The sequence below is a fragment of the Salvelinus namaycush genome, chromosome 41, assembly GCF_016432855.1.
Source record: "Salvelinus namaycush isolate Seneca chromosome 41, SaNama_1.0, whole genome shotgun sequence".
NCBI classification, from domain to species: domain Eukaryota; kingdom Metazoa; phylum Chordata; class Actinopteri; order Salmoniformes; family Salmonidae; genus Salvelinus; species Salvelinus namaycush.
Window position 1 is genome coordinate 4,659,895 of NC_052347.1, and position 71,162 is coordinate 4,731,056.

Genomic DNA, 71,162 nt, shown 5'->3' on the forward strand with positions numbered 1-71,162 from the left:
TGTGAATTGATTGCCCCCCATCTATCTTCTGAGCTCGTGCTACTAGGTGACCTAAACTGGGACATGCTTCACACCCCGGCCGTCCTACAATCCAAGCTTGATGCCCTCCATCTCACACAAATTATCAATGAACCTACCAGGTATAACTCCAAATCCGTAAACACGGGCACCCTCATAGATGTCATCCTAACTAACTCGCCCTCCAAATACACCTCTGCCGTTTTCAATCAAGATCTCAGCGATCACTGCCTCATTGCCTGTATCCGTAATGGGTCTGCAACCAAATGACCACCCCTCATCACTGTCAAACGCTCCCTAAAACACTTCTGCGAGCAGGGCTTTCTAATTAACCTGGCCGGGATATCCTGGAATGACATTGACCTCATCCCGTCAGTAGATGATGCCTGGCTATTCTTTAAAAGTGCCTTCCTCACCATCTTAAATAGGCATGCCCCATTCAAAAAAATTAGAACTAGGAATAGATATAGTCCTTGGTTCACTCCAGACCTGTCTGCCCTTGACCAGCACAAAAACATCCTGTGGCGTTCTGCATTAGCATCGAATAGCCTCCGTGATATGCAACTTTTCAGGGAAGTTAGGAACAAATATACACAGGAAAGCTAAGGCTAGCATTTTCAAACAGAAATTTGCATCCTGTAGTACTAACTCAAAAAAAGTTATGGGACACTGTCCATGGAGAATAAGGGCACCTCCTCCCAGCTGCCCACTGCTCTGAGGCTAGGAAACACTGTCACCACCGATAAATCCACTATAATTGAGAATTTCAATAAGAATTTCTCTATGGCTGGCCATGCTTTCCACCTGGCTACCCCTACCCCGGTCAACTGCCTGGCACCCTCCACAGCAATCTGCCAAAGCTCCCACCATTTCTCCTTCACCCAAATCCAGATAGCTGATGTTCTGAAAGAGCTGCAAAATCTGGACCCCTACAAATCAGCCAGGCTAGACAATCTGGACCCTCTCTTTCTAAAGCTATCTGCCGAAATTGTTGCAACCCCTATTACTAGCCTGTTCAACCTCTCTTTCGTATCGTCTGAGATACCCAAAGATTGGAAAGCTGCCGTGGTCATCCCCCTCTTCAAAGGGGGTGACACTCTAGACCCAAACTGCTACAGACCTATATCTATCCTACCCTGTCTTTCTAAGGTCTTCGAAAGCCAAGTTAACAAACAGATTACCGACCATTTCGAATCCCACCGTACCTTCTCCGCTATGCAATCTGGTTTCAGAGCTGGCCATGGGTGCACCTCAGCCATGCTCAAGGTTCTAAAGAACATCATAAGCGCCATCGATAAGAGACATTACTGTGCAGCCGTATTCATCGACCTGGCCAAGGCTTTCGACTCTGTCAATCACCACATTCTTATTGGCAGACTCGACAGCCTTGGTTTCTCAAATGATTGCCTCGCCTGGTTTACCAACTACTTATCAGACAGAGTTCAGTGTGTCAAATCGGAGGGCCTGTTGTCCAGACCTCTGGCAGTCTCTATGGGGGTGCCACAGGGTTCAATCCTCGGGCCGACTCTCTTCTCTGTATACATCAATGATGTTGCTCTTGCTGCTGGTGATTCTCTGATACAGCTCTACGCAGACGACACCATTCTGTATACTTCAGGCCCCTCTTTGGACACTGTGTTAACTAACCTCCAAACGAGCTTCAATGCCATACAACACTCCTTCCGTGGCCTCCAACTGCTCTTAAATGCAAAGTAAAACTAAATGCATGCTATTCAACCGATCACTGCCCGCACCTGCTCGCACGTCCAGCATCACTACTCTGGACGGCTCTGACTTAGAATACGTGGACAACTACAAATACCTAGGTGTCTGGTTAGACTGTAAACTCTCCTTCCAGACTCGCATTAAGCATCTCCAATCCAAAATTAAATCTAGAATCGGCTTCCTATATCGCAACAAAGCATCCTTCACTCATGCTGCCAAACATACCCTCGTAAAACTGACCATCCTACCGATCCTCGACTTCGGTGATGTCATCTATAAAAGCCTCCAACACTCTACTCAACAAACTGGATGCAGTCTATCACAGTGCCATCCGTTTTGTCACCAAAGCCCCATACACTACCCACCATTGCGACCTGTACACTCTCGTTGGCTGGCCCTCGCTTCATACTCGTCGCCAAACCCACTGGCTACAGGTTATCTACAAGTCTCTGCTAGGTAAAGCCCCGCCTTATCTCAGCTCACTGGTCACCATAGCAGCACCCACTCGTAGCACGCGCTCCAGCAGGTATATCTCACTGGTCACCCACAAAGCCAATTCCTCCTTTGGTCGTCTTTCCTTCCAGTTCTCTGCTGCCAATGACTGGAACGAACTGCAAAAATCTCTGAAGCTGGAGACTCATATCTCCCTCACTAGCTTTAAGCGCCAGCTGTCAGAGCAGCTCACAGATCACTGCACCTGTACATAGCCCATCTGTAAAGAGCCCATCTATCTACCTACCTCATCCCCATACTGTATTTATTTATTTATCTTGCTCCTTTGCACCTCAGTATCTCTACTTGCACATTCATCTTCTGCACATCTACCATTCCAGTGTGTAATTGCTATATTGTAATTACTTTGCCACCATGGCCTATTTATTGCCTTAACTCCCTTATCTTACCTCATTTGCACTCACTGTATATAGACTTTTTGTTTTCTTTAGTTCTACTGTATTATTGACTATGTTTTGTTTATTCCATGTGTAACTCTGTGTTGTTGTATATGTCGAATTGCTATTGCTTTATCTTGGCCAGGTCGCAGTTGCAAATGAGAACATGTTCTCAACTAGCCTACCTGGTTAAATAAAGGTGAAATAAAAAAAATACGTCTTTGACCCACAGACTGTTTTACTCTATTTCTTGAACTGCACCCCCACGGGACGGTTAAGCTAACGTAGGCTAATGTGATTAGCATGAGGTTGTAAGTAACATGAACATTTCCCAGGACATAGACATATCTGATATGGGCAGAAAGCTTAAATTCTTGTTAATTTAACTGCACTATCCAATTTGCAGTAGCTATTACAGTGAAAGAATACCATGTTTGGTATTGTTTGAAGAGAGTGCACAATTATGAACTTGAAAATGTATTAATAAACCAATTAGGCACATTTGGGCAGTCTTGATACTACATTTTGAGCAGATATGCAATGGTTCATTGGATCAGTCTAGAATGTTGCACATACACTGCTGCCATCTAGTGGCCAAAAACTAAATTGGGCCTGGGGTGGAATAATACATTATGGCCTTTCTCTTGCATTTCAAAGATGGTACAAAAAAATACAAAAAACTGCATGTTTTTTCTTTGTATTATCTTTTACCAGATCTAATGTGCTATATTCTCCTACATTAATTTCACATTTCCACAAATTTCAAAGTGTTTTCTTTCAAATGGTATCAAGAATACACATATCCTTCCTTCAGGTCGTGAGCTTCAGGCAGTTAGATTTGTCATTTTAGGCGAAAATTGAAAAAAAGGGTCAGATCATTAAGAGGTTTTAAGGGCTTGTAAGTAAGCATTTCCTTGGTAAGGGTACACATGTTGTATTCGGTACATGTGACAAATAACATTTGATTTGACTCAGTGAGCATTGCTATTGAGAAAGGTCGCCCTAGGCAGACCTGGCTCTCAAGAGAAGACAGGGTATGTGCACACTGCCGACAAAATGAGGAGGAAACTGAGCTGCACTTTCTAACCTCCTGCCAAATGTTTGACTATATTAGAGACACATATTTCCCTCAGATTACACAGACACACAAAGAATTCAATAACAAATACAATTTTGATAAACTCCCATATCTATTGGGTGAAATACCACAGTGTGCAATCACAGCAGCAAGATGTGTGACCTGTTGCCACAAGAAAAGCGCAACCAGTGAAGAACAAACACCATTGTAAATACAACCCATATTTATTTATCTTCCCTTTTGTACTTTAACTATTTGCACATCGCTACAACACTGTATCCAGACATAATGCAATTTGGAATCTCTTTATTCTTTTGGAACTTGTGTGAGTGTAATAGTTACTGTTCACTTTTTATTGTTTATCCATTTCACTTGCTTTGGCAATGTAAACATACGGCGACCTGGCCAAGATAAAGCAAAGCAGTGCGACAAAAACAACAACACAGAGTTACACATGGGATAAACAAACGTACAGTCAATAACACAATAAAAACATCTATGTACAGTTTGTACAAATGTAGAAGATTAGGAAGGTAAGGCAATAAATAGGCCATAGAGGTGAAATAATTACAATTTAGCATTAACATGAGTGATAGATGTGCAGATGATGATGTGCAAGTAGAGATACTGGGGTGCAAAAGAGCAAGAGGATAAGTAACAATATGGGGATGAGGTAGATGGGTGTGCTATTTACAGAATGACTGTGTACAGGTACAGTGATCGGTAAGCTGCTCTGACAGCTGATGCTTAAAGTTAGAGAGGGAGATATAAGACTCCAGCTTCAGTGATTTTTGCAATTCGTTCCAGTCATTGGCAGCAGAGAACTGGAAGGAAAGGCGGCCAAAGGAGGTGTTGGCTATGGGGATGACCAGTGAGATATACCTGCTGGAGCGCGTGCTACGGGTGAGTGTTGTTATGGTGACCAGTGAGCTGAGATAAGGCGGAGCTTTACCTAGCAAAGACTTATAGACGACCTGGAGCCAGTGGGTTTGGCGACAAATATGTAGCGAGGGCCAGCCAACGAGAGCATAGAGGTCGCAGTGGTGGGTGGTATATGGGGCTTTGGTGACAAACGGATGGCACTGTGATAGACTGCATCCAGTTTGCTGAGTAGAGTGTTGGAGGCTGTTTTGTAAATGACATCGCCGAAGTCGAGGATCAGTAGGATAGTCAGTTTTATGAGGGTATGTTTGGCAGCGAGAGTGAAGGAGGCTTTGTTGCGAAAACAGGAAGCCGATTCTATATTTAATTTTGGATTTGAGATGCTTAATGTGAGTCTGGAAGGAGAGTTTACAGTCTAGCCAGACAGCTAGGTATTTGTAGTTATCCACATATTGTAAGTTAGAACCATCCAGAGTAGTGATGCTGGACGGGCGGGCAGGTGTGGGCAGCGATCGGTTGAAAAGCATGCATTTAGTTTTACTTGCATTTAAGAGCAGTTGGAGGCCACGGAAGGAGTGTTGTATGGCATTGAAGCTCGTTTGGAGGTTTGTTAACACAGTGTCCAAAGAAGGGCCAGATGTATACAGAATGGTGTCGTCTGCGTAGAGGTGGATCAGGGAATCACCCGCAGCAAGAGTGACATCGTTAATATATACAGAGAAAAGAGTCGGCCCGAGAATTGAACTTTGTGGTACCCCCATAGAGACTGCCAGAGGTCCGGACAACAGGCCCTCCGATTTGACACACTGAACTCTATCTGAGAAGTGAACCAGGCGAGGCAGTCATTTGAGAAGCCAGGGCTATTGAGTCTGCCAATAAGAATGCGGTGTTCACTTGGTATAACATCAACCTAGTATTGGGTAACCAAGGGTTTCCCAAACTTTGTCCTGGGGCCCCCTCTGGGTGCACGTTTTGTCTTTTACCGTAGTACTAGATTATTTTAATCAGCTGTGTAGTGCTAGGGCATGACCGAGTTTGGGAAACACTGGGGTAATCTACCCTTCTGTCTCTTCACCTTTTTTTATGTACAGTTTCATCACAGACTTTTTGTTTGTGGATATTTTAGACACAAAAAGAAAATGCCCACTGCTGTCCACAATCCTCCATAGAATACATACAGATGTTTACTGACTATTTGAATGTCCAACAAGGCTTCCTTTACAGCCTTTTAGTGGGACAATTAGAGCTTGGTTGGTTCTACACTCTTTATACTACAAATCCCACAATTCCATAGGCTTCGCTCCTGACGTCTTGAAAGGGAGGCGCGGCAATATTTTTCCTCCCCATATTTTATTTACTATATTTATTTATTAATTATTTTTTTTCTAGATAAAAATGGAGAATGATGGCCACATATCTTACCAATAGCATACGGACGATTAAACGTGTATTCGGATTAAAGTAGCAAGGTTGCTGACGAGCTAATAAAAAACCCACAAAACAAGAATCACACAATAGAAAACGAGAACAATAGCCACGCTCATCCGTCTATTCAGATTTTCTCTTTCATTTTGACTGGAATTTATAGGGAAACCCGCAGCAGACATTTAAGCTGCGAAATAAGATATTTTTTAACAAAACGTTTTCTCTCGAAATCATTTGCCATTTTGCATGTTTTGAAGACCTAAAGAACACGTTGGAAGACGTTTGAGAGACCAAGAAACAGGGATAGGGGTCAAAGAATGGAGTGAATGGCACAAAAAACGCTATGTGTTGCGTCTTGAAATGTATTGTTACATACCCATTCGGCAACCCTTTACATCTCTGCCTAATCTAGAGTAGACCGGTAAGAAGGAAAAATCGAGTTATCTTTCTAGCTCCATTATTACTGTAACAACATGGAACGCATATGAACGTGCCATACGGGACCCAGAATCGTCAAGAAAGGCTACAGGAGAAAGAAACAAGGAAGCGATCCCCTAACAGCTAATATCAAAGCTAGCTAGCTAACTGTTGGCTAATAATATTATTTCTAATGCGCGACCAAGGAGTATGCGACTCGATACCAAGAGGTTAGTAATTGTAACAGTTTACCACTAAACTCACATATTCAATGTGATCAGGTATCTACTACATTATTTTTGCAAGATGCTGAGCAATATGAAAGAGGAAGAGCATTGCAGGGAAGCGAATGGAGGAGAGATGACGGAGGACTGTGTGTAATCAATTGATCATTTTATTCATTGATATAACAATGCATTTTTTCAATGTTATTCATGTACAGCATGTTCACTACACAACATGTAGTGAACTAACTACGTACAGTAGCCAGTAAAGCAGCCACACTGGTTTGCTAGCTAACGTTAGCTGCTAAGTTATTGGCTGCGCATCTTCATTGTAGCTAGCTAACGTTAGCTAGTCATCCAATTCAATCTTGCGCTACAGGCCATAATGTGAGCAGCCATGTATCCTTACAGAATGGACAAGTCCCTCCCAACAAACAACATTGCTATGAAAAATTACAAGCATGTTTTATCAATACATGATTTGTGTGCTAAGTAAATGCTTGTTGTGGTTGTTAGGATGCAGGCTAACAAGCTTGCTTGCCACAGCAGCTAGCAACACCAATACTTGGTTGAATTATTTCTTGCCATCTCATTAATCAAACCCCAGTATTTACTTAATTATTTCCTATAAAACAAGTCTCTGGATGTAAGTTTACTGCACTATAACACATCCATTTAATGACTTGGCTTAATTGGCAAAGGTTCCTCTGCTCTGGGGAGGCACACATTGAAATGACTGTTTTGATTTCACGAGTGCCTGGCTGGTACTAACATCTATCTCAGTTCAGTTTTTGCAATATCATGCCTCTGTCCTTCCTTACCCTCTCTCCTTCCTTAGCCCCTCTCTTTGTGTGAGATGGAGAGATACCGATACACTTGGTCCATGTTTGGCTCTAATTTATAACATCCTATATTATCCTCCTCTCTGCTTTTCACCCTCCAAGCCAGCTAGCTGTCAGTGCATTACTCTGTCTCATTATATTCCACACACATCTGTTTATCTACATTACTTCATGCAAAGTATAGCCTACAAATTAGGGTTGGGCTGATATATGATTATATCGTGATATTTGACATTGATGATATATCGGGAAGTGCAAGACTATATATACTCTATTTGATCTTTACAAATCAAAACTGTGCAGTTTTATCAGTTAGGCTGTATCAATATGTTGTAAATTAAGTCCAAATGAATTAACAGAGATACATTTATGAGAATGCGACTAATATTGTAAATAAGCACACAAATTGAACAGTCTGGAGTGATTTAGTCTTTAACAGCGCAAAACGATTTTTGGATATCGTGATATTTGGAGTAGCATATTGTTGAAGAGGTCTTCTCAAATATGGCCCAACCCTACTACACATCTGACATGATATCAAATATCATTTTATTTGTCACATGCTTCGTAAACAACAGGTGTAGACTAACAGTGGCATTGCAGAGACATAGAAAGTATAGAAATAATAGAAAAGTAATAAGATACCCAATAAGTAACGATAACTTGGCTGTATACAAGGGGTACCAGTAAGAGTTGATGTGCAGGGGTACAAGGTAATTGAGGTATATATGTTCATATAACTAGAGCTAGTGACTAGGCAACAGGATAGATAATAAACAGTAGCAGATGCATATGTTATGAACTATTTAGTAGTCTTATGGCTTGGTGTAGAAGCTGTTCAGGGTTCTGTTGGTTCCACTTGGTGCACTTGGTGCATGCTGTGACTTGGTGCATGCTGTGCCATAGCAGAGAGAACAGTCAATTACTTGGCCGGCTGTCATGTAATGGGCTGGATGCACTACCCTCTGTAGCGCCTTGCAGTCGGGTGCCAAGCAGTTGCCATACCAAGCGGTGATGCAGCCAGTCAAGATGCTCTTAATGGTGCAGTTGTAGAACTTTTTGAGAATCTTAGCGCCCACGCCAAATCTTTTCAGCCTCCTGCGGGGGAAGAGGCGTTGTAGTTCCCTCTTTGCGACTGTTGGTGTGTGTCAACCATGATAGATCCTTAGTGATGTGGAAACCGAGAAACTTGAAGCTTTCAACCCATTCCACTACAGCCCTGTTGACGTGAATGGGGATGAGCTCGATCCTCCGTTTCCTGTAGTCCACAATCAGCTCCTTTATCTTGCTGACTTTGAGGGAGAGGTTGTTGTCCAGGCAACACACTGCCAGGTCTCAGACCTCCTCCCTATAAGCTTTCTCATTACTGTCGGTGATCAGGCCTACCACCGTTGTGTCGTCAGCAAACTTCATGATGGTGCTGAAGTCGTGTGCGGCCACACAGTCATGGGTAAACAGGGAGTACAGAAGGGGACTAAGCATGCACCCCTGAGGGGCCCCCGTGTTGAGGGTCAGCTTGGCGGATATGTTGTTGCCTACCCTCACCACCTGGGGGTGGCCCGTCAAGAATTCCAGGATCCAGTTGCAGAGGGAGGTGTTTAGTCCCAGGGTCCTTAGCTTAATAATGATTTTGGTGGGCACTATGGTGTTGAACGCTGAGCTGTAGTCAATGAACAGTATTCTCACATATGTGTTCCTCTTGTCCAGGTGGGAGAAGGCAGTGTGGGTTGCTATAGAGATTGTGTCATCTGTGTACGTACTGTCACTGTGGGGACGATGTCGTCGATGCACTTATTAATGAAGCCTGTGACTGATGTGGTAAACTCCTCAATGACATCGAAGGTCGAAGGTCATGCTGGACGGGAGCAGATGACTTGCACCCATTGAATGGCTGGTCTTTCAAATCCAGAATCAGTTATTGTTGTGTATTACCTGCAACAGGCAAAATATGCTTAACCCTCATGTAATTGTGCAGTAGATAGGCCTGTACAGGTCTGTTTCTTATAGATTTTAAATAAGCACTATGCCTTAAAGTACCATCCAGAGATTGTGGCGCCAACATTAAACTTGGCCTCTTTTTTACAGGTTCTAAAAACAGAAGAAATGGTAGCCTAATGCAGTTCATCCACTGGCTGAAGGTCCACAGAGACAACAGTTGTGCCATCAGTGAGCACTTCATTTGAAACGCAGTTACACAAAATCTCTGAGATTGTAAAAAGAAATGTCCACGATCGAATGATGAATCATGGGACCATTAGACATTTCAAAGCTGTTTAGTTGCCCCGCGCAACGCAATTTGAACCTCCCAAAACCCCTCAGTCACTCATGATGCAATAATGATCTTCCTGACCAGTCTCTCGTTCTAGGCAGGAACCACATTATTGTTTTACAGAAGAGAAGACCCAGGGCCTCAGTGCCTTAGCCACGGACTCTTTGATCCTGGCTGTTTTGAGGACATTTAGGATCACCTGTACTAGTTGCTGGAGTGAAGGGGCGGGGGCGAGATTTGTTGGTATAAGAAATAAGTTCCCAAGGCTTTGTGTTCCAAGGTATGCAACTAGCTTGGGGCCTGTCACATGGGCTTAGGCTAAGACTAAACCAATCCTATTTTTATTAGAGGCCATGGAATGCAGAGATTCCATACACTCCCAACAGTATTTGCCCTGTTGTATTTGATAACATGGGGGTAAGGAGCATGGAGCATATGCTATAGTTGTAGCCTGTTAGCACTTATGGTGTATGTCTGAGGAGTAGTCTAGAGAGCAGACTGGCCTGTTGCTCACTAGTGTTTGCACCGTCAGTTTTTCTCTCTGTCTCTTAAATGTCTGATTGCACTGGCGTGAGTGTTCAGTATGTTCACTGAATAAGCTCTTGTCCCTTCTCTCTTTATCTATCCTCTCTTTGGAGAACACCCCAGTTTGTGTATGTTCATGAACTGTTTGTCCTCCCTCCCAAATGACATCAGGGGATATTCAGATTGTGGTGCTCATCTGTATTGGCAGTGTATTTTTGTGCTAACCTGTCTAATTTTCTTCAGTTTGTGTTGACTTCTCACCTCAGTTAACTGCAGAGGCGATGTCAGACAGTATGTGCATATGGTATAGGCTGTAGCTGTATATGTAGTGCATAGGACTATCTGTTATGTACAGTGCATTTGGAAAGTATTCAGACCCCTTCACTTTTTCTTCATTTTGTTACATTAAAGCCTTATTCTAAAAAGGATAACATAGTTTCCCCCTGTCATTAATCTACACACAATACCCTTACGACAAAGCAAAAACAGGTTTTTAGAAATTTTTGCTAATTTAGTAAAAATAGAAAACTAAAATATTACATTTTTCAGTACTTTGTTGAAGCACTTTTGGCAGCGATTAAAGCCTTGAGTCTTCTTGGGTATGACGATACAAGATTGGCACACCTGTTTTTGGGGAGTTTCTCCCATTCCTCTCTGCAGATCCTCTCAAGCTCTGCCAGGTTGGATGGGGAGCGTCGCTGCACAGCTATTTTCAGTTCTTTCCAGAGATGTTTGTTCGGGCTCAAGTCCGGCCTTTGGCTGGGCCACTCAAGGACATTCAGAAACTTGTCCCGAAGCCACTCCTGTGTTTTCTTGGCTGTGTGCTTATGGTCGTTGTCCTGTTGGAAGGTGAACATTCGCCCCAGTCAAGGTCCCGAGTGCTCTGGTGCAGGTTTGCACCAAGGATCTCTCCGAAATTGGCTCTGTTCATCTTTCCCTCATTCTTGACTAGTCTCCCAGTCCCTGCCGCTGAAAAACATCCCCACAGGATGATGCTGCCACCACCATGCTTCGCCGTAGGGATGGTACCAGGTTTCCTCCAGAAATGACACTTGGCATTCAGAGTTCAATCTTGGTTTCATCAGGCTAGAGAATCTTGTTTCTCATGGTCCTAGAGTCCTTTAGGTACTCAAGGATGATCAAGGGAAACAGGATGCACCTGAGCTCAATTTCGAGTCTCATAGCAAAGGGTCTGAATACTTAAGTAAATAAGGTATTTCTGTTTTCTGTTAAGATGTAATTTTTCTTTTTTTTGAATAAGGTTGTAACGTAATAAAATGGGGGTCTGGATATTTTCCGAATGCGCTGTGTACATTTGTGTTTACCTGTATCTTTTTTTCTCCCCTCTCCCCAGTTGACTGCAGAGGGGATGTCAGGCAGTAAGGCTCTGGGAGGGGCACGGCGGCGGCGGACGCGGTGCCGGCGCTGTCAGGCCTGCATGCGGACCGAGTGCGGCGAGTGCCACTTCTGCAAGGACATGAAAAAGTTTGGCGGGCCTGGAAGGATGAAGCAGTCCTGTCTGCTCCGACAGTGCACGGCGGTAAGTTAGAACACACACTAGTGATGGGGGGAGAAATCGATGTAGTTACATATTAGGACATTATTTTTGAGGTTGTAGGGTTTTGACAATATAATTTTTGCGCTAGTTGGCTGTACCTGCACCAAAATTCCAGTATTTTTCATTCATAGCTTGTTCTCCATCTTCTTTTTAAATAGGCAGCCAATTTGTTTTCAGCACATTTTGATTTCCATGACTGATCAAAACTTCTCATGGCTCTCTTGTCCCTCTGCCGTAGACATATGGTGAACAATATGCTTTAACATCGAATCGCAATAAAATCACAGTATTGAATTGCAATACATATAGAATGGTGAAAATTGCAATACATTTCGTATCGGCACCAAATATCGTATGGTGAGGTCCCTGGCAATTCCCAGCCCTAACACACACTGCTCATTCTTGTCTCGTTACCAATATTATTATACTCTCACTAGGAAAAGTGCCACTGCTCTATTGCATGCAAAAGTTAATGCATGAGTAAATGTACACTACCGTTTAAAAGTTTGGGGTCAGTTAGAAATGTCCTTGTTTTTGAAAGAAAAGCTTTTTTTTGTTGTCCATTTAAAATAACATCAAATTGATCATAAATACAGTGTAGACATTGTTAATGTTGTAAATGACTATTTACGGCTGATTTTATTTATATATATATATATATATATTCTTGTTCTGAGAAATGAAGGTTATTCCATGTGGGAAATTGCCAAGAAGCTGAAGATCTCGTACAACGCTGTGAACTACTCCCTTCACAGAAAATGCAAACTGGCTCTAACCAGACAAGAGGACAAGTACATTAGTGTCTAGTTTGAGAAACAGATGCCTCACAAGTCCTCAACTGGCAGCTTCATTAAATAGTACCTGCAAAACACCAGTCTCAACGTCAACAGTGAAGAGGCGACTCCAGGATACTGGCCTTCTAGGCAGAGTTGCAAAGGAAAAGCCATATCTCAGATGGGCCAATGAAAAGATTAAGATGGGAAAAAGAACACAGAAACTGGACAGAGGAAAATTGGGGAAAAAAGGTGTTATGGACAGACAAATCTAAGTTTGAGGTGTTGGGATCACAAAGAAGAACATTTGTGAGACGCAGACAAAATGAAAAGATCCTGGAGGCGCTTTGGTGGTGGTAAAGTGGGAGATTTGTAAAGGGTAAAAGGGATCTTGAAGAGGGAAGGCTATTACTCCATTTGGAACACCATGCTATACCCTGTGGACGGCGCTTAATTGGAGCCAATTTCCTCCTCCACAGGCCAATGACCCAAAGCACAGCTCCAAACTATGCAAGAACTATTTGGGGAAGAAGCAGTCAGCTGGTATTCTGTCTATAATGGAGTAGCCAGCACAGTCACCGGATCTCAACCCTATTGAGCTGTTTTGGGAACAGCTTGACCGTAAGGAGTGCCCATCAAGCCAATCCTTCTTGTGGGAGGTGCTTTAGGAAGCATGGGGTGAAATCTCTTCAGATTACCTCAACAAATTGACAACTAGAATGCCAAAGGTCTGCAAGGCTGTAATTGATTCTTTGACGAAAGCAAAGTTTGAAGGACACAAATTATTATTTCAATTAAATCATTATTTATAACCTTGTCAACGTCTTGACTATTTCCTATTCATTTTGCAACTCGTTTCATGGAAAACAAGGACATTTCTAAGTGACCCCAAACTTTTGAATGGTAGTGTATGAATTGTTCCAACTGATGCCATTTTCTAGATAGGCTGTAACATCTGACACTAATTTGTGGAACATGCACAGAACATACAGTGCATTAGGAAAGTATTCAGACCCCTTTTCCCACTTTTTGTTACGTTACAGCCTTATTCTAAATTGGATTAAATAAATAAAAAATCGTTAACAATCTACACACAATACCTCATAATGACAACGTGAAAACAGGTTTTTTGAAATCTTTGCAAATGTATTAAATAAAAACCAGATACCTTACTTACGTCTTCAGACCCTTTGCTATGAGACTTGAAATTGAACTCCGGTGCATTGTTTCAATTGATCATCCTTGAGATGTTTCTCAACATGATTGGAGTCCACCTGTCGTAAATTAAATTGATTGGACATGATTTGGAAAGGCACACACCTGTTTATATAAGGTCCCACAGTTGACAGTGCATGTCAGAGCAAAAACCAAGTCATGAGGTCGAAGGAATTGTCCGTAAAGCTCAGAGATAAGATTGTGTCGAGGAACAGGTCTGGGGAAGGGTACCAAAACATTTCTGGAGCATTGAAGGTCCCCAAGAACACAGTGGCCTCCATTTTATTTTTTTTTATCCCCTTTTCTCCCCAATTTTCGTGGTATCCAATCGCTAGTAATTACTATCTTGTCTCATCGCTACAACTCCCGTACGGGCTCGGGAGAGACGAAGGTCGAAAGCCATGCGTCCTCCGAAGCACAACCCAACCAAGCCGCACTGCTTCTTTAACACAGCGCGCCTCCAACCCGGAAGCCAGCCGCACCAATGTGTCGGAGGAAACACCGTGCACCTGGCCCCCTTGGTTAGCACGCACTGCGCCCGGCCCGCCACAGGAGTCGCTGGAGCGCGATGAGACAAGGATATCCCTACCGGCCAAACCCACCCTAACCCGGACGACGCTAGCCCAATTGTGCGTCGCCCCACGGACCTCCCGGTCGCGGCCGGCTGCGACAGAGCCTGGGCGCGAACCCAGAGACTCTGGTGGCGCAGTTAGTACTGCGATGCAGTGCCCTAGACCACTGCGCCACCCGGGAGGCCGCCTCCATCATTTTTAAATGGAAGAAATGCGGAATCCCCAAGACTCCTAGAGCTGGCGGACCGGCCAAACTGAGCAATTGGGGGAGAAGGGCCATGGTCAGGTAGGTGACCAAGGACACGATGGTCAGGTAGGTGACCAAGGACACGATGGTCACTCTGACAGAGCTCCAGAGTTCCTATGTGGAGATGGGAGAACCTTCCAGGAGGACAACCATCTATGCAGCACTCCACCAATCAGACCTTTATGGTAGAGTGGCCAGACTGAAGCCACTCCTCAGTAAAAGGCACATGAAAGCCCGCTTGAGTTTGCTAAAAGGCACCTAAAGACTCTGACCATGAGAAACAAGATTCAACTCTTTGGCCTGAATGTCAAGCGTCACGTCTGGATGAAACCTGGCACCATCCCTATGGTGAAGCATGGTGGTGGCAGCATCATGCTGTGGGGATGTTTTTCAGCAGGGACTGGGAGACTAGTCAGGATCAAGGGAAAGATGAACGGAGCAAAGTACAGAGAGATCCTTGATGAAAACCTGCTCCAGAGCGCTCAGGAGCTCAGACTGGGACGACGGTTCACCTTCCAACAGGACAACAACCATAAGCACACAGCCAAGACAACGCATGAGTGGCTTTGGGACAAGTCTCTGCATATCCTTGAGTGGCCCAGCCAGAGCCCGGACTTGAACCTGATCTAACATCTCTGGAGAGACCAAGAAATAGCTGTGCAGCGACACTTCCCATCCAACCTGACAGCGCTTGAGAGTAGAAGAATGGGGAAAAACTCCCCAAATACAGGTATGCCAAGCTTGTAGCATCATACCCAAGAAGAATCGATGCTGTAATTGCTGCCAAAGGTGCTTCAACAAAGTACTGAGTTACGGGTCTGAATTCATATGTATATGTTATTTCCGTTTATTTGCAAAAATTTCGAAAAACCTGTATTTGCTTTGTCAACATTGTGGGTATTGTGTGTAGATTTAGGGAGGGGAAAAACAATTGAATACATTTTAGAATAAGGCTGTAACATTACAAAATGTGGAAAAAGGGGTCTGAATACTTTCCGAATGCACTGTATACTTGCTTTTGTCATTTTCAATGTATAATGATATTTGATTGGCATCTGGTATATAGAGCACATTACATAGCCTAATTAACCTCGGTAACACATATTGTAATTTATCCATGCAAGACTGAAGTTAAGGTTGTTTTTCCTGTTACACAAACCCTCCACCCTGCCAAACAATAAACAAACATGTGACGAAGGGAGTCTCCACATACACTGCTAACATGTTTTGACCCGCAACTTTTCCCGAATGTGAAAGGATGAGCTTTTGGCATATCCCTCACACTCATTGAGATCCCATCTAAACAGTAACCCATGTTTAGACTGGAATATAAACTCATTTTGTTTATGATACACAATTGGTTGACATAACCCATTGATGACTACAGTTACAGTGCCTTCAGAAAATATTCATACCCCTTGATTTACATAAATATGCACACCCATTTGACACTCCAAATTGAGCTCAGGTGCATCCAATTTCCTTTGATCATCCTTGATGTCGCTACAACTTGATTGGACTCCACCTGTGGCCAATTAAATTGTTTGGACATGATTTAGAAAAACACCTGTCTTATATAAGTTCCCACAGTTTACAGTGCATGTCAGAGCAGAAACTACCATGAAATCTGAGGAACTGTCTGTAGATCTCTGAGGGAGAATTGTAATGAGGCATACAGTGGCTAGAAAAAGTTTGTGAACCTTTGGATTTAATAACTTTTGGCAGCAATAACCTCAATCAAACATTTTCAGTAGTTGCGGATCAGACCTGAACAAAGGTCAGGAAAAATTTTGGACCATTCCTCTTTACAAAACTGTTTCAGTTCAGCAATATTCTTGGATGTCTGGTGTGAACTAGGATTCTTCTTAACCTCATTGAGCATTCTGCACTGTGCTCTTGCAGTCATCTTTGCAGGACGGCCACTCCTAGGGAGAGTAGCACCAGCAACAGTGCTGAACTTTCTCCATTTATAGACTATTTGTCCTACCGTGGACTGATGAACATCGAGGATTTTAGAGATACTTTTGTATGCAAGTCAACAATTCGTAATCTTAAGTCTTCTGAGATCTCTTTTGTTCGAGGCATGGTTCATATCAGGCAATGCTTCTTGTGAATAGCAAACTCAAACTTTGAGTGTTTTTATAGGGCTAGGCAGCTCTAACCAACATCTCTAATCTTGTCTCATTGATTGGACTCCAATTAGCTTTTGGAGAAGTCATTAGCCTCGGGGTTCAAATACATACATACTATTTCTACCCTACACTGTGAATGTTTAAATTATGTATTCAATATAGACAAGAAAAATACAAGAATTTGTGTGTTATTAGTTGAACTTCTTATGGCTGCATCCCGCTACCGGGATCGATATGACAGCAGCCAGATAAAGTGCAGGGCGCCAAATTCAAACAACAGAAATCTCATAATTAAAATTCTTCAAACATACATGTGTCTATTATCATTTTAAAGGTAATCTTGTTGTTAATCCCATTTCAAATATGCTTTTCAGCGAAAGCACTACAAACAATTATGTTAGGTCACCACAAAACCACAATAAGCACAGCCATTTTTCCAGCGAAAGATAGCTTTCACAAAAAGCAGAAAGAGAGAAAATGAATCACTAACCTTTGATTATCGTCATCAGATGACACTCCTAGGACTTCATGTTACACAATACATGCATGTTTTGTTTGATAAATTTATAACAAAAAATCTGAGTTTACATTGGCGCGTTACATTCACTAGTTCCAAAAACATCAAGTGATTTTGCATAGCCACATCGTTTCAACAGAAATACTCATCATAAATGTAGATGATAATACAAGTTATACACATGGAATTATAGATATACCTCTCCTTAATGGAACCGCTGTGTCAGATTTCAAAAAAACTTTACGGAAAAAGCAAATCATGCAATAATTTGAGACGGAGCTCAGAACAATAGCCAAATTACCCGCCATGTTGGGGTCAACAGAAACCAGAAAATACATGATAAATGTTTCCTTACCTTTGATGAACTTCATCAGAATGCAGTCCTAGGAATCACAGGTCCACAATAAATGCTTGATTTGTTCGATAATGTCCGTTATTTATGTCCAATTAGCTACTTTGGTTAGCGTGTTAGCGGTAAACAATTCCAAAGTCACAAAGCGCATCCACTATAACGTGACAATGTCCAAGACAATGTCCAAAAACATGTCAAACGATGTACTGAATCAATCTTTAGAATGTTGTTAACATACATCTTCAATAACGTTCCAACCGGAGCATTAGATTGACTTCAGAAGAGCGGTGGAACGGAGGTCCTCCTCATGTGAAGGCGCGTGTTCAATGCGTGGTCACCTCATGGAAGTGATTACTAATTCCTGTCTCCTTCGGCCCCCCTTCACATTAGAGTCATCAGACAAAGTTCTATTGACTGTTGACATCTAGTGGAAGCCGTAGGAAGTGAAAACTCATCAATATCTCGCTGTAATTTCTATGAGAGCTTGGTGGAAAATCTGCCACCTAAGAAACAATTCAAACAGGAAGTGGAACTTCTCAGGTTTTTGCCTGCCATATGAGTTCTGTTATACTCACATACATAATTCAAACAGTTTTAGAAACTAAAGAGTGTTTTCTATCCAATACGAATAATAATATGCATATATTAGCAACTGGGACTGAGGAGCAGGCAGTTTACTATGGGCACCTCTGTGCACCTTTCATCCAAGCTACTCAATACTGCCCCTGCAGCCATAAGAAGTTAAGCACACTGTCTATTGTTGTGACTTAAATGAAGATGGGGCGGCAGGTAGCCTAGTGTTTAGAGCGTTGGGCCAGTAACCAAAAGGTTGCTAGATCAAATCCCCGAGCTGGCAAGGTAAAAATCTGTTGTTCTGCTCCTGAACAAGGCAGTTAACAAGGGAGATCAAATTTGATGACCAATTTATGCAGAAATCCAGGTAATTCCAAAGGCTTCACATACTTTTTCTTGCCACTGTATATCTGGGGAATGGTATAAAACAATTTATAGTGTGTCGAAAGTTTCCAAGCGCACATTGGTCTCAAAAATATGGAACTTCCCAGACTCTGCCTAGAGGTGGCCGTCTGACCAAACTGAGCAACCAGGCAAGAAGGACCTTGGTCAGGGAGGTTTATTTTTTTAAATGTTATTTTTGATGACCGAAGAACCCAATGACCACTCTGACAGAACTACAAAGTTCCTTGGCTGAGATGGGAGAACCTGCCAGAAGGAAAGCAGTCTTAGATGTGCTTTTGTATGTATGCAAGTGGGTCTGCTGTATATATATATTTTTTATTGATTCTATGGAACCCAAAACTCCCTGGAAAACATTGGCAATTGTTACTGAGTGGACTATCCTGGCTAAATAAATAAAATGAAGTAAAAAATAAGTTTCTACAGCACTTCACCAATTTGGGCTTTATGGGAGAGTGGCCAGACGTTAGCCACTCCTGAGAAATAGGCAGATGACGGTACACCTGGAGTTTGCAAAAAGGCTCTGAGATCATGAGGCAAAAGATTCTGTTGTCTGATGAGACAAATATTTTACTCTTAGGCCTGAATGCAAAGCGCTATGTCTGGAGAAAACCAGGCACTGCTCATCACCTGTCTAACGCCTTCCCTACCGTGAAGCATGGTGGTGGCAGCCTCATGGTATGTGGATGCTTTTCAAGGACTGGTAAGGGTGGGGAACAATAAGTGGAGCCAAATACAGGCAAATAAGAACTTGCTTCAGAGTGCAAATTACCTTAACTGGGGCGAAGATTAACGTTCCAACAGGACAATAACCCCAAGCATACAACCAGGGCAATGATGGAATGGCTCGAGAACAAGAATGTGAAAGTCCTTGAGTGGCCCAGCCAAAGCCCAGACTTGAATCCCATTTGAAAATCTGTGGAAAGACTTGAAGATTGCTGTTCACCACTAATATGTATCTAATTTAACAGAGCTTGAGAAAATCTGAAAGGAAGAATGTGTAAAGCTGATACAGACATACCCAAGACGACGCCAACTGTGCTTCTATTGACTCGGGTGTCAACACTTATGTAAATTAGATTTATGTAGAAAATGTTCTATAAATTAGCAACATTTTACTGAAAACATGCTTCACAGCCTGAATTCAAAATTGATTAGTAACACAACAAATTGTGGAAGTCAAGGGAATGAATACTTTCTGAAGGCACTGTATGACATACAACATGTCAACTGTTTGCTGCTGCTTACATTCTGCAAATCGGCCCCTCTGGTTTAGAAAAGCTGTTTCACAATGCGATTTGTCATCAAAATAGAGTAGTCATCCCCTGGATGAAAATGGATAAGCTTGTTAGAACGCCTTTAGTGATTTAGGGTGTGATTTTTCTTTTTTATCGATTGGTTTGCGAATGCCTCAAATGGCATAGATGGCTGGTAGATGTGGGAAATGTGATGCGTTTCCTTGGTAACTGAGCACATTGTTACTTGGGTGTTTGTTTTTTTGGAGGGTAGCAATTTGCTTTGATCAGTTAGTCTCTAAGCTATCTGTCTAGAAAACATATCTTGTGGGGAAGGAAAGAAATTAGGTTGGATGTCTACGGAGATACTAATCCACAGAATCTGTGCAGATTGAAGACCTACTCTCATATTAATGCCTAATCATTTGTCAATTGATCAAGGCTAGATTCTGTTGGCCTCATATTTTTTGGCTTGATAAGCGAGTCATTTTCACCTCAGTTCAGTAAATTTTTTTGATACTGTCGAAATTCCACTGTTGGCAGGTTAATGAAAATGTTGAGCTGGACAACTGGGGTAATGTGTCCAAGAATAATAAACCTAATAAAAACAGTGCTCTGTCCCTGTGCTTCTGAAAAGCACTCAAAAACCCGCTAAACAAAATTTTAATGCATTTGCTTTCATCCACACACTCAATTGGCTAGGTTCTCATAAGAGCAGCAGGTGTCCAATATTTTTTTCTGAGTGTCAATTTGAATACATAATAAACATACCATCCATAGTGAATGAATACATAGTTACACCTCCAAGTCTGAGCCCTCGATCCTGAATGGGCCCACATACAATATTTGATTTATATAGAATAAATACAGGCCTACGTTCCACACCTAATGTGTATCTTATATTGTTTAACATGGTTATATAACGTGTTTTATGTTTTTATTTTCTTCCTTGCAGCCTGTGTTGCCCCACACAGCCGTGTGCTTCTCGTGTGGGGAGGCGGGGAAGGAGGACACGGTGGACACAGAAGAAGAGAAGTTTAGCCTCTCTCTGATGGAGTGTACCATCTGCAACGAGATAATCCACCCCAGCTGCCTCAAGGTGGGGCCAGACCCTCCATGTGTATGGCCGGCTGTCATAGCTGGAGAAGTAGAGTGTGTCTCTCTCTCACTTTCTCACTCACTCACACACTCACTCACACACACACACACAATCTTCCATTCATACTGTCCTAAGTCAAATGTCTGCTCTGTCTACTATTGGTTACATACATTTATTGATTGAATGATTGTGATTTCATTGTTTATTTTCTCCAACCTACAGATGGGTAAAGCAGAAGGCATCATAAACGATGAAATCCCGAATTGTTGGGAGTGTCCAAAATGCCACAAGGAAGGCAAGACCAGTAAGGTGAGAACTGTGACTGGGAACACTGGTATGTCAGGCTCTGCTGATAAAACTAAACCAGAGGGTGACAAAGGACATCTATGATTGTATGGATTAATCAATAATGGTTGATAAGTTAGGGGGATTGATTAGGAATGGAACACATTGTGTAAATAAGCTCTTAAATTGGAATATCATTTTGTGTTTCATTGACCCTATCCCCATTTCATATACTGAAGTAGGCTATAGTAGGGGTGGCAGGTAGCGTAGTGGTTAGAGCGTTGGGTCAGTAACCGAAAGGTTGCTAGATCGAATCCCCGAGCTGCCGTGGTAAAAATCTGTCGTTCTACCCCTGAACAAGGCAGTTAACCTGCTGTTCTTAGGCCGTCATTGTAAATAAGAATTTCTTCTTAACATTCGGAAAGTATTGGAGGACCCTTGACTTTTTCCACATTTTGTTACGCCTCATTCTAAAATGGATTACATTGTTTCCCCCCCACTCAATCTATACACAATACCCCGTAATGACAAAGCAAATACGGGTTTTTAGAAATCTATGCAAATGTATTAAAAATAAAAAATGTAAATACCGCATTTACTTAAGTATTCAGACCCTTTACTCAGTACTTTGTTAACACTTTTGGCAGCGATTACAGCCTTGTCTTCTTAGGTATAATGCTACAAGCTTGGCACACCTGTATTTGGGGAGTTTCTCCCATTCTTCTCTGCAGATCTTCTCAAGCTCTGCCAGGCTGGATGGGGAGTGTCGTTGCACCGAAGCCACTCCTGTGTTTTCTTGGCTGTGCGCTGAGGGTCGTTGTCCTGTTGAAAGGTGAACCTTCGCCCCAGTCTCAAGGTCCTGAGGGCTCTGGAGCAGGTTTTCACCAAGGATCTCTCCATACTTTTCTCTGTTCATCTTTCCATCATTCCTGACTAGTCTCCCAGTCCCTGCCGCTGAAAAATATCCCCACAGCATGATGCTGCCACCACCATGCTTCACCATAGGGATGGTGCCAGGTTTCCTCCAGACGTGACGCTTGGCATTCAGGCCAAAGAGTTGAATCTTGGTTTCATCAGACCAGAGAATCTTGTTTCTCATGGTCTGAGAGTCCTTTAGGTGCCTTTTGGCAAATTCCAAGCGGGCTGTCATGTGCCTTTTACTGAGGACTGGCTTCCGTCTGGCCACTGTATTATAAAGGCCTGATTGGTGGAGTGCTGCAGATGTGGTTGTCCTTCTGGAAGGTTCTCTCATCTCCATAGATGAGCTCTGTCAGAGTTACCATCAGGTTCTTGGTCACCTCCATGACAATGGCCCTTCTCCCCCCGATTGCTCAGTTTGGCGGCCAGTTGTAAGAAGATTCTTGGTGGTTCCACACTTCTTCCATTTTTAAGAATGATGGCCAGTGTGTTCTTGGGGACCTTCAATGCTGCAGAATGCTTTTTGGCCCCTTCCCCAGATCTGTGCCTCGACACAATCCTGTCTCGAAGCTCTATGGACAATCCCTTCTACCTCATAGCTTGGTTTTTGCTCTGACATGCACTATCAACTGTGGGAACTTTCCAAATCATGTCCAATTAATTTAATTTGTAGAAACATCTCAAGGATGATCAATGGAAACAGGATGCACCTGAGCTCAATTATAAGTTATTTTCTTTTAAAAAATTTGCTAAAATGTCTAAACCTGTTTTCGCTTTGTCATTATGGGGTATTGTGAGTAGGTTGAGGATTATTATTATTATTTTTTTTTTTTTTTTTTTTTTTTTACATTCATTTTAAAATAAGGCTGTAACGTAACAAAGTGGAAAAAGGAAAGGGGTCTGAATACATTCCGAATGCACAGTACATATTCTTAAATCCTCTTCCCCTTTCTCCACACATCAGGACGGGGGTGATGGCTCAGGGAAGAGGCGGATGGACAACGGGGAGGTGGGCCGATGGAAGCTAACGGACGATCCTCCGCCCACCAAAAAGAAACCCCCCTCTTTAGAAGATGGGGGGCGGCAGGACGGTCACAAGAGGAAGAAGGAGAAGGAGCTTCCCCAGGAAAGCGGCCCCAAAAAGAAGGTTGGAAGATCTTTGCGGTGTTGCAGTATGCAAACATTTAGCATGCACACTGAGTATACCAAACATTCGGAACACCTTCTTAATATTTAGTTGCACCCCCTTCCCCCCTTTTGCTCTCAGAACAGCCTCAATTCATCAGGGCATGGACTCTAAAAGGGGCAGAAAGCGTTCCTACGGGGATGCTGGCCCATGTTGACCCCAATGCTTCCCACAGTTGTGTCAAGTTGGCTGAATGTCTTTTGGGTGGTGGACCATTCTTGATACACATGGGAAACTGTGTGTATCAACGCTATTGTGAAAAACCCAGCAGCGCTGCGGTTCTTGACACAAACCGGTCTTGACACAAACCTTCCCACAGTTCAAAGGCACTTAAATATTTTGTCTTGCCCATTCACCCTCTGAATGGCACACACACACTATTCATGTCTTAATTGTCTCAAGGCTTAAAAATACTTATTTAACCTGTCTCCCCCCCCTTCATATGCACTGATTTTGAAGTGGATTTAACAAGTGACATCAATAAGGGATCATAGCTTTCACCTGGATTCATCTGGTCAGTCTGTCATGGAAAGTGCAGGTGTCCTTAATGTTTTGTATGCTCAGTGTATCGTTGCTTAGAGGCCTACCAGTTGTGACCAGTTGCTATGAACGCAGCTTGCCAACTCTTGTCTCTGTCTGACCTTCTCACTCAGATGAAAGGGGCACATGAAAAACGCTTGAAAAAGGTAAATCTTCATATGAAGATCAAATTTTAAGCTCCGTCATAAAGCATATGGTAACTAAGAGCTAGATTCAATCTGTATCGCGTTAGATCCCCGTACATAAAAAAAAGAAAAAAGAAGTGATTTCTGATTGAGCCGACATCTGCAGTGTTTACCGTGAAAGCAGTCTTCTCGAATGCGGGAACATTGCCTTAGAATTTCAATCGAGCGATAACGCGGATCTTCCGGGCTACGGACTGAATCCATCTCTTAGTTGAGTTAGTTATATTTCTCAATGGTAAAGGTTAGGGTTCATGCTCCTCTGTCACTCTCTTCACTAACGTTATCCCTCCCATGACAGAAACAGAAGCCAAACGTGTCAGAGACTGCAGAGTCCAATGGGCCCAACTCCTCCACCGGAGGCGGCCAGGGTTCCGGAGGGGGTTCCAACTCCACGCAGTCCCCCACCTCCACGGCCAGCCAGGACCAGCGCTCGCACCACCGCGAGAAATTAGAGCGCTTCAAGCGCATGTGTCAGCTCCTTGAGCGTGTCCGCGAGTCCAGCTCATCGAGTTCGTCTAGTTCCGAGTCCGACTCGGAGTCCGACTCTGACTCACCTTCCGGTTCAGATGGCCGCCGCGGCTCTGAACCCTCCTCCCCCGTACCCGTCGCTTATAGCAACAGTGCAAGGGAGCGCAACCGGGAACGGGACAGGGAGAGGGACAGGAGGCTGGCGGAGCTGGGCTTCAGTGCCAGTGAGGACTCTGAGGGAAGTGTTAAGGAGGAGGAGGAGGAGGAGGCGGTGGAGGAGCAGGTTGTGGGAGACAAGCCTCGGCGTAGGGGGGAGGGACCTCCACGGGGCCGCAAGGGGCTCACGACTGACGGGAATGATGAGGAGAGCGGGGAGAGGAGTCGGAAGTCTACCCCATTGCCTCCACCCTCCCCTCTCTCGTCCACTCAGCCTCCACCTTCCTCCGGCCACGGCCCCTCGCCAGGTTCCGAGGGCTTCTCCGGTAAGCGCAGCAATGGTTCTGAGACGCGCAATGGACGGACACGGGCAGGGGTGAGGGACCGGGAGACTCAGGAGAAGGAGAACGCCAACAGCAGCGGCGGCTTGGTGGCCAACCACCGACACGGAACTGGCAAAGGCAACAAGGGCAACAAGATCCGTAGCAACAAGCAAACAGGGTCCCAACCAACGTCGAGGAACAGTTGCAACTCTTCCGCTTCTACTGCCACTACCACATCCAACGGGGGAGGGGGGGGGCTGCTGGGCCCAGGCAGCAACTCCTCAGGGGGCATGTCAGCCCTCGCCGCCTCACCCCGGTCACAGCCGTCCCGTATGGCTCCACGCTCGCAGATGATGAAACGCAGCCCCCCTGCTGTGCCCTCGCCTCCCCGGCCTGTTCAGATGGAGCGTCACTTGGTGCGGCCACCGCCTGCCTGCCCCGAGCCCCACTGCCTGCCCCTAGACAGCGGCTCCTCCCACGTGATGCCCCGCGACGTCTGGCTCCGCGTCTTCCAGCACCTCAGCCAGAGGGAGCTGTGCGTCTGCATGAGGGTCTGTCGGACATGGAGCCGGTGGTAAGTCTAGACAAAAGGTTTAGATGTGGTCAGCTTCCGGTTGGGCTGGAAGAGGGTGGTTCAACACACACTTGTTTGGACTACTAAGAAATGCATCTTTGTTGTTGAGAACAATAGAAAACCATCCCTGAAAGGATATTCATTGACTGCAGTGTCTCAAATTCTGTGGTGTACAGTAGACCAGACTTTCTTTTGTTCTCATCCCAGTCTTTTATTTTCTCTTGCTCTCTCAGGTGCTGTGATAAGAGATTGTGGACTCAGATTGACCTCAGTCGGCAGCGCTCCATCACCCCTCCTATGCTGAGTGGTATAATCCGCAGGCAACCAGTCTCCCTTAACCTGGGCTATACCAACATCTCGAAGAAGCAGCTCATGTGGCTCATCAACCGTCTACAAGGTATCTTGTGTTCATTCAACACCTCTGCCTCCCTACTACATATTTTTTCCCATCAATATAGCCTGATCATGTCCTATTGTAGTTGAGCTGTCGTCACCGTATTGCTAGTCTGTCTCAGGGATTACGCTAACTCCTGGCCTTCCTCTTTCTCTCCCAGGTCTACTGGAGCTGAATGTGTCGGGCTGTCCCTGGTCCTCGGTGTCGGCCCTGTGTCAGGCTGCTTGTCCCTGCCTGCGTCTGCTCGACCTCAGCCGGGTAGAAGACATGAAGGACTCGCACCTGAGGGAGCTACTGGCGCCCCCTACTGACACTCGGACAGGTTAGTGAAAAGTCACTCACATGACTGATTAGCCATCCATAACCTGCAATACATTATGGAAGGGAAGATGCCATGTTGTGTTCATTGGATAGACTTGATATCACAAATGCCAATCTGTGCTGTAATGTACTGTTTATGCTGTCATGCTTGTTTCCAGTGAATGTTGTTGCAAGTGAACAGCCACTCCCTCTTCATAAGCATGATATACACACAGACTGTGAATCTTAAAAGTCCTGTAACATATTTTGCTTTGTTCTTGGTCAAAAAGCTCATGGAGAGAGCAGAGGGGGGAGGTTCCAGAACGTAACGGCGCTGCGATTGGCCGGGCTGGACTTGACAGATGTCACGTCCCGCCTCTTGGTGCGCTACCTGCCCCACTTGACCAAGCTGGACCTGAGTCAGTGTGGCAACATCACGGACCAGACTATCCACACACTGACCTCCCCCATGTCTCCACTGAAGGACAGCCTCACCCACCTCAACCTGGCAGGTAAAGACTACACGGTAGACTCACTAGCCCCAAATACACCCAAGGTAGGTACCCTGTTTTTTTCTTTTTTGTGTATTTGAGTATTGCAGGTTCAGACCACTAATGAGCAGGGATCTGCTCCAGATACCGACCTCTTCTTCCCTCTGAGATGTTTAATCATGCTAAAGTAGCAACATACAGAGATACTTGTTCTCTTATTTCTGAACAATATCAGCCTGGCTCCTGATTCAAATATTTAAACCAGGTCTACTCATGGAAGTGTTGCAGTCATTGTGGTTATGTAGGTTGACCGTTGGTTGTTAACCTCCTGTTGTTTCCTCCTGTCCGCAGGCTGTGTGAAGGTGACGGAGCAGTGCCTGCCCCTGTTGCGCCGCTGTGCCTCCCTACAGAGCGCTGACCTGCGCTCCTGCACCTTGCTTACCCCCGATGTCTGTCAGCTCCTCTCCTTCCCTTGCCCTGACGATAGAGTGCTGCTCAAGAACAGCTAAGGGCCTGCGACGCCCTCCTCCCGCCACCTCCCCCCCACATCAACCACCGCCACACTACAGAGAGATAAGCGAACGAGAGGGACCCTGCGATGTGGGCAGTGAGCTAGCCACTGAGGGAAAAGGACATGGAGTGGGAGCCACGAAAGAGAAAGGGGGAATTAGAGAATGAGAACCATAGACCTTTGCCTACATTTCTCTGGATTGACTTGTTTGTGAACGGACATCATTGAAAATGTTTCAGCATGTACATATTCAATATCTGTACAATGGGTGTGTGTATATAAATGTAGTTTACTGTAAATTATCCACTCTCCGCCCCTTACCTCCCTCCTACCCTCACACCAACCATGGCACACATTATCCAGCTGACATGTGTAAAGGCACTGCACTGCGCCGCCGTCTTGAACTAGCATCATTTGCACTCCATAATCAAAAGCTCCTGACGAACGAATCAATTTCGTGGCGTCAGACTACGAAGAATGTACCCAATGCCAGAGGCTGCGCCCCATCAGAAGCCGTTTAATGTACAGACGGATGCTGGGCTGGTGTTTGTGTGTGTGTCTAAGCATGTGTGAGAGATGTAAACAGTGTTAATGTGACAATTGGAGCGAGAAAGAGACGGAGATATGACCTGTGTCTGTTTCCCTCACCACTAAGCTCTCTGCTGCCCTCAATCTTTCAGGGGGGTAAGGACATTCAAGGTCCTACATATCCTGTTCAATGGCCGAGAGCCACTAGAGCCCAAAACTCCTAGCTCCGACCACAACCTCTTCCCGCCCAACGTGCCATTCTTATGGGGTCTGTCCATCCTTGTGAATCTGATTGTCCTACTCCGTACCCTGGACAGCCCTTCCCATCACACTCTGTCTCTGCTGCCATGGCCCTTTTGCAGCTTATGCTGCCCACCGTCTGTGCTGTGTGCGTACATTATGCAGAGAGCTGGACCTTGCTGTGCCCGACTGCAATGAACCATGCTTACCGTACTGTTCCATTCCAGACCTGGAATTTGTCAAGGCCCCTTTATTCCCTGCTTCACGATGCCTGGCTGATGTAACCTTATCTTGTATATGTGCAGACTGGTTCAGTCTAGATCACGACCGCACAAACTTAGAAGTGAATGACTGACACGTTTTGAGTATGAATTGGGAAAACTGTCGAAAACCGAGACCTTCCCATGCACTGCGCTCGCTGCTCCACGTGGCAGGGGGGATTAAAATTAAGGCTGACCCTGGTTGGACTTCTGCCTCAGATGTGAGGGACTTTGAATATTTCCCCAGAATTGGGTTTTCATGTCAGTGTCCACATGCTGCTTATCTTCCAAAACCAGGAACATCCCAGCCCATCCAACCTGCATCGCAATGTCATTACCTTAAGGTCTTGTAGGATGAGGGTTTGACTCAGTTGTAGCATTAACCCCCAAATTATTTCTCCATTAGGGTTACCCCTGTGCATGCTGGGTTTTGACTCTAATCACAAATCCAGTGCAGTATTTTTTTTATTCAGTCTCAACTTATTTTAACCAATCCACTCTCAATCCAGTTCAGAGGCCAACGTCAACAGTCAGGGTGAGCAGGAAAAGGAACAACTATCATTACTAATAATGGATGTTATCGGTTGAAACCAGCATGTACAGGAGGTCGTTCAGACCAGAGCCCAAGCTGTATTGAATTTGGTTGAGAGGAAATTGAAAAGACTTTATAGCTGTATTGAATTAACATGAGCAGTATTTGACATGCGTAAACGGTATTCAGCTGAATCGGGCTGCATTGGACCAGTTCAAACAGCTATCGGACTGATAGGGCCAGTTCATTCAGTATTGGACTGGACAGCACTTTGTCTTGCAATGCTGGACTCAACCATGCCAGGTTGGGTCAAGTTTTTCCCTTGTCTGTCTGTTTCTCCTCCTTCTATAGCGGTTGTCCACTTCCTGAGCCATGTTGATCTGTATTTGTGCTTCAGTGCCACAGTGGATCTTGCTGCTGTGTGCTATCTGGAGTGAAACCCCACCAACTCTAGGCAGGTTGGTGGACAGTCTTGAGCCTCAATCTGTAATTCTCATCTAAATAATGTGTTTCCGTATCTTTTCAACTATTCTGTTAGACTTTCAGTGATTCCATCCTCATTGGTTCTGTTAAAATTCTCAATACCATTATTAGAACTCAAATCAGCTTATTTTGGGTATACATGTAGGGCTAGAGACCTGCCAAGTAACTATTGAGCCACTAGACAAATGGTAGTTGTCCCATTGCATTGTTGTACAACTGACTAGGTATCCCCCTTTCCCTGAAAGGTTGGTTTCATCTTTACCCAGTTGTGTATTCTAAATCGCTTCCAGTGTTCCTGTGTGAATTTATAGACTTGCGTATAAAGCATTGGTACCAAGATTGCACTAACTGATCGATCATAAGACAATTTAGGAGGGAACACTGAGCTATAGTGTGCTTTATTACCCTGAAAGGGGTATATATATGTTAAAACAGGTCAAATTAAAAAAACAGCCAAATCATGAACCTCAAACTTGATTCAAAAATATAACTAATTAGCTGTCCATGCTAGTTACCATTTAGCTGGGTAGTCCAGCGTGTTTCAATGTTAGCTCAGGTTGAGTCCTACTTTAGATCATAGCTAAGTCATTGTTTGCCACTAAGCTATGCTGCTTACAGAGCTGAGCTTACCATGTAGCAACTGTAATTGTGGTGGGCTGAGGCTTACAGCGAAGCAAATGTCCAATAAATGGTGGGAAATAGCCTTCTGCCATACACACTCATCCGAATCTATATTTAACTTTTCATAGACAATGGGTCAGTTTTCCAAAAATGTTGTTTACTTCCATCAGTAATGTGGGATTGTTACTACTCCTTGTCATCCAGTATGTTCTTGCATTAGAAAGCATATCAAAAGTTAAACTGACAACCACTTTCAGAGAAAATAAATGGGTGGTGGTTCATCGGAATTGATCCGGTAGTCCGATAAGGAAATTATTCCACTCAAATCTGTCATATTCTCACCCCCATCCTGATCCCAACATCCCAGCCTAGTCAAGTTGACTCAGACTTGACCCCTAGATTGTACAGTCTTGTCTCTACCAAACTGTATTGCACCAGAGCGATGCACTGGATCAACATTGTCATCACCTCTTGCCAAAATTCCTGCTTTCTTTGAGAAGGGGCATTTTATCCATTTTCGTTTTTGTTTTGCTCTTGTTCATTGTTTCTTCCATTGTGTTGATCAAAATGAGAAAGAAAAGTAGAACGATGTGAAAAAGAGAAACTCAAGGCAGCTACTTACGAGTGACTACTGTAAAATGACTAACTAAATAAAAGACAGTGGGGTGGTTTTTACACTGTGTGGCCTCTGCTGATTTCTCAGATTTTACATTAGGTTATGTTGCCTACATAGCAGCTCACTCTTAGTCCACTTTCAATGGAACGCTGTTTGGCTCGTTGCGTGTCAAAGACACGTCAAATAAGCTTGACCTGAATATGACTGCATATCACGTAACTTAACGCGTTCATTCATTTATGTAGTTATTACACATTGATTACACTATCACCCATATTTCATTTGTCACGATTCATCGATACGTATGCCATGATGCTGGTAAAGTTGTCCCGCCCACCTACAGTGCTAGATAACTATATAGCTTGGTGTCATTTAAAATTACCCTAATTTATAAGACAGTTCTTATTTGATTAATGGTGGTCAGACCCATCTGTGAAGCTAGCCACAAGAAGGAATTGCCACAAAAGTGGACTTTGCGCTTAGCCTTAAATAAAAGTATGTCTGACAGTGATGCAAATGAATACAAATAGTAGAATTATGCCATAATTGAATAGATCATGCTAAACGAGGTTGAGAAGTTATATAAAATCAACAAAAGACTATTTGTTAATTTGACAACTCTGTAATCACACTGGATGTATTGTACTTTAGAATTGCATTGGGGGCATACTTATTTCACTATACAGACTTACCCCATGTCATCGATCCACAATCCATATGTATCAGTCTACTCTGTGACAAATCAAATGGTATTCGTCACATGAGCCGAACACAACAGGTAGACCTTACAGTGAAATGCTTACTTACAAGCCCTTAACCAACAATGCAGTTAAGAAAATATTAACAACAAAGAGATAATAACAAATAATTATAGAGCAGCAGTAAATAACAATAGCGGGGCTATATACAGGGGGTACCGGTACAGAGTCAATGTACGGAGGCACCGGTGTCGAGGTAATTGAGGTAATATGTACATGTAGACTATGCATAGATAACAGAGTAGAAGAGGGTGGGGGCATTGCAAATAGTCTGGAGAGCCATTTAATTAGATGTTCAGGAATCATGGCTTGGGGGTAGAAGCTGTTAAGAAGCCTCTTGGACCTAGACATGGCGCTCCGGTACGGCTTGCCGTGCGGTAGCAGAGAGAACAGTCTATGACTAGGGTGGCTGGAGTCATTGACAATTTCTAGGGCCTTCCTCTGACACCACCTGGTATAGAGGTCCTGGATGGCAGGAAAATTGGCCCCGGTGATGTACTGGGACGTACGCACTACCCTCTGTAGTGCCTTGTGGTCGGAGGCAGAGCAGTGATGCAACCCGTCAGGATGCTCGATGGTGCAGCTGTAAAACCTTTTGAGGATCTGAGGACCCATGCCAAATCTTTTCAGTCTCCTGGGGGGGAATAGGTTTCGTCGTGCCCTCTTCACAACTGTCTTGGTGTGCTTGGACCATGTTAGTTTGTTGGTGATGTGGACGCTAAGGAACTTGAAGCTCTCAACCTGCTCCACTACAGCCCCGTCGATGAGAATGGGGGCGAGCTCGGCCCTCCTTTTCCTGTAGTCCATGATCATCTCCTTTGTCTTGATCACGTTGAGAGGAGGTTGTCCTTGCACCACACGGTCAGGTCTCTGACCTCCTCATTATACTGTCTTGTCGGTGATCAGGCCTACCACTGTTCTGTCATCAGCAAACGTAATGTTGGTGTTGGAGTCATGCAGTCATGAGTGAACAGGGAGTACAGGAGGGGACTGAGCACACACCAGAGGGGCCCCCGTGTTGAGGATCAGTGTGGCGGATGTGTTACCTACGCTTACCACCTGGGGGCGGCCCGTCAGGAAGTCCAGGATCCAGTTGCCGAGGGATGTGTTTAGTCCCACGGTTCTTAGCTTAGTGATGAGCTTTGAGGGCACTATGGTGTTGAATGCTGAGCTGTAGTCAATGAATACCATTCTCACATGGGTGTTCCTTTTGTCCAGGTGTGAAAGGGCAGTGTGGAGTGCAATAGAGATTGCATCATCTGTGGATCTGTTGGTGGGATATGCAAATTGGAGTGGGTCTAGGGTTTCTGGGATAATGGTGTTGATGTGAGCCATGACCAGCCTTTCAAAGCGTTTCATGGCTACAGACGTGAGTGCTACGGGTCAGTAGTCATTTAGGCATGTTACCTTAGTGTTCTTCGGCACAGGGACTATGGTGGTCTGCTTGAAACATGTTGGTATTACAGACTCAGACAGGGAGAGGTTGAAAATGTCAGTGGAGACAATTGCCAGTTGGTCAGCGCATGCTCGGAGTACACGTCCTGGTAATCCGTTTGGCCCTGCGGCCTTGTGAATGTTGCCTTGTTTAAAGGTCTTACATAGGCTGCGGAGAGCGTGATCACACAGTCGTCCGGAACAGCTGATGCTCTCATGCATGTTTCAGTGTTACTTGCCTCGAAATGAGCATAGAAGTAATTTAGCTCGTCTGGTAGGCTTGTGTCACTGGGCAGCTCTTGGCTGTGCTTCCCTCTTTTAGTTTGTAATAGTTTGCAAACCCTGCCACATCCAACAAGCGTTGGAGCCGGTGTAGTACGATTCGATCTTAGTCCTGTATTGAAGCTTTGCCTGTTTGATGGTTCGTCGGAGGGCATAGCGGGATTTCTTATAAGCTTCCGGGTTAGAGTCTCGCTCCTTCAAAGCGGCAGCTCTACCCTTTAGCTCAGTTCGACACCCAGAGAACATTAGCGTAGTGGCTCTTATTGCAGGACTCTGAAACAACTGTGAATTGAGCCACATGTATGTGTATTGAACACTATTCCTGAGGAAAAATAATACTGCGTGGATGTTTAGGAGTTTGATAACTCGGGGGAGGACGTTGGGATAAAAAAATATATTGGGTATTGAGTAGACTGATACCCCATTTCATTGATCCCCAATCCTTGGGTAAAGCTGTACTGTGTAATATGAATGATACCCCATTTCACTGCTTCACATTCCAACCTTGTTTAACATGATCTAGACTAAATATGGCATGATTCCACCAATTGTAACCTTCTGCATCACTTTAAAATAGGTACTTTTATTTTGAAGACAAACTGCACATTCCACTATTGTGCCTAATCCTTATTGTGGATTAGGCACAATAGTCGAGCATCACTAGCCAGCTGCTTATAACGTTAGCTTTGGGCAACAGGGTTAAGTAGCTGGCTAGCTATTTATTTAAATGAACTGAAGTTGAATTTTAATAGGCAAACAACAAGTGGCTACCTAGATAATACTTACAAGGATTCCTAAATCATTACTAAGAATAATGAAAATGACTGCAGTTTCTACTGGTCATTGTTTTCAGGCTGGTTGTATTGGTGCTAGCTAGGTACCAAGCTAAAGCTAGCTTCCCCAGAAGTTGCGGTCGAACAAATAATGCTTTATTACCAAAGCACTATTGTAAACACTTCGTTAGTGGCAGTTGTTTGCTGACTTTTTTTTGTACAGCTTTGACAGTGCTACTGATATTAGTGGTGGCGCTTGGCTTGCACGTGTAAATTCAGAACACACAACATTTTATAATATAACGGTGTTATTTGACGTGTCAAATTAAAAGTGTATTTAACGCGTAAAATAGTGTTATTTCACGTGCATCTTTTTTGACACGCAAAGACCCAAACAGCGTTCCATAAAATGTATCTGGTATCAGTTAGTGTACAGGTGCACAAACCGACTGGCCAGCTCTGGAGGGCAGCTATGACAGATCAACAAAGACTATCACTGACCAAATCAAAAGTGCCCTGGATGGCAGGCTAAGGGACGATTTATTTGAACTTTGTACAATTATTATTATTAGTACACTCTGCCATGGCTTATTTCCATCACGATAATTGGAAATTAAAAGTTATAGGCAGTACATAATAAAGTATAGGGGGATTACTTAGATACATACATGAGTTGTACCAATTTAAATGACGGTTAAATGTCATTACATTAGGCTAGCTAGCCATTTTGTCCACTCCACATTTGGTTTTGAATTTATTGAGAAGTCAGATCATTTTATGGTTGATTAAGTACAGGACAGCAAAGTTACAACTTAGACAACAATTATACAACAGTTGGCTAATACTTTACCTATTTGAACAAGCGTCAAGTTTTGGTTAAAAATGAATATGTGTAAGGTCCAGAAAAGGTGTGCGCACATGAAAACGCGCTCGCGCGGAAGATAGGGAGGAGTTTTTTTTTCTTTTTTCATAGAAGCGGCGCGTGATATCCTTCCGCGGGAGTCGAGCAAGGCCCTTTCCCTCCCGACAACACAGAATGAACAAGCGGCATTGCTGCTTAAACAAATTTTTTTTCAGGTTCCGCGTTTGGAAATAGCTCATATCCAGAGTAAACTAATCGGCTGGGGGATACTGGGCGTGTATGTTTTTCTCACCGGCTTTCATTGATTTATCCACGGTCTTGTTACTTTGGTTGAACACTGAAGAAATATAATCCGGGGTTGAGTTGTGCGCGGCAATCTAACTAGCTAGCGACTTCTGTGTAGAGTGGTTGGGACAGAATGGAGCTGATAACAATCCTCGAAAAAACTGTCTCTCCAGGTGATTATACAGCTCCATATACTTATCTTTAACATTTGCCATGTGAAGAGTTTAGGCCCAGCAACTTCACATATCTGTATTTGATAACGATAACGGTGAAAGTTAAATCAGAAAAAGGGAGGAGGAAATGCCTAGCAGTAGGCTAGCTAGGCTGCTAATGTTACGGCCTACTCACTCTGCGGATGCGGCGTCTGTGGTGAATTCGCTAACATGCTAACTTTTAGCACTGTTAATAGTTCAATCTGGGCGGCATTGACAGAGCTGCCAGTTGTCAAAATGTATTATCCGTTGAAAAAGTTGTCACCCACGTAGTTGGTCAATTTGATGTGATATTTTTACTGGTTTGATACGTATTGTTACCTATCAATTAACTTGGCTAACTAGCCATTCATGTGCAACTAAATCGGCCCTGCCTTGCACGCCCGCTAACTTTAAAGATTACTATCTAAGTACTATAACTAGCATGTGCATGATGTGCCGATGTGAAAAAAAATAGAAGGCCTGGACTCGATCATGTAAACCTTATTAGGTCGTATACGCTAGCTAGTGAAGTAAACACTTGTGCATTGTCCGTGGTGATGTAACATGTAGAGCGAACTACGTTAACTAAATAGTTTAATACGAGTTGGTTAGCTCGATGGCTAACTTAATCGTTGGCCTCTAGTAGCTATCCGCTAGTGAGCATAGCATCCCCGGTAGCCAGCGTGTTGCATGACATGGGTCACCTATCTAACTAGTAAGGCTTGATAAATTGGCTATTTAATTTAACTAGTTAACGAACCAATCTCGCATCAGGAAACGTACACCCACTATTTCCCAAGTAGATTTCCCAATTATCGCAGTAGCAGTGAATGTGATTACTGGTGCGCACTACATACTAGCTAATGTTAGCTAGGTAATCGTGGTAGCCTAGCTAGCTAATCGTTCTAGCTAGCCAGGCAATGTAGGAATTGCAGATGCATGCTAACAGAACTTTGCTGCTTCATGTTGTAGCTAACTAGCAAGTGCAGTAGCTATTCACATAGTATAACGCTCACATTTTCTCCCTCGCCCCCTCAGATCGAAATGAACTGGAGGCGGCACAGAAGTTTCTGGAGCAAGCGGCAATTGAAAATTTGGTTTGTATAACTACACATTTTATCAGTCCAGACGGATAATATATTCCGGTCACATTCAGGTCTGGCGCCAGAAACACAGGGCATGAGCGCATTGAATTGAATTGCCGGCGTTTTCAACTGGGCCCTTTCTCCATCGCAACATTATGGTAGCAGCGTCACACACCTCAGCTTTCGCGAATGAATGGAGACCTAGCATTAACCCACGTTAGCTAGCTAGCACACCAGCTACACCATTGTTGGATTCCAGTGCCTTGGCATGATCACTTGGAACTAACAAAATTTCGACAAATTCACGTTTTCAGCGATTTTTTTATTTTTATTCATTCAGATTAATTTCACTTGAGCAGTATAACCCCGGCATCGAAAAACGAGTTCACTGATAGTGATGGATCACTAGCGGGGCGGATTACCCTGTTTTGATATGGACACATGTGGCTAACATGTTGTAATCTTATAGCTGCATTTGGTTCCATATGCTATTCATGTAACTAATAGTTAACCGGAAAGCTGCCTGATAGGCTTTTACTAGTGAGCAAGAGCACTCCTCCCCCCTGACAGATGTCCATTGCATTTTTTGGAGTAGAAAGTGAAAGAGGGTGTAGCTAGCTGGCTAGAGAAGAGGAAGTAAGGCGTGATCAAGGCATCTGTCATTGAACTACATTTTTGCATAGCTATTTAGCTTTGAAATATGAGTCAGCTTGTGTGTATGCAGCTTGTGTGTTTTTTGACGAAACATTTATGCTATGTTAACTATTTTGGGCAGTGGCAGATCCCCATAGAAAAAGCTAGTTTATGAAAGGTGTGCAGGGCTCATTTGAACGGATGTGGCATGGTACCTACATCTGCCACTTAACGTTTCTCATGCTAGACTCTATATTGTGCCTGTTACGTACAAGTTATATATTCTGCAGAGTAGTCAAAAGCTAAACATCGATTGTGTAATCTCCCATTTTATTTGGCCGCACGTCCTTATGTAGCTTTAAGTCAAAATAATAGCCATATATATATATATATATATAATTACATTTTAGTCATTTAGCACACACACTCATCCATAGCGACATACAGGAGCAGCTACAGTTACGTGCCTTGCTCAATGGCATATTGGTAGATGTTTTTTGTTTTTTTACCTAGTCGCCTCAGGGAATCGAACCAGCGAACTTTCGGTTACTGGCCCAACACTCTTAACCGCAAGGTACCTCAAAGGTCTATGGCTTTGTTTGCTGGACTGTGCAGCTCTGTTAATGATCAGTCACATAATTGGCTAGGCACATCAAAAACTATTAAGGGAGTTTGACCCAAATCAGCAGTCAGAAGATGTCATGGTACAAGTGTTGCTAAATGGCCTTCTTTTGTGGTGCCCTCTTGTCCTACATTATCATTAAAGACCACATGATTAAATCCTATCTGTCTTTTAATCCATCTGCTAAAGGGACATAGAGGTTTCTTCTCCTAATCTAAGTATTTGGACATATATTTTTAATCTCCAGAAAGCCTAGATAGTGACACCAATCTAGACACTTGATGCCTCATAGGCCCCACTAATGAGATGATCTGGAATAGGTGTCACAGATGAACTCTTACAGCTAAAATTGGTCACAAAGCAGAGTATACAGTTACTTCCGGAAAGTATTCAGAGCCCATTACTTTTTTTCACCTTATGTTATAGCTTTGTTTTTCTCTCTCAGCAATTTACATACAATACCCCATAATGACAAAGCAAAAACAGGTTTCTAGACATTTTTGCTAATTTATATAAAAAAAAAAAAATGAAATCACATTTATGTAAGTATTCAGACCCTTTACTCAGTACTTTGTTAAAGCACCCTTGGCAGCGATTACAGCTTCAAGTCTTCTTGGGTATGATGTGACAAGCTTGGCACACCTGTATTTGGGGAGTTTCTCCCATTCTTCTCTGCAGATCCTCTCAAGCTCTGTCAGGTTGGATGGGGAGTGTTGCAGCACAGCTATTTCCAGGTCTCTCCAGAGATGTTTGTTCAGGTTCAAGTCTTGGCTCTGGCTGGACCACTCAAGGATATGCAGAGAGAGATGAAAGATGAAAGCCACTCCTGCATTGTCTTGGCTGTTTCCTGTTGGAAGGTGAACCTTCGCCCCAGTCTGCGCTCCTGAGTGCTCTGGAGCAGGTTTTCATCAATTATATCTCTACTGCTCTGTTCACCTTTCCCTCGATCCTGAGTAGTGTCCCAGTCCCTGCTGAAAAACATCCCCACAGCATGATGCTGCCACCACCATTCTTCACTGTAGGGATGTTGCATGGTTTCCTCCAGATGTGAGGCTTGGCATTCAGGCCAAAGAGTTGAATCTTGTTTCTCATGATCTTAGAGTCCTTTAGGTGCCTTTTGGCAAACTCCAAGCGGGCTGTCATGTACCTTTGGCTGAGTGGCTTCCGTCTGGTCACTACCATAAAGGTCTGATTGGTGGAATGCTGCAGAGATGGTTGTCCTTCTGGAGGGTTCTCCCATCTACACAGAGGAACTCTAGAGCTTGTCAGAGTGACCATCAGGTTCTTCGTCACCTCCCTGACCGAGGCCCTTCTCCCGCGATTGCTCGGTTTAGCCGGGCGGCCAGCTCTAGGAAGAGTCTTGGTGGTTCCAAACTTCTTCCATTTTAAGATTGATGGAGGCCATTGTGTTCTTGGGGACCGTCAATGCTGCCGACATTTTTTGGTACACTTCCCCAGATCTGTGCCTCGACACAATCCTGTCTCGAAGCTCTATGGACAATTCCTTCGACCTCATGGCTTGGTTTTTGCACTGACATGCACTGTCAACTGTGGGACCTTATATAGACAGGTGTGTGCCTTTCCAAATCATGTCCAATCAATTGAATTTACCACAGGTGGACTCCAATGAAGTTGTAGAGACATCTCAAGGATGATCAATGGAAACGGGATGCACCTGAGCTCAATTTTGAGTCTTGTGGCAAAGGGTCTGAATACTTATGTGCATAAGGTATTTCTGTTTATTTTTAAATTTGCAAAAATTTCTAAGCCTGTTTTTGGTTTGTCATTATGGGGTATTGCTACGGATATTTTTTATTTAATCCATTTTAGAATAAGGCTGTAATGTAAGAAAATGTGGGAAAAGTCATGTGTTCTGAATACTTTCCCAAAGGCACTGTATATGTGAAACAGAGACCTAAACAACTCACCAGGACTTGTATGAATTTAGCAGTTTGTTTTGGTTACACAAACACATTAGATCTGATTTTAAAACCACCACACATGGATCAAAAGAGATTTGTGGAGCCCGCTGCTGCCACTCACTGACTGCAGCATGAATGGAATTTAGTGTCTACTGAATTTAGTGTCAATTGTTTTGCTGTTGCATACAAACCTGCTCCGTCATGTCTGTTGATTGATTACTAGCCTCCTACATCCTTCAGTTGCTCAATGTAACTGTTGAACATTGTTCAGAATCACTGCAGTGAAATCTTACTCATGCCAGGGACTTAAGGACTGTGGTGATGACCATTTTTTTCTCTTACCTGTGTTTTACTAAACCACTACCGTCTTATGGCCGGATTTTGTAGAAATACATTTTAAAAACTTTCCCCACCCACTCTCCCTTTCTCCAGCCCACGTTCCTGGTGGAGCTCTCCAAGGTGCTCGCCAACCCTGGCAACACCCAGGTGGCTCGCGTGGCCGCAGGGCTGCAGGTGAAGAACTCACTCACCTCCAAAGACCCGGACGTGAAGACACGCTACCAGCAGAGATGGCTTGCCATCGATGCCAACGCCCGGAGGGAGATCAAGAACTTTGTAAGGAGAAACTCCTCTTCCACCTCTTAGTGCAGATTTATTTATACTTTCTAGCTTCAGTTGGCTCTTGTTGTCCCCCCCAAAAAATAATTTTACCTCAGAAACCTACCCTGCCAAATGACTAATTTGACAAAAGCCCTTGGCTCCTATAGGAACCAATGTCCTCCGTCTCACTTGGCTTCACCCAGCAAAATGCACCAGTTGATTCATCTCTAATCCCCCCCCCCCCCCCCCCCCCCCTTCCTTTCACTCCTCTCCAGGTTCTGCAGACCCTGGGCACGGAGACGTACCGGCCCAGCTCGGCCTCCCAGTGCGTGGCTGGCATCGCCTGCGCAGAGATCCCCGTTACCCAGTGGCCCGAGCTCATTCCCCAGCTAGTGGCCAATGTGACGGACCCCAGCAGCACTGAGCACATGAAGGAGTCCACCCTGGAGGCCATTGGATACATCTGCCAGGACATAGTGAGTGCCCCTGGCACACACACTTGCTCACATGAGGATACAGTGGTTATAACCTCAATCTATCTACTCTAATATGAAACTTGTGACATTGTGTCCTCAATTACAATTGCACAAAGACAAGATTCCAAAATCGAACCTAGACTACATTTTTGTTTTCCAATGCATGTTTCGCTGCAGAGCAGACGTAACTTCCATGAACAACTGTCTTCTCTCCTCCCCTGTACTGTAGGACCCTGAGCAGCTGCAGGACAACGCCAACCAGATCCTGACAGCAATCATCCAGGGCATGAGGAAGGAGGAGCCCAGCAACAACGTCAAGCTGGCTGCCACCAACGCGCTGCTCAACTCACTGGAGTTCACCAAAGCCAACTTTGACAAAGAGGTGTGTTTGTGTCTCCTGCCCCGCCCTGCCTGTGTCCCACTATATTAGTGTTTAAGTTCCTCCTTTGTTGCATGATGTGACCCCAAAAATGGAAAGATGAAATGGACAAATCTGAGCTTGTTTATCGACTTAACGGTCTGGTCTGTGATGAGAAATCATGCACCACGCTGAACATGTGATGGATAACCCCTTCCACAATATCTGAGACCTGCACACAAGGTTGGGTTTTGAATGCTTTTTCTATGGGCCTGTCGTAACAGTGAATGGGTTTGTGTTTTCCAGACGGAGAGGCACTTTATAATGCAGGTCGTCTGCGAGGCCACACAGTGCCCAGACACCAGAGTGAGTATCGTGAGTTTCTCTTTTCTATTTAAAACCTTTTTTGGCACATTTATTCATGCTTTCAGCCAATAATCATATTCTTAGACATTGCATTTCACCAACATTGGTTGTCTCCCACAGGTACGAGTGGCTGCCTTACAGAACTTGGTGAAGATAATGTCTTTGTATTATCAGTACATGGAAACGTACATGGGCCCAGCACTGTTTGCGGTAAGCACCCCCATGCAGCAACTTGGTCTTGCTCTGTTGTCTTTAGATGTGCTTCTATTTATTTCTGAAGAACTTAAGGCAGAACTCCAAACCAAGGTCTTGATGAACCTTATCAGTTACTGATTTTGTAGCGTCGCTTGTTGACCACTTGTCTGGTCTGTGATGAGAAATAATGCACGACGCTGTAACGCCTGATGTGTAACTCCTACGACAATATCCGAGACCTGCACGGACACCGAGGCCAGTAGTCCGTATCAAGGACACTCCTTTAAAATGAACATCCTGACCCCTCCTCCCTTTGGTCTGTCCTCTCCCTCCCCCGAACAGATCACAATAGAAGCCATGAAAAGTGACATTGATGAAGTTGCCTTACAAGGAATCGAGTTCTGGTCGAACGTGTGTGACGAGGAGATGGATTTGGCCATTGAAGCGACTGAGGTGAGCCCCCCCCCCCCCCCCCCCCCACACGCACTTTCAAACGTGTTTTAACTCGAGTAACTAAACACAAGGCAACACTGCAGCGCACGGATGTAAATGTACACACGTTTTATATATTATAACACCAGAAAGGGTCACAGTTAGCCGTGTTGTAGAGTGACGATATAGCTCACCTGTCTGGTCTGTGATGAGAAATCTTGTGGAATTTTGTTATCACACCATTAGTCAGCCATTAAGCTGACACCCTTACCTTGCGGGTGTTTATTTTAGACGCAAAATAAATACAACGGGGAGTTGCACAACAACAAAAAGGCAAATATTCCTCTAAGTTTGGTACATCTCTCTCTCTCCAGGCATCGGAGCAGGGCCGGCCCCCGGAGCACACCAGCAAGTTCTATGCTAAAGGAGCCTTGCAATACCTGGTGCCCATCCTCACCCAGACACTCACCAAACAGGTACCCAAGAGAAGAGCCCGTGGCAGTCATTTTACACCTCGTTATCCTCTTCGTTACACGTTAGGTTACAGATTTGAAGGACATAATTCAAGTGAAGCGTCTGTACACACCACACATTTCAGTCTGCAGTTTTTAGTGTTTAACACAAGGCAAGATTCCTTGCAGTTCACAGCCCAGCCTAGCTAGCACGGTCCACACACAATTCTAAGTGAAACAATGTTAATGAGGTTGGCGGAGGGAGAAATCGAACAAACAGATTTGGATTAATGTGAAGCATGTGAAAAATGCTAGCCACAGGGTGTTGAAACCTTACCCGGACAGGGTAAGCCAGCCAGTGGAAGTGAAGGCATCCCCAGCCAGTTTGTCTTTGGAGAGCAGGGCAGCGGTGGTGACTCTACATGATTTAATGTCAGCCAGAGACACTAAAACGTCCGTCGATAATACCTTCATAACCTAGAAGGATCCTGTAGAGTGAGACAGAACCTGATTGATAAGGATATGGGTGAATCATTTCCTGGTATTAAAATCTCTGTACAAAACTAATGCATCTAGCTGGCAGAATCCTTAATCTTGAGATTCAATTAAGATTCTACCTCCTAGGAAAACCTGTCTGGTCTGTGATGAGAAATCATGCACCACGCTGAACATGTGATGGATAACCCCTATCTGAGACCTGCAGACACGTATTTTTAATTTAACCTTTATTTAACTAGGCATGTCAGTTGAGAACAAATTCCTATTTACAATCACGGCCTACACCGGCTAAAGCCGGCCGACGCTGGGCCAATTGTGCGCCACCCTATGGGACTCCCAATCGCGGCCGGTTGTGATACAGCCTGGATTTGAACCAAGGTGTCTGTAGTGACGCGTCTAGCACTGAGATGCAGTGCCTTAGACCGCTGCGCCACTCGGGAGCCCGTATTAAGGGGGGTGGCTCCTCACCCATCCAGGCGCCACCATTTTGTGTCTAATACCACATACAAAATAGTTGATAGTCCCCCAGGAAGACTGTGTTCTACTGCTACCACCCATTCTATAATAAGTACAAGTGTACCAAGTGAAGTCTAGCAGGGAGGTGAGGATTTCTGTACGTGCCACCCCAGTCTATCTATTAGGGGCTTTAATGAGACACTGTACTTGTCTAGCTGAATTTGTGTGTCCCATTTGGTCTGTCCTTTGTGTTGATATGTTATTTTGTGTGTCCTTTTGTGCAGAATGTCCTTGTTGATATGCAATAGGTACCTGTTCATGTAATGTATGCTTTTTCCTTTGGGTCTCCTTCCCCTCTACACAATCGGGTCATTTCTCCCGGCATACCTTTTTTATGTAAATGTATTCCTCTCACTTCTCCTATGTGCAAGTCCAGTATAGATTCCTTTCATACTTCTCCTTCCCTCCACCCCCCGTCTATGTTCCTCTGTCAATAGACATTGGTTTTATCCCTCCTTTTCTCGATGTTATAACGTGTCATGTAAATGCGTCTCCTCTCATTCACCCCTCTCGCTTCCTTCCCAGGACGAGAACGACGACGATGACGACTGGAACCCGTGCAAGGCGGCGGGCGTGTGCCTGATGCTGCTGGCCACGTGTTGCGAGGACGACGTGGTGCCTCACGTGCTGCCCTTCATCAAGGAGCACATCAAGCACCCCGACTGGCGCTACCGCGACGCCTCCGTCATGGCCTTCGGCTCCATCCTAGAGGGGCCCGAGCTTAACCAGCTCAAACCCCTCGTCATTCAGGTGACTAACTTCACCAAATGTAGACATGAAGACAAATCAACATATTCTTGTAACGGTTTCGCTCAATTCTTTCTAATTAACCTAACAATTATGACACACCCCTCACTATTGTCATTGCTTGCATTAATTGCAGTCTTTGTCTACATAACCTGGTTCAAGTATTCATGACATTACCCTGAAGAAGGCAGTGATGCCGAAACGTCGGTTTACCCAATAAATGACTGGGCATTTTTATATATTTATATATTGTGCAACAATTTTTTTAATATCTTAGTTTATTCGTCGTTAGTCAGCACCTCTGCACAAAATACTTTTCTCTGTGTGTGCGCCAGGTCATGCTTTTTATTAGACATGAAGACATGCCATAAACGGAACACCACCATATTATGATCTCAACCTGCAGCTAACATATCAGATAGGAGAGGAGTCTTGACTATCTGTTAGGAAATTCTTGGCATAGTGTTGATGGGATGTTTTGCTCTTTTGACAGACTCGGATCTTGTCGACTCGTTCAGTCAAAAGAACGACTCGTTCGACTCCTTTTGTTCATTTGAGTCAGTAATGCCCAGAGCACGCAAGACCCCCGACCGGTGAACGACAAACTGAAAACTCGAGTCATGATTCCACAAGCCTCTTGAACACATCTCGTTCACCATGGGGAGCATATTGGAGCTGTCATTTGTGATTGAGACATGTGAAACTCTGCTTTAAACGATGTACATTTGTTGATTGCTAGGGGCACAAATAAGATAATTTTTTTTATTCATTTGAAACGAGGTAAGGTTGTGGCTCCAACCGGACGAGATTGTGAACGACTCTTGGTGGAATGCATACCTTTAATGTCTCCTGTGAGGGTGACGAGCACAATGTTCAAACTGCAGCCCCCAGAATGATTAATTGTAGAGTTTGAGTTTGTTGAGCAGAGGCTCTGGTTAAAAAAAAAACGGCGTCAATGACTTTCAATAATCAATTAATTGCAGTCATTCTTGCACCATGCGATCAATTATCGGTTGTAAACATGTATTTTTCTTCTCGTTGGTGATGATCTATTTCCCTGTGCGCGTATGACCGATGGTTGGTGGTCGGAGCACGTCTCTGGAGCCGGTGGAGCGTGTATTGATCCTGCTGTAGGTAGGACTCACTGCGGCCAGTACTAGCAGGTCAAAACGAAAGACTAAAATGAACCAGTCACTCAGGAGAAACAAATCATGCGTCTCGAGTCAGTAAAAAGAGTTGTTTAAAAAGAACGAATCGTTCGCTAACTGCACATCGCTAAGGCATGACCCAACCAGCTCAAACCCCTTGTCATGCAGGTCACTACACCAGCTACCGCTGTATACTGATACTACCGATTTTTCCCAAGGGGAAGTTTCGGTGGAGTTTCACAGCAGCATAGACTAACATGCATACTTAACAATCCACCGTCTGATGGGTGTGTCGAGCAAGGAAGAGAATTGCTTGTGGCCAAGTAGAAATGTATCTGTTGTAAAGGTCATTATCTCTAGGCTGCAAGCATTTCTCAGTTTCCTTGTGTTGCACGCCCATCAGATAATGCATAGTCTTTTCTGTGTGTTCTTAAACTCCCTTATGGTTAATAATGAAGCTATCTGCAAGTTTCAGTTAATTTTTAGATGAACCACAATCTACCGTAAGTTGTTTCCAGGGTGATTGGGTATTTACAGACGTGTGCATTCACAAGTAGGGTGGACTGGAGGGGCTGTTGAGGCGGTATCAGCTGAACCACTATGTTCTTTCGTGGCTGTGTGTATGGCTACGTCTCAAATGGCTCCCTATTTGGTGCACTACTTTCTACCCTGGACACAAGTAATGCGTTATGTAGGGAATAGGGTGCCATTTGAGATACAGACTATGCCCCAATCCTTGACCCCCCCCCCCCCCAAGCCCTATTGAACTGTGAACTGAAGTGGGTGCTTGTCTCAGAGAGCTGGTGATAAGCTTGTGTAAGTGTCCATAATCAGAGATAAAACCTGTCATTCACTAGGCACCAAATTCAAAAGAACTGACACGGGACTACCTGACGTTTATATAAAATCTTGTTTCCGTTGTAAAACGGAAATATGTAAATCTAATAAGGCAGTATTGAACCTTGTATCTGGTCGGTGATAAAAAAGATTGTACTCAAGACCCTTGACAACCCTGATGTTTAAATAGGATTTATCTGATACCTGCACAGACCAGTTCAGTAAAGCTGGATTTAGGCATACTCTGTAGTAGTTATGGGGGGGAAATCGACAGTTACACATCGGAATATTGTTTTTGATAACTCGTGTCGTTTTGACAATATCGCAATATATTTTGCGCTAGTTGGCTGTTCCTGCACCAAAATTCCTGTTTTTCCTTCATAGCTTGTTCATCTTTTTTATGTAGGAATGACTGAAACTAATTTTCTCATGGCTCTCTTGTCCATCTGCAGCAGACATATGTTGAACAATATGTTTGGAACATCGAATCACAATAAAATCGCACTATCGAATCGCAAATACATTTAGATTCGTAATACTTCACGTATCGTGAGGTCCCTGGCAATTCCCAGCCCTACTCTGTCGAGACTCTGTGACAATCCCTGGTGGCCCCTTTCCCTGTTTGTCATATTTGACAGACGCTACTGTTGTAAAATCTTGTCCACTGCCCTCCCTTTCCAGCCTATGCCTCTCTCGCTACACCTGAATACTGCTGTTATATTAACAGTACCTTCCTTTCTCCGCCCATCCATGCCGGTCTGTTTACTCTTGAACCATGGATAACAGTACTTAATAATGAATAAAGGATCATTTATTAAATTTCTATAGTGCTTTTCATAGAATCTCAACGCTCTTAAATGGGGAGACGTCATGTGTTGTCCCCCCCCTGCTCATTGATACTACTGGGGTTAATGACCAATCTGCTGTTGTTTCTCCCCTCCCAGGCAATGCCCACGCTGATTGAGCTGATGAAGGACCCCAGTGTTGTGGTGAGGGACACCACGGCCTGGACGGTGGGCAGGATCTGTGAGCTGCTGCCGGAGGCGGCCATCAACGAGGTGTACCTGGCCCCTCTGCTGCAGTGTCTCATCGAGGGCCTGGGGGCCGAGCCACGCGTCGCATCCAACGTCTGCTGGGTGAGACACAAGCTAGAGCCGCCTTTTGATTTATTTTACCCTTTTTAAAAACGCAATTCGACAACACCTGGATACAATGCATTTAAAATTGAGGATAACGGCTATCGTTGAATAGCTTATTTCCATTGTGGGCCTCCACCACACATGCAGCAGTAGTACTTTGTTAATCCCACAGATAAGGATTTCATCACCACAAGCATCAATGATATACTGCACAGTACCAAATCACTTGCTCATTTACAATTGATGCCTTAGATCTGTCCACCCCACTCAAGTGAAATATGTTGCATCAAAGTATCTGTAGTTGAGAGAGATACCTGTCTGTGACGGGAGATCATGCACCACGCTGAATATGTGCTGGATAACCCCTACCACAGTATCTGAGACCTGCTAAAGACATTCCGTTTTTTTTTTAAGGACCAAAAATAATGATTCGTGGTTTTCATATGAATGCCCTCATAACTTCTCCCTCCCTCCCTCAGGCCTTCTCCAGCCTGGCGGAAGCCGCGTACGAAGCCACAGATGCAGCGGAGGACCAGGAGGAGCCTGCCACGTACTGCCTCTCCTCCTCCTTCGAGCTCATCGTCCAGAAACTCCTAGAAACCACAGACAGGTAGGCAGGACTGTCCAGAAACGCTAGACTGGTAAGCAGGACAGGGGGATGGAACGTCACCTTCTATTGTCAGGACTGTAGAGGTTTAGAAACCTCAACTTTGCAGGTCAACTAGACATTTTGTCTGGAGGATTTCTGGAGTTAGCTGGAGAGTAACTCTGGTCTGTGATGAGAAATCATGCACCACGCTGAACATGTGATGGATAACCCCTACCACAATATCTGAGGCCTTCAATGACAAAAATGCATTTGGAGATGTAGAATGGCGTTAAAATCTACTTCCTCAGGAAGTCCTTTGACGCCCTTAGCTGTACATATCCTTTTGAAGGCTGTGAGTCTCTTATCCAGTCTCTTCGTCCTAGATCGTTCAGGTTTATGTATTTAAATGCATCAATTTTTTTTGCTAAGAATTGCACACATTTCTGTATCATATAAAATGCAAGTAATATATTGTTTTCCTGATGCATAGTAATGATTTTAAGTGAAATAAATCAATGTTTTCCCTCTGTGTCCACCAGGCCGGACGGTCACCAGAACAACCTGCGTAGCGCGGCTTACGAGGCCCTGATGGAGATTGTGAAGAACAGCGCCAAGGACTGCTACCCAGCCGTGCAGAAGACCACCCTGGTCATCATGGAACGCCTGCAGCAGGTCCTGCAGATGGAGGTGGGTCCCAACAGAGAGAGGAGGGATGGGAGAGAGCGATAAATTGGGGGGGGGGGGCAAAAAAGGGGAAACCTTTTTGGTCTGTGATGAGAAATCATGTACTCACTACTCTGAAAAGCTCTGATGTTTACTTAAGGATTTATCTGAGACCTACTTTAAACTATTAGACATTATGCTTGGTGTCTTTTCTGTATTGAATAAACTCCTATTGAAGGAGCTGTTGATTTCATGTGCTCTCTCTCTCTCTCCTCAGTCTCACATCCAGAGCACGTCGGACAGAATTCAGTTCAACGACCTCCAGTCTCTACTGTGTGCCACCCTGCAGGTGAGACGAGCTGACTTCATTCAGTTTGACCCTCCAAACTATTTCAACCTCCCCGAACTAGAGGTAGAAGAAGAATACCTAGGGTGTTCCATGGATATATTTAGCGGTCTTGAGTATTTTAAAGCCTTAGGAAAAAAGTGATACACATTTTTAGTGCCTGTCTGATCTGTGACGAGAGATCGTGTACTGAAAACCCCGATGACACCAATAGGAAGAATCTGAGACCTGCACAGACAAGATCTGAAATGTACTAGGAAAGGAGAGGGCTTTATGAGGAAAGGTGCCGTAGACGGACACCCAGCCAGGAAACTACTTCTGGGTTGGAGTTCTCCTTTCCCGCTTCTCATCACAGTAGCTAAACAACGTTTAAGTTAGCCTTTGCTATGTTAGGTTAACCCTTTCCCTCCCCACTTCTCTATAGAATGTGCTGAGGAAGGTGCAGCACCAGGACGCGTTGCAGATCTCAGACGTGGTGATGGCCTCCCTGCTCAGAATGTTCCAGAACACCGCCGGCTCCGGGGGCGTACAGGAGGATGCGCTCATGGCCGTCTCAACCTTGGTGGAAGGTAAGCCATTTAAAACGGTCACACTGTGGTGGATGGGTAAATTCAATTTTTTTTTTTTTTTTTTTTTAGATAGGTCACACACACAGGGTTTTCTACTCACACCCTCCACACACTTTAGTAGGGTGAATTATGTTTATGTGAATCTAAGCAGTTAAACCTCATATCTGGTCTGTGATGAGAAATCTTGTACTCAAAACCCTGAAAACCCTGATGTTTAATAGGATTTATCTGAGACCTGTTTCCAGCTGCTTGGTCAATGTGAAACTGATTTCCACGCTTCTTACAGTATGTATATGGTGTGTCGCATGTCCAGTGTCATGGCAGTGGGCAGAGTATGGCATTAGTCATGTAAACACATTACTCTGCTTATCTTAATCGCTGTAAGGTCACAATCAAAGTAAACATAAGCCAGTTAAAACAGCTCTGAAAACCAGGTATCTTTCGAAAGATTAGGGTGTATATAAACGGCTTAATCGGTGCATGTGCTAGCACCAGCAACTCAAGCCTCCATCTTTTGCGCGAGTGAAGTGCGTTTGGACCAACTGAAAGTTTGAATCTTAGAAATAGTTGTCACATACAAACTTTATATGTCCGAACTCAGAATCAAATAGGCTTTCCAAAAATGACATGGTCGCTATGGTAATGTTTATTTTGATTGAAGAATTTCTGCATTTATCAATGTGCAGGTAGACTGATTTTTAGATATGTCCATATAAACAGGATTATTAGGGAAATTGTTCTTTTTGCAAAGCATGTAAACATTTAAATCGAATTGTCATTAATTTAGACTATTCACAATAATTGTGTGCATGTAACCATATTCAATGTTGTTCTGTAATGTCTTCTATGTTTCCTCAGTTTTGGGCGCTGACTTTCAGAAATACATGGATGCCTTTAAACCCTTCCTGGGAATTGGACTGAAGAATTATGCAGAATATCAAGTGGGTTCTATGATTTTTCAAGGATTATATTCATATTAATCTCTTAAAGTAAAAAAACAAGATTTCTCCCTTCCACTGACGCCTGTTCCTCTCGCTGCTCTGAGCTGTGGCAGCTGGGATTTTAGGTCGTCACAGAGTAACGCAGGGTCTATTTCACCCAGTGTTCATGAGGTAGCAGGGCTGCCATTATCTACACTGGACTTTGCGGGACCCCACACTTGAAATGCACTGATTTAGTAGCGAAGTACCCTCTAGTAATGCTTGCTGTGAGAGTCAACACTCAATTATTTCACCTAGCTACACCACTCGCCCTCCCTCCCTCAGGTGTGTCTGGCCGCGGTGGGCCTGGTGTGTGACCTGTGCCGAGCCCTGATGTCCAACATCCTGCCTTACTGCGACGAGATCATGCAGCTCCTGCTGGAGAACCTGGGGGTGAGTTGCACTTTAGTTTCTGCCAGCTGTGTTGGAAATGCCAAGGCTACCGTTATCAATACTGGAATGTACAGGACCATACATTTTGAGTCTTATTGCAGATTTACAGCCTCCGTTTTATTGATCGGTTACTTTGTAGACGCGTGTAAATGCCTTGGCGTCAAGCTGACCGTAGACACAACAACAACTAAAAATTATTGGGAAGAAAAGGGTTATGATTCCAGCTGTCTTTGTTCATATGGGTTAGGTTAAGTCTTGTAGATACTCATAGTTTTTCACCTGTACTGACTAAGGGCGTGTGTGTTTCCCCTGCAGAATGAGAATGTGCACCGGTCAGTGAAGCCTCAGATCCTGTCAGCGTTCGGAGACATTGCCCTGGCCATCGGAGGGGAGTTCAAGAAGTACCTGGAGATCGTCCTGGACACGCTGCAGCAGGCGTCGCAGGCACAAGTCGACAAGGTAGAACAGATGGACATGCACTGTTACCACATTGGCATCCCCTTGTTTCGTTTGACCCTGACGCCTGTTCCTCTCGCTGCTCTGAGCTGTGGCAGCTGGGATTTTAGGTCGTCACAGATTAACGCAGGGTCTATTTCACCCAGTGTTCATGAGGTAGCAGGGCTGCCATTATCTACACTGGACTTTGCGGGACCCCACAAGTTTCTTCCCTGAGCATTTCTGTTGAATCTTGTTAAGCTTGCCTCTTCCGGAGTTTGTTATATTGGTCAATAGATAACAATGACAGTTGCGCTCCTCGATGCGGTCTGTCCTCCGTCCCTCTAATCTGCTGTGTGTTTTGGTTCCTTCCACCTGGCAGACGGACTATGACATGGTGGACTATCTGAACGAGCTGCGGGAGGGCTGTCTGGAGGCCTACACTGGCATCATCCAGGGCCTGAAGGGAGACCAGGAGAACGTGCACCGTGAGTCCGCCATCCTCCCACTGTCGTAACTAATCTACAGATTTTGTGGAGCTAGTATTTTGGTGTTTTGCCGACTATGGTATTGATATTGTGTCTTGAGATGCCAAATGTACGATTTTCCTGCACTAGTGTTTACAGTAGACTGAGAAGTCCTTCCACTGACGCCTGTTCCTCTCGCTGCTCTGAGCTGTGGCAGCTGGGATTTTAGGTCGTCACAGAGTAACGCAGGGTCTATTTCACCCAGTGTTCATGAGGTAGCAGGGCTGCCATTGTCTACACTGGACTTTGCGGGACCCCACACTTGCACATTGTGGCACACTGAAAAGTCCAAAAATAGGAAAAGTGGCATTTGCCAAACACGCATCCTTAATCACCTCTTCGTCAGAATTATGGCAACTTTGAGTGACATATTGGGCATCTGTCACCTGTCTTAATTCTCATGATTGCGCTGAACATGGTCTTCATTGCATCGTTCTGTCCTACCTGTAGCTGACGTGATGCTGGTGCAGCCCAGAGTGGAGTTCATCCTGTCCTTCATCCATCACATCGCTGAAGACGAGGACCACTCTGACGGCGTGGTGGCAAACGCCGCCGGACTTATAGGGTAAGGCAACTAGGATTATCTCTGTGGTAGTGACGCTTGCTTTGTGGATCACAATAATACTGAAGATGCTTTTGACATCGCATAAAAATGTTAGGGGCAGCTTGGGCTAAGATGCATGGAGGAGGGCAGATGATCTCAAGGCATGAAAGACACTTCATGATGAATTCTGATTTATGAATTTGGATTTTTTTTTTTATACATTTTTGTTGATCTAAGGAAAGCCTGTCTGGTCTGTGAGATCTTGTACTCAAAACCCTGATGTTTTAATAGCGTTTATCTGAAACCTGCACAGACCCAGTCAGTAAGAGACTTGAAAAGGAGTTGTTTGAGGTAGCAGGCCTCTAGATCGAAGTCGTGTTTCCAGCGACTTGATCAATGTAAAACGGTTTCCTCCGCTTCCCTTTGCAGTATGTAAATAGTAATGTTCCTGCGACGTGCTTAGTTTTTCCCTTTCCCTCCCCCGTGACGTAAAATGTCCTACATGTGGTGCGACTCTACCTCTTTTCTCTCCTCAGAGACCTGTGCACGGCCTTTGGGAAGGACGTGATGAAGCTGGTGGAGCTGCGGCCCCTCATCAACGACCTGCTGACGGAGGGCCGGAGGTCCAAGACCACCAAGACCAAGACGCTGGCCACATGGGCCACCAAGGAGCTGCGCAAGCTCAAGAGCCAGGCCTGGTGAGTTACTGACCTAATGCCCTACTGACTGACAGTCACCCCTACAGCACCTCTGGGGCGTCACAAAACAGCAAGGGAATAGCAAAGGGATAAAAAAAAAACTATGTACAGTTTGAAAGTTAATGTTGCATTGGGAGATACTTATTCAGGAAGTGCTAGTCTTGTCCATTTTTTAAATTTCATTATGGAGATGGCGTGAAATTGTAACCATTAGTGATTTCATGAAAGAGCGTGTATAGAGCGTGTAACTTGGTGACCAATTTTGATATCTATAAAGTCACCAGAATTTCACTGGAGCAGCCTAATGAGAGGGATCACTCTGTGCATGGAGCACGTGAACACAGGACTTTGGCTCCTTCGGCTAATAAGCTTTTCTTCCTCTTTTCCTACAGATTTCATGCTGGTTGGGGATAAGATGGACAACAATGAAAACGCCCCACTGGAATTTCTTCTGTCTTTTGCGTCGTGTCCGAGTTAAAGCAGAAGTGAAGCGTGCGCTGAGATGAGTGTCTGAGAATGTGTGAGTGAGAGCGAGAGTGAGCGAGGATCGACGTCACACCACCTTCTGAGTACAATTCCAGCAGTTGCCGGGAGACCAGCAGCGCCCCACCCCTGAACCTCCACCACCACTTCCTTAGCCACCCCCGCCCCCCTCTTCTAAGGCCACCTGTGGACTGATTCTGACTTGACAAGGACTCCACACAAAAACGTGGATCACTGTAGCCGGCTAGTTCTAGAACTCTTCTGAAAAAAAAAAAAACTAATATTAGTCTACAACAGGATCACCAGAGCAGAGAAATAAAACTGCCAAAATGTGGTTTCTTTTGAGGGAAAATACAAACAAAACATGACACGAAAGAACGCGACTATTTTGCTCTTTGACCGATCTGTGGAAGACTTACTTTTTCCCTTGTCATTTTTTGGGGGGTTCCTTCAAGCCTTATATGCTTGTGGACTTGGTCAATTTTACGCAAACGTGAACTGAACCGGAATCCGAAAAATACAAACTTTTGGGGTGTTAGAAATGCGCCTAAAGGATCACTGCTGGAGTTGAAGGAAGATGAAACGAGGGGGACGAGCAGGCGGTCTCCACCCCCCTCGTCTCCTACTTCTAGCCTCTCTGATATCCCCCAGCCTGCCCCTGCACGGAGCACCCACAGCAATGCAGGGGTGGAGCTAGCTGACCAGCCTGGATGATGAAGTGTGTGTCTGTGAGGGAGGGGATTCACCGTCTTTACCCCCCCCCCCCCCTGGTTATTTCAAATAAATAATAAAGCTTGACGCAAATTCAGTAAGATATATTTCTGATGCTGTTTGGGAGAGGGCAGTGGGGGCTCGGTAGATTACTTATTGGCAGCACTTGAGTGAATTGGCAAGAAGGTGTTTATTTCCTGCAAGAGAATCACTGACAAATGTTCACCGTTTCAATTTTTTTTTATTTTAATGGCATCAGTTGTTTCTCTTCATTTTCAGTGTGGGCTTCTAGATAAACAGACCCTTTCTTGCCAGCCCTGTTAACAAGAATTGGTGAGGATTTATGCGTTGAGTGCATCAGGATCAATCAAGGCTAAGGGAACACTTCCAAAATAACTACAATAACTACAATTACACATCTCCTTAGTGTTAAGATGAGCAAGGAGTAGAAAACGAGTGCCAAATTTAGACTACTCGTCATAGGGTAAAATACAACAAGCAAACACACACTTGCCTAAAGCATGCCGTTCAGAAAGAAATCTATTGAACTACATGCTGAACTAGTGAATTGGGCTTGTTTCAGTTCCCATTTGTTGGTTTCTCGCTGCACTTAGTTGGAAAAGGGTCACTCACCAAGCTGTTAAAATGAGAATCGACTATGTTTGTACAAGGTTATATTTTTCCATTGCTATGAAAAGAAACAATAAAATGATATCAAACATTCCCCAAGCAGTTCTGGTACTTTGGTCTGTATTTTCTTTTGTTTCTTGCAAATGTTTGTAATGCACTGTGATGACTTCAGTTTCCATGGCAACACTAGGTTGGTCGAGATCCCCCAGAAACTTCCAGAAAATGTATCTTTCTATATTGGCATAATCAATCGGGTTCAATTTAACTTGTCTTCACTGTTTTGTACTGTTTACGTTCTCCAATGCATAAGTGTTGGATATGAGGCGTTTTCCATTTGATTTGAGATTTTGGATATGTTTTGCAGTGACTTTGGTCCTCACACCACTTTGGATTGTGTAACATTGTCCTCATGGGCTTGGCTATTTACACCATGTCATGTGTTGAAATGATATTAAGAATTGCAACTTGAATATAGAATTGTGAACATTAAGACAACCTGCTTTTTTTCTTAATTTCCAACCTAGTAAACTAATAAAAATCTATATTGTACTTAATACTGTAACTTTTCAATGTTCTTCTGTAAATGGCTGTCACTTGTGCCTGCTGACCCTTATACCCTTGCATTGAGTGTGTGTGTGTAGAATAATGATCTCTTGCTTAAAAGGAAAGTCAGTGAACCATAATTACTCTTGTCCCTCCAGAAATTAATGTGACAGGATGATACATTTTTCAAGTGCCAGTAATGCACAATTGTAATTTTATTCACCATATAGTGCACTACTTCTGAACAGGGACCATAGACAAAGTACATTTGATCTGAGCAGAATTTGAAATTGCTGCTATGTTAGAAGTTGACCCAAACCACAGATGTGTTTAATTACCTGATGTCCAATCCTAAGGATAATGGGAAATAAACATGGAAGTGCAGTATACTGTCAACTACCATATACAATATATTATCAGGTATCGGGTCACCTCTAGTGCCCAGCTGACTGAACTGCAGGCGTTGGTTTTATTTTCCCACAACTCAATTTAAATGTTGAAACGGTACTGTGCTGTCTCATAAACCTGCCATGCTGATTTAGACAGAAATGTGACTCCTTTATAAATGGGTGAAATGCAAAACTGGGCTCATTGTGAAGGCTACATTTGCTAAGAGAGATACAATGCATCTGAATAGCACATAGTGAAATAAGAAACTGGGTGGTTAATTTATACATGACCATGAAGAGCGTGATGACATCTGGGATGAGCAGAGCAGCAACTGATGACGTTGTACACAGTCACCTAAAAGGCTCGAGGACCACGGTCACAAAGAGCACACACTAAGTAAAAAATCTAAGAAACTGTTAAAATTTCATCTTGAAAGTAGTGCTTTGTTCCAAAGGAGAGAGAGAGAGCAGGCAAGCGTTTTACGGAAGTGGAAGAGCGAGGAGGGGGGGTGGGGTTTATGTGTGACTGAACCAGAATCTAGGGGCTTTTGGTGTCCTTTCTACTTCAGGAAGCGTTCAGGGCATGGGCAGAGACACATATCTATTATATTGACCAGATACTCAAGTGGCCGTTCTAAAAATGAAAAGGAATGCCCTCAAAAATGGAAGGCAGAGGAGGCAAGCTCAGGTGGGACCATTCTAGTCAATGAGAGGGCAGATATGCGTGTGAACAACAGGCACAACTCATCAAGTTTTTTTTATTTCTCAACGTTGCCGGGATGTCACGTGTCCTACTTATATCAGTACGCTCGTTAACAACCAAAGCATTAAGAAACGTATATTCGAACAAATAAGCCTCACGTGGCAAATAAACCATTACATTTTTGGTTGACCAAATTCGATGCTTATTGACCGCCATCCGAAAACCCCTTGCTTGGTGAGCAAAACAAATAAAACGCCACCTGCTGGAGAATACATATTTTGGCCCCAGTTATCCCTGGCTTCGAGGCATAAATGGGCCGAAACTCTGTATTTTCCAGCAGGTGGCGGGTTTTCGTTTTTGTATGGGTATGGGCCTCCTTTATTACCAGAAGAAGTAGATTATTGATATCGCCTCTGCGCAGCCGCCCATTACATCCATGTTGTCTCCGAAGAGGGAATCGGCGTCAGCAATACTGACGGAACAATTTAGATGTGTTTTTGTTTATTCGCATACATTTATATTTTTTTTTCCTCCACGAGGAATATGGAACTTCAAATGGCTGTCGTTATGTAGAATGATGTGTTTGCACTCAGCAAACGTGGTATTTATTTTTCTTAATGTTATGTAAGAACAGCGTCGATACGCGGCGCTTCTTGTACGGAATTGAGCCGTAATAATGAATAACGCGCAAGATATGTCTCCTGATTTTGTCTTGATGCGCTTGGTTTCTGCGGCTGAATATGACCGATTGGACGATGAGAATTTGACGTTGGGCGGTGGAGTGGTTTCCGGATTCGGGAAAGCTGTTTTGGGTAATCATGGCAACAATATCAACACTGGGTTTGAATTTGATCCGAAAAACTCCACAGCAGGCCCGGCGATTCCGAGCAATCCCTCCCCGCACTATAGTTCACAGGTCGAGAGCCGGACGGGAGCCCTTGACAGCGGCTTGATGCTGACTCGACCCTCAGCTTCTGATGCGCCCCAACCACCAGACTTCGCCGTGGCTCACCGCTTCGACTTCCCTCATGGCGCGGGCAGAGGGTCGCGGGCTCAGCTCATGGTGTTTCAGAACCTCCTTAGGACAAGCGACGGTGTTTTTGATTGCGGCCTCCAGCAACGTCCTGGCTTCCAGGTAAGTGAGGTTGATAAACAGGAAGCCAGTTCTGTCTGTGTCATGATGACCAGTGACAACAACATGGATGTGCAACACCAGAGGCTTCAGTGGCACCCCATTATGAAGCTGTCCAAGGTGGTCACAGATGCTGGTGACCTGGCTGGAGAGGGAGATGGGCTCTGCCACCGGCACCGCCTGGTCACTGATGCCATGGACTGGCCTCCGCTCCTGGACAAGTCCCTCCGCTTCGACATCCTGGACCCCAGGAAGACCTGTTCAACATGGGACACGAACTACCACCACCACCTGGACGATACGGTGCTCAACCTGGCCCGGAGGCTGGGGGAGCTGGGCCAGGCCTCAGAGATGCTGCTGAAGGAGAGGGGAGAGATGACTCGCTGTTCCTGTCAGAGCATCCTGGCTTCGGCAACTGGGGGCATGGGCCCCGGAGAGGACCCTAGTGAAACCAGTGACGCCCTCCTGGTGCTGGAGGGCCTGGACTCTGAGGAAGTGGGGGAGCTGGGGATGGGCGGGGAGGAGTTTAAAGGTGGTGTCCCTGGGCAGGAGGGCGAGACGGACACGGGGCAGGACGGGCGGGGGGCTTTCTCCAGCGGGTCCCTCACGGGACTAATGAGGCAGGTACACAGGCTGGCTGGGGAGGCCCGTGCCTGTGACCCCCAGGTGTGTCCCTCTCTGTTGGATGCCCTGGGCTCTGCTGCAGCCTTATCTTCGTCCCTGTCTCTGGCCTCTAACACCACAGGCCAGCAGGCGGTGGAAGCCTCCGCCACCCTATCTGGCACCATACCCTCACAGGACCCTCCCAGCCAAACCTCCCAGTCCCAGCCCCAAAGCAGGGCCACCACGCCGAAGTTAGGGGTGATGTTGCGAGCTGCCTCACCCTTAGTAGTAGAGGGGGCAACAGGGGGTGAGAAGACGACCAGAGGGAAGTCTAGGAAAGGCTCTCTGAAGATCCGTCTGAGCAAACTATTCCGGACCAAGAGCAGCAGCGGCTCCAGTCACCTACTGGACAAGAGGCCCTCGCTTGCCTCCTCCACCTCCTCCGGGGGCAGCCTGATGGATGTGTGGGGCTCTGGATCCACCAGCACAGACCAGGACACAGGGAGGTGAGGTTAAGGAGAGGGAACGGGACAGCCCTGTGTCTCTGACTGGGTCTTAAATGGTGTTGGTCTAGCTGGGGGGACTGGGAGAGGACAGGGTGGTGAAGCTGAGGGTACGCGACAGCACTGCGGTCTCGGCTAGTGTTGGTCTAACACAGTTACCATTATAAGCTATTAGTGGATTTACAGGGGATTATTGTAGTGCTGGAGGCACTCAAACAATGTGGGCGTAGTAGAGTTATTATCATGGAAGTTAAGCTGTTAGTAGCCGAATGAAGGATGGTTATAGTGCCACGGGCACTAAAGGTAGACTAGTGGTTAATGGAACCGCAGTCAATTTTCCCAGTGGGAGACAAACATTTAGATATGAGAGCTTTTAGCTCACCTCGTCAACAAAATAACATGTTACTCTTATTCAGCTGTTTTATGATTAGCGCTGAAAACAGTACAAGAAAGGTGATTCATTTATCATGTTCTTAAAGAAACATGCCGGTACTTGGGCCTATTGAGTAGTCGACCAAATGCTCCAGTACAGTAACGTTTGAGAGGGCGATGACTCCAAATACTTTTTGACTTTGATTACTAACTTCATCTCCCTTCTTAGGCATGATGGCTTTATCATGTTCTGAACTCTCAACTCAGTGAAGATTCAAAATGTCTACCAATGTTGCCATAGTTACGTGTTTGTTCACACCTGCTATTATGTAGCCTTGGCAGTATGCCCCATAGTTACTGAGATATTCTGGCATCCAGAATACAGTGCGTGTTGCATTTCACCTCCTGGTATTACTTGGCACACCTCGGCACCATCCTGGTTCTACACTGTGTGTGCTGAAGCCAACTTTTCTACCGTTGTCAAGCCAAGGCCGTACAGTCTGGCATCATGACAATGAACAAACACAGAGACAAAGTTGGCTAAAAGCACAGGCAGACAGGGGCGGCAGGCAAAGGCCACCTCGCCACTTTGTCGTTCATGTAACCTAGGCTATCCACCCCATTTGGTTATCAACAGAGGCCTCTAGGGGAATCTTATGGGCTTGCCATACTAATGCCTTGTCTTCATCCTCATGCCGTTGGAGGCGTTTGTGTCGGAGGGATAGTGGTAAGATTAGACCTCATGTATCTAATGTCAGAGAGTGGCCCATGTTGGCTTCTAGGCGTTAGTTTTGGCATTTGCCATGTAGATTTGGCCTAACAAATTTGTCGTGAATACAGTATGTTGTATCTGTACCTTTTGAAAGTAAAGCAAGCAGCTGGCCATAGCAAGGGCATGAACGTAGTATAGCAGTATATCCTTTTTCATTTTGTAGATGCCCTCCGTGCATTGTTTTTGCTTTATGTTGTCAAAAGTCAGGGGAAACAGTTGGAGCTGGTTTTAATGAGTTCAGCCCGCGGATGTTGGACCAACTGCCAGTACAGTATGTGCGTTCATTCAACATGTCCTTTGAGAAATGTTAATGTCAGGTATTTTCAGGGTGTATAAGGGATATAGGCTACATTAAAAAGGCTATAACCCCCAGATACTAGTATCATCAAACCTAGTTCTTCTGAAATGCATACACTAGCACTTCCCTCTTTTAACAGCCCTGCTAATAGTAATATCTAATTTCTGTCATGTTTTTATCTTATTATTATTATTATTATTGTTTTTTTTAAACTGTCGGGACAGCTGGCATCTTGTTTGACCCTTCAAATGCTCACTGGCTCACTGGCTGACTTGCTGTAGTCAAATCTAGGTCAGGTTCACGATCTAACCCAGCCAGTCATCATCATGTCTGTCTGTCTGAGCACTGCTCCCCTTAGTTCCTATATGTTCCCTTTGATTGAGAATGCACAAACCTGAGATGTGTTGTTACTGAACATGATGGGGGAACCAGTGTTCCACTCCAGGCAGTTTCCTCTTTCCCTGCTCTCGGCGAACATGGCTCCTCTTTTTAAGCGAGGGGAAAGGGTGTGGGGAGGGAGGTAGGCTTGCGGGAAGGAGTTTGTAGGCGGAGTGGGGGGCTGAATATCAGCTGCTGTTTACCCTGCAGTGCATCAGGCTTAGCTCAAGCGGCATGCTGGGTATTCCCCACTAGCACTGTCTCACTCTCTCACACACACACACACACACACACACACACACACACACACACACACACACACACACACACACACACATACAAGCAGGCCCCCGCTGCACAGAGCAAAGGAATCTGGCAGCCAGCAAGGCACAGCTATCACCCAGCCAGGCCTTCCAGAAGCTTCCCAAAAAAATCCCCAAATGTGAAAGACTGTGGAGTGGTGCTTTGTTTTAGGGGGAAGAGTTAAGCTAAGGAGGGCTATCCAAACAAGAAGTTACATCACAGAAATGCTCCAATCAACGAAGGATCATGTAATCAGAGGAGCTCTTTGTGCTTCTTCATATCAGTTTAATAGCGTAAATCTTAAGCATGTCTTCTTGCTTCAGAACATAGGCTATATATATACAAAAAATGTATCAAACAAGTCTGTTGGAATAGAAAACACCCTCAAGACCCTCAATGATACTTTTGCATCGCTGGCTGCAGACTTCACAGGGTCAGTGTAAGTGACTCTGCTTAATAAGAAACAAACTGATTCGAGGGCAGTCTGTTAGATCACGGCTGGTCAGGTCCTCTAGCCAGAGGCAAGCGTCTGACCCACTACATCCCAGAGGGGTGAGTGGCAGATATGGATCTCAGTCCTTGGTGTTGAGGCACAGTGTACCCTTGAGAAATAGGCCACTGGTTTCTCCTGTACCAGCTATAGTAGCTCATACAGTTGAAGGGTTGAAAAGTCACGAGGCTGAGAGAGATGGTTCAGAATGAATGGTGTGGGATTGAAGTGCAGCTGATAATACTGGTTCTTGGGACTATATAAGGGCTTCTCTTATGTTTGACCCTCTCTCTCTCTGTCTCTCCACAGCAAACTCCAGCACTCCAGGCCCCAAAGTGCCTTCTCTCCGGTGGCTTTCGGTCCTGCCTTCACCGGTAATTGTGTGTACTTGAGTGTTTGTGTGCTTCTGTTTCTGAATGTGTCTTTAGCTTTATGTCGATGTATATGGGTCGGTAATGGGCGCTTGTGCTCGGGAGAGTGTGTGAGTCACATACGCATGTACACTTCTGTGCTGTATAGGATCTCTTGCTCCCCCTCCTCCTCTGTTTCTCATTTCCTGTCCCTGGATCTCTCCCTCCAGGTGAGACTGTGTCCCTGGTAGACGTGGATATTTCTCGTAGAGGGGTGAACTCTCTGCACCCCCCGACACCTCCACCTCCGCCCAGACGAAGCCTCAGTCTGCTGGGTACTTTCCTCTCTTTCTTGCTTACATTTCCATGGCGGTTCTTCCGTCACGTCACCCTCTTCTCCATATGCTACCCTGCTGCTGGGCCGCCCCTTTTCACTTTCTTTTTTTTCTGGGCCTTTCTCCTTTTCCGCAAAAAACATTGAGGCAAATACAAAAGTACATTTGAGGATTTGTGTAAGGGCCAGACGTTTAAAAAAATAAAATATCTTGGCGGGTTAGAAAAGGTGGTCAGGAGTTAAACGTGGTTTGTTTCTCCAATCTCAATAGCAGTAGTTGCTGCCTCAATGTTTTATAGTTGGCATGTGTGTAACGCTTCACTGTGTAAACCAATTTCAGAAACTCAATAGTCATATACGTGTTAGGACAGACACGAACACATTTATGGTTCGATGCCACTTGGATTTGCAGTACAACAGTGACTCATTGGCTTTCTGTGACTTCAAATGCATTCGGCCTTGTGACTTACGGTACAGGATCAGAATTGCAGAACCGAATTTGATTTGGTTGAAGAAGCTCTCGCTCTCTCTCTCTCTGTCTATCTCAGTGTGTGTGTGTGTGTGTGTTACTCCTAGTTTTCCTGTCTGCATTGCAACTGTCATCTCTCTGTTCCTCTTTCTGTTGGCTGTGTTGGCCTCAGACGAGGTGTGGGTTTCTTTTTTAAGACCGTGTTCTCGTAGGTTAGCACTAATTAGCATGAGTAATGTGGTCGATGCCAAGGCTGAGATCGTCATCAGACTGAAGATACACACAAGTCCCGATGTAGTCAGGATCAGACAACGGTATGGAGAGCACTTGCGTTGCTGAGGTGCAGGTCGTTTTTGTATGACTAAAGGTCCCACATTTTCCTATTGGCCTACTTCATACCTATGCCTCTAGCTACTAAAGCCATTCTGGTTCCTCTGACCTGGGCATCCGGCCACACGTCCTCGACACACGACAATCATTAGGGGCTTAACATCCAGGTTGTGATAGAGGTTTTGTCCATTTAATGTAGTATGACGATACTGGAGCTCCAGCAACATTTGAGGACAAATGAGACTAAGGAAATGGGGTTACAGATGGGTATTTGCTCGATGCCTTGCTATGCCAACGGCTGTCCAACTTGGTGATCTGTCACTGCTTCCTTCATATGCTCTGCCTGGTGTCATTGTCGCTCTGTGGCTTGATTGTATCATCACTGTGTGTCGGGATCCCACTTCTGACACCAACAGTGCCCAGTTTGGATGTGAGACAAACAATGAATATCCATTCCTGTGGTTCTTTTGAGGCAAAATGTTAGCTATGTAATGTTACCACCAACAGTCCCTTATCTTTATAGTGTGACATTCAGCCATCAGTATGATCAACTTAAAAGGAAGCCAGAGGAAGCCCACATTGTCATTTGAGCTCTGTAAAGTTCAGGGTGGTGGTGGGCCGCAGCCCGGGCCTTTCCTAGAGAGTGGCGTGGGGGCCTCCGTGCAGTCGCTGCCCCTGCGGCCGCTTCATCCCTCCGGTGCCTTCATCCAGCATAGCCTCAGCCTCAATGGTAAGAGCAAAGCCGGGGCAAGACGGATCAAGGGGGCTTACCAGTGGGGCACAGAGAGAGACCCATAAAGACATAGGCTGGAGAATTGAAAAATCATAGGAAACGTTTTAGAAGGGTACACGGTCCATTTTACTGTGACATATCGATCTCATTTCAGTTGGTAGGCTGTTAAATCAACTCGACAGATGATGGCCAGTTGTCTCAAGTAATGAAGGGGTTAAAAATAAGTTGCATTGATTCCACCAGCAGTTCATTTGAACTACTATTGTTGGTGCAAAGCCAGTATTGTTTCTGGACACTTTTAATGAGTTTGGTAAACAGATATTCTGATACAGTAGGGTTAATGTTTGGGCTATTATTGCTTTCCCTAACATGGTTTCTTCTTCCTCCTCCTGTAACCAAACTTAACATCTGAACATTGTGAAACATTGCAACCTCCTGAATAAGCCCCTGCAGGTTTCCCAGACCATTTCTCTTGCTTTAATAGGGTCGGCTCAAAGAAAGGCCTTGGCAAAGTGGTGTGATCAGAGGCAGCAGGGAAGGAAAAGGAACATGGGGATCCCTAATGAAGAACGAGATTTAGAAAGAGGCAGATAATGATACTCATTATCATTTCAGGAAAAGGACAGCATTGATGACCATCTCTGGAAAATGGCGAAATTATAGTTTAATCGTAGATGTCACATTGTGCACACGGGACGTATGATTGTGCCCAGTTAAGCCGGGTCAATTTGCATGTTAAAACGTGTCTGGTTGAATGATTTGGTGATTATATTCAGACAGACTGGTGAGATTGTCAGAGACCGAGGCAGATGAAGTGACTGTATCCATTTGATGGCCGTCTGTACCCGAAATAGACATTAACTTATAGGCTACTCCAGTACATGCATGATACAAACGTATTCATTATATTATCACAGACGTGTCATTACACACAATATTTTAACCTAAAACGGAGGTTCCGTTTTTTATTTGTTAGATCACATAGTCAGGACAATGGCGCACAAGTGCTTTCCCTGAGGTACACACTTGCTCATGCTTCTTTTAAGCAGGGTGAATTTATGGCTAACTTGGCAACAATTTCTGGAAATACCATGCGGTTCTACTGCCGATTTTACAGGATGTTCTCGTAGCCACAATTGCGAGTGAATGATGAACCCTGGATCTGAGTGTGTGTGGCCCTGTGTTTCAGATACGTTCCTGCGGGGCCTCCCCCGGCCCATTCCGCTGCCTGCCGGCAGCCAGAACCCGTCTCGGGTGGACCAGCGCCCCATGCTGTGCCCACTGAGCCGCCCCGATGCCAGCAGCTTTGCCACCAGCCTCCGAGAACTGGAAAAAGTAAGACATGTCACGTGTACATGGGCACATTGACATTCTTACAGACACAGTGCTAGATTCAGACATGGTCAATGTTCCCTTAAGCTCCCCCGGGACTGCCGCACATGAGAAATATCAGCCTGCGCAGAGAAGCACGAGATTGAACTTGAATTGCCAATATTAGCCACTTTCCATTCAACATACCGAAACAAAACGAAGTATGCAAGAGATGTTCTTGTAGGCAGAACGCACCGGAGAAGGATTCTATTGCATTAACAGGCACGACTCAGCCTGTACTCTGCAGACCAGTGCGGCAAAACCAATCAGAGCTGCAGTGTCCTAATGTGCAAATAGACCATTGCCTTATATGGATCTGTGTCATTCACTTTGAACGGGACTGTGTTTACAGCATGAGTGGTCGCGAGTAGGTGCGCTTGTTTTGAGATCAAAGCAAGAGCTGCATGTAGCCACGTGTGCACATTTGTTCATATTATTTGATAGTGAGTTATTAGCCCAGTTATAGCTATTTTCTAGTCAACAACGGAGGAGTGGTTGCTTCCTACAAGAGCACAAAACGTGAATTTCTAGTCCTCTTTGAAAAGCGAGTCAGGTAAAGAACATTTTTCTGTCTTAAAGCGGCAGTGTTGTATTTTGAGACGGGCTTGAATAAGCCAAGTAGGCAAAGGGTAGCATAATTTGTCTGATTCTCTAATAATGGTATGGGAGTAATAATGAACTTTATTTTGTAAAGCGGTTTCTTGCATTAAACAACTCATTTTCAGTCACCTTGTCTGAAGGACAAGTGGATAAACGGGTTAATGCCAAGCCCTGCATTTTCCCCCAAAAGTGTCACGGAATGAAGGTCTACATTGAACACCACACATTGGCTACTACTGTAGGCTGCTGTTTCCATGTTAAAATGTAATGGGATGGATTTTCTCCATTGTTTTTATGGAAGGCCACTCTGATAGGCCTACCTTATGATCAAATTCTATCTTAAAATGGTTACAGCCTCAGTGTTCACATTAAACGCGTGCCAGAAGTTGCACAGAATTTTCACAGCATTCAAGTTTGCGCTCAGCAGACCTAAAAATGTGTTCAGTGCCCCAAAAAAATAAGAGGGAACATTGAACAAGGTGCTAGGTTCAGACACGGTGCTAGGATATCAAATGTATTTATAAAGCCCTTTTTCCATCAGCAGAAACCAAGCCTAAAACCCTAAACAGCAAGCAATGCAGATGTAGAAGCACTGAAAAGCTAGGAAAAACTCCCTAGAAAGGCAGGAACCTAGGAAGAAACTTGGTGAGGAAGGGGGGGGGGTTGAAAACAGCAGGTCCGGGACCAAGTAGCACGTCCGGTGAACAGGTCAGGGTTCTATAGCCGCAGGCATAACAGTTGGAACTGAAGCAGAAGCACGACAAGGTAGCACGTCTGGTGAACAGGTCAGGGTTCCATAGCCACAGGCAAAACGGCAGAAACTGGATCAGCAGCATGACCAGGTGGACTGGGGACAGCCAGGAGTCATCAGGCCAGGTACTCCTGAGGCAAGGTCCTAGGGCAAGGTCCTCTGAGAGAATTAGAGAGAGATGGGAGAATTAGAGGGAGCATACTTAAATTTACACAGGACACCAAATAAGACAGGAGAAATACACCAGAAGGACAGATTGACCCTAGCCCCCCCGGCACATAGACTATTGCAGTATAGATACTGGAGGCTGAGACGGGGGGCCGGGGACACTGTGGCCCGTCCGACGATACCCCCGGACAGGGTCAACCAGGCAGGATATAACCCCACCCATTTTGCCAAAGCACAGCCCCCACACCACTAGAGGGATATCAACAGACCACCAACTTACTACCCTGAGACAAGGCTGAGTATAGACACAGTATAGACACGGTGCTAGGCACCGATACAGAGGAGTGTTCCTAAGTTCACTCTGAAGTGCCAGAGTGCGCGCTGGGCGTTTGTAAATTCAGAGCTTTGTCAGATTATCCGTTGGTAAATTCAGAACGTTCAGATCGAACACTGGACTCCCTGGCCGAGGAGTAAGGTTGATCCGAGAGTTCTGACCTCACAACGGCAGTCAAGCACTAGCCTGCTAGCTACTTCCAGACACAAATGAGAGAACACCTCATTCTGACCACTTTACTCACCCTAGCAGAGCTGGTTAGGCTGTTTTCATGTTATCCAGAGCGTTGGTGGCTGATGCTGGCAACAATTTAATTAGTTTTTTTTGCCGATGTTTACTGATGTAAATTCATCAGTTATTCTGCGCTCAGACGAGAGTGCTCTTTAGTCGGAGTAGATAGCCAGAGTGAATGTACGAACGTGCCCAGAGCTAGGTTCAGTTAGACAAGACTAAGATGATGACAAACACATCCCAGAACACAGGCAAATACGTCAAACACTACTTGTCTTTAGATGTGCATTGCGTGTATATTTGATGTGAATTTGTCTGCATCTGTGTGATCATAGTGTGGCTGGTACTGGGGTCCTATGAACTGGGAGGATGCGGAGATGAAGCTGAAGGCCAAGCCAGACGGAGCGTTCCTGGTGAGGGACAGCTCTGACCCCCGGTACATCCTCAGCCTCAGCTTCCGCTCCCAGGGAGTCACCCACCACACACGCATGGAGCACTACAGAGGTGAGTTACACACACACAAGAAGGCATGCACATACACACACGCTACATGTACTCTACGTTAGGGCTGTTCCAATCTGGCTGTACTCGTAATCGTATCCGGAAATTGACAGTTGATTGTCAAATCGGATGATACTCGTGATCAGAAGACGTGGAAGTGTTTAATATGCCTAAGTAGATGTTGGCAAAGTGCCCATCTCCCTGCATGTTTATAGACCAAACTAGCTGCAGATAAGGAGCAGCGCGCGGAGGGGTGTCTGTCTGTTTCTGTATGCGACGGCCAGACGAGTTTGCTGTCGCTCAGTCAGAATGCTCATCAGCGTTACATATTTTCCCCCTACCCTAGCCCCGCTTGTTAGATACTATGCACGTTGATAGCAGGCAAACAGGAGGCAGTAGCAATCGAAATGATCAGACTGAAACATGCGGGGAGAAGTGATTGGGTGAAATGATGAAGTGAAGCAGATGGACGGAGAAATACAGCTTCACTCTATCCAATCAGAGAAGCAGGACCAACGTACTGCCCGCCCTTCTCTTTACAGACGGGCAAACTAATCAGTTGAGTTACTTAGACCACGTAGCACCTTGCACTTTATTAAAAGATCCCCGATGGCACCCCAAAAAGTTTTTTTTCTTCCATTACCTGATCATTTAAAAAAAATCGCAATCCTATCAGAACAATTGCCCATATCTGTTACGATCCTGTTTTGTCAGACTACTCTGCACGCCCCTACTCTACATGCACTCTCATGCAGCACTTTTTACTAAAGATGTAAGCCATGTACACACATTTTGGATGGTTTCATGTTGTCTTCATTTTGGATGGTTTCATGTTGTCTTCATTTTGGATGGTTTCATGTTGTCTTCATTTTGGATGGTTTCATGTTGTCTTCATTTTGGATGGTTTCATGTTGTCTTGCCATTGGATGGTTTCATGTTGTCTTGCCATTGGATGGTTTCATGTTGTCTTCATTTTGGATGGTTTCATGTTGTCTACATTTTGGATGGTTTCATGTTGTCTACATTTTGGATGGTGTCACGTTGTCTACATTTTGGATGGTGTCACGTTGTCTACATTTTGGATGGTGTCACGTTGTCTACATTTTGGATGGTGTCACGTTGTCTACATTTTGGATGGTTTCACGTTGTCTACATTTTGGATGGTTTCACGTTGTCTACATTTTGGATGGTTTCACGTTGTCTACATTTTGGATGGTGTCACGTTGTCTACATTTTGGATGGTGTCACGTTGTCTACATTTTGGATGGTTTCACGTTGTCTACATTTTGGATGGTTTCATGTTGTCTTGCCATTGGATGGTTTCATGTTGTCTACATTTTGGATGGTTTCATGTTGTCTACATTTTGGATGGTTTCATGTTGTCTACATTTTGGATGGTTTCATGTTGTCTACATTTTGGATGGTTTCATGTTGTCTACATTTTGGATGGTTTCATGTTGTCTACATTTTGGATGGTGTCACGTTGTCTACATTTTGGATGGTGTCACGTTGTCTACATTTTGGATGGTTTCACGTTGTCTACATTTTGGATGGTTTCACGTTGTCTACATTTTGGATGGTGTCACGTTGTCTACATTTTGGATGGTGTCACGTTGTCTACATTTTGGATGGTGTCACGTTGTCTACATTTTGGATGGTGTCACGTTGTCTACATTTTGGATGGTGTCACGTTGTCTACATTTTGGATGGTGTCACGTTGTCTACATTTTGGATGGTGTCACGTTGTCTACATTTTGGATGGTGTCACGTTGTCTACATTTTGGATGGTGTCACGTTGTCTACATTTTGGATGGTTTCACGTTGTCTACATTTTGGATGGTTTCACGTTGTCTACATTTTGGATGGTTTCACGTTGTCTACATTTTGGATGGTTTCATGTCGTGTCTTGCCATTGGATGGTTTCGCGTCGTGTCTTGCCATTGGATGGTGTCGCGTCGTGTCTTGCCATTGGATGGCGTCGCGTCTTGCCATTGGATGGCGTCGCGTCTTGCCATTGGATGGCGTCGCGTCTTGCCATTGGATGGCGTCGCGTCTTGCCATTGTGCTAACTACTGTCTTTAGGGTGTCTTATTGATTGGTCTTTTTCTCTCTTTGTTCACAGGAACCTTCAGCCTCTGGTGTCACCCAAAGTTTGAGGACCGCTGTCATTCTGTGGTGGAGTTTATCGAACGGGCCATCATGCACTCCAAGAACGGAAAATTCCTCTACTTCCTGCGCTCACGGGTCCCAGGTAAGAACCTACCAATCAGAGTGGGACACATCTAAATGACAGCTCTGTCACTGTATATGGATCTGAATCATAGGTTACATACAGCACCATTTAAAGTTGCTATTACTAACACCTATTTAGCACTGGGTTGTCATAATTATTTAGGGCATAGGTTTGTTTTGACTTTGCTATATTTTTGCAATTAGTGTTGTATTTGTATATGGTGGCGAATGTAGTTCACTATCTAGGGTAGAATTTAGTATGCTTATGATGTGTGTTCCTGCCAATGATGCACATTAATGTGTGTATGACTATGGTTCCTCCTCCAGGCCTCCCCCCGACCCCGGTCCAGCTACTGTACCCAGTGTCCCGCTTCAGCAGTGTCAAGTCCCTGCAGCACCTCTGTCGCTTCTGCATTCGCCAGCTGGTCCGCATAGACCACATCCAGGAGCTCCCCCTGCCCACGTACGTAGAAACACAACGCATAGATCTGCCCACATTATAGAAACAACATATAGACCACATTCAAGAGCTCCGGCTGCACATGTACATGCACTGCCCTGCCTATATAGACCAGTGGCCCATGATATAGTGCCCTCTAGTGTACAAAATAAGTGAAACATCCGAAGGCAGACAAGATATTGGGATTTGTGTGCAATGGTGGGAGTGTTTAAGATATTCACATAATGGAAGATTTTGATAGTGTGTATTGGGATGGTTAAATTTTCTATCCGTTAATACACACAGGCAGAAAGTTTTGTATTGGAAGGGCTTGTATAAAATGTACCCCGTCTCTTCCCGTAGGCCCCTCATAGTCTACCTGCGAAAGTTCTACTACTACGATCCCGAGGAGGAGATGTACATGTCAATCAAGGAGATGGGGCGGGACATGACCACCCAACTGGCGACTGGCCAGCCGGAGTCTCAAACGTAGCATTTGGAAGATCATTGGATCAAGTGAGTGATGGACGCTTGGGCCACCAATTGGGCAGTGTTGTGAAATACGTTTATACTGAAATACTGTATTCGGTACATTATACAATTGACTTTTCCATATAATTTCAATGAAAACATTGTGGTGTGTATTGTTTAGTGTGGCCACTGGTCAGTGCATATAATGTCCTTATCCTTTGTTGTTGCAGGTTTTTTTTATACACGTGAACAGCTTACCTGAAGACTGATGGTGACTGTGCTTGGGGACAGTCTCGCTCAAACCCTCTTGTGCCAGACTGTGCACTAATCAGCGCTCTTGGTTGACTCGGTATCCGGACGTTTGGGGGCAGGGTTTTGGATGATCCACCCTCCTCCCTTTTTGATTGGCCCACAGAAACTGGAGGGGCAGGGGATGAGGAAACTGCACCCACCCGGCCAGTGAGGAAGATATCTGACCCCGGGGCTGACCTGGAAGAGCTTACTGACTACTTGCCATTGTGCTAACTACAGTAAGCCCCCCAGCTAAGACTGGACATCACTGCAACGTTGAAACGAGCGCACCCTTGAGCTGGAGGCTA

The 71,162-nt window shown here is 44.8% G+C and overlaps 3 protein-coding genes and 3 non-coding genes across 9 annotated transcripts in view; all 6 read left to right on the plus strand.

Moving 5' to 3' along the window:
* The first annotated feature begins 6,155 nt into the window (after window positions 1–6,155).
* Window positions 6,156–30,645, plus strand: LOC120034494 (F-box/LRR-repeat protein 19-like). Its single transcript, XM_038981083.1, has 11 exons — window positions 6,156–6,665; window positions 11,650–11,835; window positions 20,827–20,970; window positions 21,193–21,279; window positions 23,138–23,320; window positions 24,013–24,045; window positions 24,383–25,605; window positions 25,839–26,002; window positions 26,160–26,321; window positions 26,590–26,811; window positions 27,142–30,645. Exons 2-11 carry the CDS (start codon window positions 11,665–11,667, stop codon window positions 27,297–27,299), a joined length of 2,547 nt encoding a protein of 848 aa, XP_038837011.1. The 5' UTR covers window positions 6,156–6,665; window positions 11,650–11,664; the 3' UTR covers window positions 27,300–30,645.
* Window positions 30,646–34,820: 4,175 nt separating this feature from the next.
* On the plus strand, window positions 34,821–54,857 carry LOC120033919 (importin subunit beta-1). 2 transcript variants are annotated; one of them, XM_038980313.1, is made up of 22 exons: window positions 34,821–35,148; window positions 36,208–36,266; window positions 39,864–40,046; window positions 40,307–40,507; window positions 40,737–40,889; window positions 41,172–41,240; window positions 41,352–41,441; window positions 41,769–41,879; window positions 42,233–42,334; window positions 43,850–44,074; window positions 47,001–47,192; window positions 47,675–47,805; window positions 48,324–48,471; window positions 48,725–48,796; window positions 49,218–49,362; window positions 50,221–50,303; window positions 50,628–50,735; window positions 51,051–51,194; window positions 51,553–51,658; window positions 52,148–52,262; window positions 52,778–52,939; window positions 53,332–54,857. In XM_038980313.1, coding segments are annotated over exons 1-22 (2,640 nt in total). In that variant the 5' UTR covers window positions 34,821–35,108; the 3' UTR covers window positions 53,333–54,857. The 2 variants fall into 2 exon arrangements, with proteins under 2 accessions (XP_038836241.1, XP_038836242.1); XM_038980314.1 differs by having other exon boundaries at window positions 41,172–41,231.
* Window positions 50,380–50,523, plus strand: LOC120034626. Its single transcript, XR_005474066.1, has one exon. It is a non-coding gene; the product is annotated as a small nucleolar RNA SNORA79 (small nucleolar RNA).
* Window positions 51,253–51,396, plus strand: LOC120034625. Its single transcript, XR_005474065.1, has one exon. It is a non-coding gene; the product is annotated as a small nucleolar RNA SNORA79 (small nucleolar RNA).
* On the plus strand, window positions 51,818–51,961 carry LOC120034627. Its single transcript, XR_005474067.1, has one exon. It is a non-coding gene; the product is annotated as a small nucleolar RNA SNORA79 (small nucleolar RNA).
* Window positions 54,858–56,842: 1,985 nt separating the features above from the next.
* LOC120034061 (suppressor of cytokine signaling 7-like) overlaps window positions 56,843–71,162 on the plus strand; it is a 14,860-nt gene continuing 540 nt past the window's right edge. The window contains exons 1-9 of one of the 3 annotated variants that reach the window (XM_038980477.1): window positions 56,843–58,639; window positions 61,559–61,623; window positions 61,830–61,934; window positions 64,655–64,800; window positions 67,256–67,424; window positions 69,544–69,672; window positions 69,981–70,116; window positions 70,456–70,608; window positions 70,794–71,162. The exon at window positions 70,794–71,162 is cut by the window's right edge and continues 540 nt beyond it. In XM_038980477.1, coding sequence (XP_038836405.1) covers window positions 57,075–58,639; window positions 61,559–61,623; window positions 61,830–61,934; window positions 64,655–64,800; window positions 67,256–67,424; window positions 69,544–69,672; window positions 69,981–70,116; window positions 70,456–70,585 — 2,445 coding nt within the window. In that variant the 5' untranslated portion in view covers window positions 56,843–57,074 and the 3' untranslated portion in view covers window positions 70,586–70,608; window positions 70,794–71,162. Of the gene's footprint in view, window positions 58,640–61,558; window positions 61,630–61,829; window positions 61,935–64,654; window positions 64,801–67,255; window positions 67,425–69,543; window positions 69,673–69,980; window positions 70,117–70,455; window positions 70,609–70,793 lie in introns of all 3 variants that reach the window. The other 2 variants (XM_038980478.1, XM_038980479.1) reach the window with 2 other exon arrangements.

Bases quoted from the DNA above. Each gene is read 5' to 3' on its own strand.
- LOC120034494 (XM_038981083.1), top strand. From the start codon at position 11,665: ATGTCAGGCAGTAAGGCTCTGGGAGGGGCACGGCGGCGGCGGACGCGG. The intron at 26,322-26,589 runs GTTAGTGAAAAG...TTGGTCAAAAAG, and splicing joins CCCTACTGACACTCGGACAG to CTCATGGAGAGAGCAGAGGG. The intron at 26,812-27,141 runs GTAAAGACTACA...TCCTGTCCGCAG, and splicing joins CACCCACCTCAACCTGGCAG to GCTGTGTGAAGGTGACGGAG.
- LOC120033919 (XM_038980313.1), top strand. From the start codon at position 35,109: ATGGAGCTGATAACAATCCTCGAAAAAACTGTCTCTCCAG. The intron at 36,267-39,863 runs GTTTGTATAACT...CCCTTTCTCCAG, and splicing joins AAGCGGCAATTGAAAATTTG to CCCACGTTCCTGGTGGAGCT. The intron at 41,880-42,232 runs GTGAGCCCCCCC...CTCTCTCTCCAG, and splicing joins TGGCCATTGAAGCGACTGAG to GCATCGGAGCAGGGCCGGCC.